General features: G+C 41.4%; 1 pseudogene; it reads right to left on the bottom strand.

Moving 5' to 3' along the window:
* Window positions 1–8,089: 8,089 nt before the first annotated feature.
* LOC129086135 (ADP-ribosylation factor-like protein 1) lies at window positions 8,090–47,489 on the bottom strand (annotated as a pseudogene).
* Window positions 47,490–72,089: the final 24,600 nt, after the last annotated feature.

Consider the following 72,089-nt stretch of genomic DNA (forward strand, 5'->3'; position numbering starts at 1 on the left):
GAGCCCGCGTGAGAGTGCAGAGTGATCCCAAAACATAGTCCAACCCTGACTGAAGGGGTCACAGAGCTGCCCCAAGCAGGAGTCAGACACAGACAGTAGACTCCTGGAAGGCTCAAACAAACAACCCAAGGTCCTATAGGGTAAACAACTGACATCATCAGAGGCAGGCCCAGAAAGAAAAGTAAAAAGGGAAAATAAATAAATAAATAAATAAATAAATAAAAAGACCCACCTACTACCATAGAAGTTTAATCCACAAAGTCAGGAAATCTAGACAGTCCAATTGAAGCAGAAGCAAAAATAAATAAATAAGTAAATTACTTAACAGACTCTCAAGAAAAGGGGAAGAAAAAGAAGTTCCCCCCAAATGAGTGGAAAAGGGGAATCCCCACACAGACAGCTAAATGAAACATAGGCAAGGGAACTATCGTACAGTGAATTCAAAACAATGGTTCTAAGGAAGCTCAATGAGCTCAGCCAGCTCAAAGATAACAATGAGAAACTGCAGAGAAACTATCAGGATCTTACAGCAAACTATATCAGCCTGGAAAAGGACATAGAAACTATCAAGAAGACACAAGAGGATATGAAGAATACCATTTCTGAATTGAAGAACACAGTAGAAGGAATCCAAAGCAGGCTGGATGAAGCCGAGGATCGAATTAGTGAGATGGAGGATAAGGTAGAAAAAAGCTCCCAGAAAGAACAAGAAATGGAAAAAAGACTCAAAAAGAATGACGAGGCATTTAGGGAAATGCAGGACAACCTGAAATGCATTAATATCCACATAATAGGGATACCAGAAGGAGAAGAAGAGGAGCAAGGGATAGAGAACCTCCTCGAAAAAGTAATGATGGAAAATTTCCCTAATTTGAGGAGAGAAAGGCTCTCATGGATCCAGGAGGCACAGAGGACCCCACTCAAGAGGGACTCAAAGAGGTCCACTCCAAGACACACCATCATTAAAATGGCAACTATCAAAGACTAGAGAGAATCCTCAAGGCAGCAAGAGAGAAGGAGAAAGTAACATATAAGGGGGCCCTGATACACCTAGGAGCTGGCTTCTCAACAGAAACACTACAAGCCAGAAGGGAATGACAACAAATATTCCAAGTCATGAAAAGCAAGGGCCTCCAGCCAAGGCTGCTCTACCCAGCAAGGCTCTCAATTAAAATAGAAGGGGAAATACAGAGTTTCCCAGACAAAAGAACGCTAAAAGAATACATATATACCAAACCAGCACTCCAAGATATGCTAAGGGGACTGGCTTAAGAAGATGAAGGAAAAATGAGAGAGAGATGAACACAGGTACAAAGAGAAAAGATGAGTACATTTCTATCAGTAATATCTCTCAATGTGAATGGACTAAATGCCCCAATCAAAAGACACAGGGTAGCTGAATGGATAAGAAAACATGACCCACACATATGCTGCCTACAAGAGACCCACCTCAGAGCAAGAGACCTACACAGATTGAAAGTAAAGGGATGGAAAAAAATATTCCAAGCAAATCGGCAAGAGAAAAAGGCTGGGGTTGCCATACTTGTATCAGACAAAGTAGATTTCAAAACAAAGGCCATAAAAAGAGACCCAGAGTGGCACTTTATAATACTTAAAGGAAGAATCTATCAAGAAGACATCAACATTGTAAACTTATATGCTCCCAATATAGGAGCCCCCAAGTTTATAAGGAAATTGTTGGATGACTTCAAAAAAGATATAGACAGCAACACACTGATAGTAGGGGATTTCAACACCCCACCGTCAAAAATGGACAGATCTTCAAAACAAAACTTTAATAAACATATTGTGGTGTTGAATGACACACTGAATCAAAGACACTTACTGACATATATAGAACCTTACATCCCAAAGAAGAAAAATACACATTCTTTTCAAATGCTCATGGCAGTTTTTCAAAGATAGACCACATGATAGGACACAAAGCAAACCTCAGCAAATTCAGGAAAATTGAAATCATACCAAACTTTTTCTCGGACCACAAGGCCTTGAAACTCGAAATCAACCTCAAAGAGAAACTTCAAACACTTGCAAACTCATGGAGACTGAACAGTACACTATTAAACAATGAATGGGTCAATAATGAGATAAGAGAAGAAATCAAAAAATTTCTGGAAACAAATGAAAATGAACAGACAACTGTCCAAAACCTATGGGACCCAGCAAAGGCAGTCCTGAGAGGGAAGTTCATAGCAATACAGGCTTACCTAAAAAAGATAGAAACATTTCAAATAAAAGACCTAACACTACAACTTCAAGAACTGGAGAAACAACAACAAATAAATCCCAGAGCAAGTAGAAGGAAGGAAACAGTCAAAATTAGAGCAGAACTGAATGACATAGAGACAAAAAGAACAATTCAGAGGATCAACCAATCCAGAAGCTGGTTCTTTGAAAAGATAAATAAAATTGAAAAGCCTTTAAGCAGACTCATCAAGACAAAAAGGGAGAGGACCCAAATTAATAATATCAGAAATGACAGAGGAGAAACTGATACCACAGAAATACAAAGGATTGTCAGAAACTACTATGAACAATTATATGCCAAGAAATTTGAAAATGTTGATGAAATGGACAAATTTTTAGAAAAGTATAATCTTCCAACACTGGAGGAGGAAGAAACAGAAAGCTTGAACAGACCGATAACAGCTGGGGAAATTGAAGCAGTAATCAAGAAACTCCCAGCACACAAAAGCCCAGGGCCGGACGGTTTCCCAGGAGAATTTTACAAAACATTTAAGGAAGAGCTGACCCCTGTCCTTCTTAGACTATTCCAAAAAATCCAAGAGGAGGGAAGACTCCCAGACTCTTTCTGTGAGGACAGCATCACCCTGATCCCAAAACCAGATAAAGACCCTACAAAGAAAGGAAACTACAGGCCAATTTCGCTGATGAACATAGATGCTAAAATCCTCAACAAAATATTGGCAAACTGCATCCAGAAATACATTAAATAGATTATCCACCACGATCAAGTGTGATTCATCCCAGGCATGCAGGGATGGTTCAATGTAAGCAAATCAGTAAACGTGATACATCACATAAATAAGAGAAAAGACAAAAACCACATGATCATCTCAATAGATGCAGAAAAAGCATTCGATAAGGTACAGCACCCATTTATGATCAAAACACTCAGCACATGGGAATAAATGGGGCATTCCTCAACGTAATAAAGGCCATATATGAAAAACCTACAGCCAATATCATACTCAATGGGCAAAAACTGAAAGCTTTCCCACTGAGATTGGGAACACGACAAGGATGTCCGCTCTCACCGCTTCTTCTCAACATCATATTGGAAGTCCTAGCCACAGCGGTCAGACAAGAGAAGGAGAGAAAAGGCATCCAAATAGGAAAGGAGAAAGTAAAACTATCATTGTTTGCAGATGACATGATAGTGTACATAGAGAACCCTGTAAACTCTACCAAAAAACTCCTCAACCTAATAAGTGAATTTGGCAAAACAGCAGGATATAAAGTCAACATTCAGAAATCAAAGGCATTTTTGTACACAAGCAATGAAATAGAGGAAGAAGAAATCAGAAAAAAAAATACCATTCAATATAGCAAGAAGAAAAATAAAGTACCTAGGAATAAATTTAACCAAAGAGGTAAAAGACATGTATGCTGAAAACTATACAACATTGAAGAAAGAAATTAAGGAAGACACAAATAAATGGAAACATATACTGTGCTCATGGATTGGAAGAATTAATATCATCAAATGTCCATACTACCCAAAGCAATTTATAGATTCAATGCAGTCCCTATTAAGATACCAATGACGTATTTCACAGAAATAGAACAGACATTTCAAAAATTTATATGGAACCATAAAAGACCCCGAATAGCCTCAGCAATTTTGAGAAAGAAAAACAAAGTAAGAGGGATCACAATACCGGACATCAAACTGTATTAGAAAGCCACTATACTCAAAACAATCTGGTACTGGCACAAGAAGAGATCCATAGACCAGTGGAACAGAATAGGAAGCCCAGAAATAAGCCCAGGTCTATGTGGGCATCTAATATTCGACAAAGGGGGCAGAAGCATAAAATGGAGCAATAACAGCCTCTTCAACAAATGGTGTTGGGAGAGCTGGATGGCTACATGCAAAAAATTGAAATTGGATCATCAGCTGATACCATACACAATAATAAACTCAAGACGGATAAAAGACTTAAATATAAGTTGCAACACCATCAAAGTCCTAGAGGAGAACATTGGCAGGAAACTCTCAGATATCTCACGCAGCAATTTTTTCACTGATATGTCTCCTAAAGCAAGGGACATAAAGGAAAGTATAAACAGGTGGGACCTCATCAAAATAAGAAGCTTCTGCATGGCTAAAGAAAACATCAGCAAAATGAAAAGGGAGCCAACCATATGAGAAAATATATTCGCTAATGATACATCAGATAGAGGTTTGATCTCCAAGATATACAAAGAACTCACTCGACTTTACTCCAAGAAGACAAACGATCCAATCAAAAAATGGGCAAAGGACCTGGGCAGACGCTTTTCCAAGGAGGAGATACAGAGGGCCAGAGGCATTTGAAAGGATGCTCAGCATCACTAGCCATCAGAGAAATGCAGATCAAAACTACCATGAGGTACCACCTCACACCGGTCCGAATGGCCATCATAAACAGATCCACAAACAACAGGTGCTGGCGAGGCTGTGGAGAAAAGGGAACCCTAGTACACTGTTGGTGGGAATGCAGACTGGTGCAGCCACTATGGAAAGCAGTGTGGAATTTCCTCAAAAAGCTGAAAATGGAACTGCCTTTTGATCCAGTGATTCCCCTGCTGGGACTATACCCTAAGAATTCCAAAACGTCAATTCAAAAGAACCTATGCACCCCAGTGTTCATAGCAGCACAATTTACAATAGCCAAGTGTTGGAAGCAACCTAAATGCCCATCAGTAGATGATTGGATCAAAACATCATGGTGCATATACACAATGGACTACTACGCAGCCAAAAGAAAAAGAGAACTACTAATCTTCGAGACAGCATGGATGGAACTGGAGAGCATTATGCTAAGCGAAATAAGTCAGGGGGCGAAAGACAAATACCATATGATCTCACCTATAAGTGGAACCTAACCAACAATACAAAGATGCAAGGAAAATAAGACCAGCAACACTGAAAAGAAAAGAAATCAACAGAGACAAGAGGGAAGGAGGGAGGCGGGGTGGGGAAAGGAAGGGAAGGGGAAAGTCAAGGAACATCTAGAAAGGACTCATGGACAAAATGGAAGGGGAAGCGCTGAGGGAGGGAAGGAGGGAGGGGGCAAGGGAAAGTGGTGGGGGGTAGGCAGAGACAAATGTATTTGAAAAAATAAATAAAAAAAACAATTTTACTATAGGCTAATTGATATAAACAAGAGTTAAATTCTTATAGCATCTCATCAACATTATAACTAAATGACATTGAACAAAACAAGGTTATTTGAGGACTTGATATATCAATTCATATAACTATACATAATTTATGTATCATTTTATATAAGCCAAGATTTTAAAAGAAAGAGAGAAAAATTAATGGTTCGTTTTGTTTGCCAAGAAAATGATATCTGGACTGCATTCTTGAAGGATAACAGAAGAGTTTATATAAACTATCTTTTAGTTCCTTGAATAAAGGACTTAACCACCTTGCTACATGGTGAGTGAATTAATGAATAGCAGAAAATTTGCAAAAACTGAAAAGAAACCATGGGATAATGGAATATATTTACAATCATATATTACTGCAGAAGTCAATGAGATGCCAGGGTCAAATTGGAGGGGTCGTTTCTGGTTGTTAAAAATAGATAATCCATGACGTACACAAATTCTTCCAGAGAATAGGAAGAGAGAGAGTTCAACTAGTTTTAGAAGATTAGTGTAACCTTGATACCTAAACTGACAAACATTGCAGAAGACAAAATTACATATCAATTTTATGGAAAATATGTATGCAAAATTTCTAAAGATAACATAAAAAACTTGACCTTAGTAATTTTTAAAACAAAAACTGCTGTTCAAATATAACTTATCTCAGAAATTTAAAATTGTCAACATTAGAAAATCTATCAGTAAATTTTGTATTACATATTAGAAGAGTAGAAATACATAATTATCTCAATAAGTGCAGAAAATGTATTATTAAAAATTCAAAATAAGTTATGATTAAAAACTTCTAGCAAAAAGATGGAATTTTAATTTGCAAACTTTCAATCCAATGAATGTTATCTGCTAAAACCTATTGCAACTATCATGCATGCTTGTGAAGTTTTTAAAACATTCTCATTATAATCAAGGTATCCACTATTTAGTTGGACTGGTGGTCTTAATTCAATAAGATGAGAAAGTAAAATCAGATAGAAGGTTTGGAATTGGTAAGAGAAAATTTCATTATTTACAGAAGATATGATCGTTTATATAGAAAATCCATATGACTCTACTCTCAGGACATAGCAAAACTGCATGTGTTTGAAGATTAATCTGCCAGGGTATCTTAAACTTGTGAATATATTTTAAAAGGAGGAAATATACCTTTAACAATGTTCCTAATTTTTAGAGTACATCACAATTCTTCACAGGCTGAGCGTGAGATAGACAAGGGATATCATAGTGAATACATCATCATCAATGTGGTTGGCAAAATCAGCTGACTATGATAAACAGAGTCAAACTTTAAAGAAACAAGATTTTTTAAAATTGGTTTTAGAGAAGGACGAAGAAAAGAGGGGAAATGGGGGGGGGGGAGAGGAGAAACATTGATTTGTTTTTCTATTCATTCATGAACTCATTGTGTTGATTCTTGTCTGTGCTCTGACTGGGGATCGACCCCTCAACCTTGGCCTCTTGTGATGATGCTCCAATCAACCAACCTACCCATGCAGAGCCCTTACAACAAATATTCTTACAAATTTAGTTTTCATAATAAGCATATTTCTGCCTCAAAATTAAAAGCTAATAGTCCCTAGAATAAGTGAAACAAATATTTAAATATTATAGTAAGCTTTTTGGCTTTTTTTTACACTGCTTCTTAAAATACACCTTTTTTATTTCCTTCAAAGTGAATTTTTTCTTTAACGTGTTGTGAATTCATCAAATATAATCACTTAGGATTGTTTTTACTATCTCAACTAGCATGGACAAATAAATTTACAGACATTATTTTGAATGTACAGAGTCTTCTTTAGTTATCATAATTTTACTTAAGGAGTTATGTCATCTGTGTTGTACAGTTAACACTTTCAGGAATTTATGGTATAGTTCATGGGACTAGATTCTGACCCTGACCCTGAAGTCTCGTTTTGAGCTCTGCTCCCAGCTTACTAGCAGTTGGGCCAGCCAACCTAGCCACCCAAGGCTCCACACATCCATAAATGTTACATTACAACCTGTCCTACCTACATAACAGGCTTCTTGTACACACTGACTAGGTTAATATATGTAAAACCTTTTCAACAACTATATAAAGTACTATAAAATGACAATGACAGATGAGTCAGTGACGTAAACCACCAAAATAATTTTTTCAACTTCATGCCTATTATCAAAGCTTTTAAATGGGACAGCTTAAATAAAGTAGTCACTAAGTAAATGGAAACTATATTGCCCACACTATGGTCCTATACTGTATACTGAGTCTAAATTTTGGAAAAACTTAATTCATTTTAGAGGAAAAAAATCTGACCTAAGATATACGTGTTTATACAATCTATAACCACTAATTCAAAAATAGGGTTTTTTCCCCTCACTGAGAGTATACTCTTCAATAGGACTGTATTTGAGTAAGAATTCCACACAAATAGACTATATACCCTTAACACAAGAAAGGAAGGACTATTTTACATTACACAGAACAAACAGTCAGTTGGTTCAATCGCGATGGGTTGCCCTTCCAACCAAATACTTATTTTTTATATTTATTACAAACGTTGTAGTCAGTTCAGTTTATGCCAACGATAATACACAGTTCTAACATTTAGCAGTGTCAAGCACACCTAACTGTTTCCATAGAGATATGGGATGTGGTCTTCATTTCAGAGGTGCAGAAGTGACTGAATTACTATCTGTTCTTTTATGTTTCAACTAACCATTCGATTGTCTCATCAAGGCCATTGCCTTTGGTTGCTGAAGTTTTGAATATCTGCAATTTTCAGTCTTTCAAGGCAGGTAATCCCAGTGAATTTGCCATCTCTGAGGGAGTCATGGCCTGTTCCATGTACTGTTTATTTGCAAACACCACCATAATGGCTTTTCTCAGCTCTTCTTGCTCCAACATGGCAAATAACTCTGATTTGGAAATGCTGATTCGGTCTCTGTCACAACTGTCTACTAAATAAATGACTGCATCTGTGTTTGAATAATAGCATCTCCAGTATGGCTGATACTGGTCTGCCCTCCTAAATCCCAGACTTGGAATTTAAGGTTTTTGTATGTTACTGTCTCAACATTGAATCCAATAGTAGTAATGACTTCTCCAACCTGTAATCTGTACAATATTGTAGATATTCCCAGTCCATCTATTCTCAAAATTAAAATCCTCATTTCCGGGTTCCAAAGAAACTTGAAAATATATTTGAGAAAAAGCCACCTATGATGAATCCTGTGTCCACCTTCTTCGATCGCCGGAGACAGGCACCGCCCTCGGCAACGACTCCTGCTTGAATTCCGGTGCCGCCACCTTCTGCTGGCCTCAGACTCCGGCTCGGGCTCAGAGGCGATTTCAGCTTTTTAGCTTTCTTAGAAAATAAATTTAGAGAGACACTCAACTTTATTCTGAGAAGATTAGATTAAGTACACATTTAACTTAAATTGTAATGTAACATACTTGTAAATATTCATAAACCTTTCCTTATCGTCTAGGAGTATATGCTATCTAGTTGAGTATTTGTCTTTTGAAAGCACATAAATCAATATTCTACTTTTCAGACTTTCTACTTGACTTGCCAACCAAAGCATGTACTTTTTATATTGCAGTATTATTTATAAACATGATTAAAGAATATGGAGCTTAACATTTATGTTTCCACACATTTGATAAACCATTTAAAACAATAAACAGAGTTTATCAAGTTTTCTGGGTAAAATGTTATATAGAGCCCAATACAATTTCTACAGAGTACATTAGTGACCAATCAGTGAAAAGATAATAAACAAAATAATCTCATTCTTGATAGCAAAACAACTATAAAGTTACCTAGAAATAAATATAAGAAAAATATATTACTGTTATGGATCATATTGTATCTCTCAAAAAGTATGTTGAAAACTACCAGTAAGATCACAGCAAACTTACAGCATAAACAGGGATAATTTGTAACAACAAAAACATAAGAGACATGGGTAAAGGTCTGAATTTGCAAAGGAGATAGAGATCAAATGCATTCAAAAGAAAAACGACTACTGTATTTATGAAACTTTTTTCCATAAATCTAATGGTGATTACACATAAAAAACCCAAAACTGAGAAACGTAACTTAAAAAAAAAGGGATACAAAGAGAAAAAAGCATGGAATTCCACCACAAAAACAACATATGGAAACATAAAGGAGAAAAATCAATGGAGGCACAGAGCTATCAGAAAACAAAAGACAAAATGGCCATAGGAAATCCTCATATATCAATAATTACCCTACATGCAAATGGATTGAATTCACCAATAAAAAGGCACAGGGTAGCAAACTGTACCAAAAAACCAAACCAAACCATGTATTGCCTTTAAGAGACATGTATATACTGCAAAGACAAAAATAGGCTCAAAGTAAAAGGGTGTAAAATGATTCTCCAAGCAAATAGCAGCCACAGAAAAGCAGATGAAGCCATACTTATCCTAATAAAATAGATTTCAGGATAACAAATGAAACAAGACACAAAGATGAGCACTACATCAAGAAGACATAACACTTATCTATATATATGCACCCAAGCAGAGAGCACCAAAATATATAAAACTACTTTTAACGGAACTAAATGGAGAAACTGACAAAAACACAATCATAATATGGGACCTAAACACTTCATTGACAGCTTTAGATAGATCATCCAAACAGAAAATCAATAATGAAGTATTAATTTTAAATGACACATTAGATCAAGTGGGCATAATTGATGTTTACAAAGCCTTTTATCCCAGAACATCAGATTATATATACATTACATTCTTCTTCACTGCACATGGAACAGTCTCAAGGATAGACCATATGTTGCATCACAAAAGCAGCCTCAACAAATTTAAGAAGATAGAAATTGTACCATATTCCCCATTTACAATGCTTTCAAATTAAAAATTAACTGCAAAAGGAGGTAAAAAAAAAAACTTTAGAAATCTGTGGATATTAAACAACATAGTATTAAAAATGATTGAGTCTAAAAATAATTAAAGGTAAGAATAATAAAAGATATATAGAGATAAACAAGAACAACAATATGACATATCAAAACTTTTGGGATATAGTGAAAGCAGTAGTAAGAGGGAAGTTTATATCATTATAAGCCTATTTTAAGAAACAAGAGAAATCCAAGTAAACAGCCTAATGTTCTATCTTAAAGAACTGAAAAAGGAAGAACAAAAGCAACCCAAAAGTCAGCAAAAGAAAGGAAATAATAAAAATCAGAGCAGAACTGAATGAAATAGAGAACAAAAAGACAGTACAAAAATTAATACAATGAAGAGCTGGTTCTTTGAAAAGATTAATAAAATTAACAAATCCCTGGCTGGAATCACTAAGGAAAGAGGAGAAAAGACTCATATAAACAAAATCACAAAAGAAAAGAAGATACCACAGACATCACAGAAATACAAAGAATCATACTAGAATCCTATGAAAGACTATATGCAACCAAATTCAATACCTTAGAAGAAATGAGTAAGTTATTAGATATTTATAACCTTCCTAGGCCGAATCATGAAGAACTCAAAAATCTAAAGAGACTGATCAACAGTAAGGAAATTGAAACAACCATCAAAAACTTCCCCAAAATAAAAGTCCAGGACCAGATGGTTTCATTAGTGAGTGCTACCAATCAAAAAAAAAGAAAAAAGATGCCTGTCCTTCTTAAACTCTTCAAAAAAATTGAAAAAGAGACAATACTTTCTGATACATTTTATGAAGCCAACATAACACATATAACCAATCTGGCAAGTATAACACACACACAAAAACCACAACAGATCAATATCTCTGATAAATACAGATGAAAAAATCCTAAACAAAATACCAAAAAAGTAAATACAGCAATATATTTAAAAAAATACATCACAATCAAATGGAGTTCATTCTGGGGTCACATGGATGGTTCAATATATGCAAATCGATCAATGTAAAATATCACATTAATTTAAAAAAGATAAAAATAACACAATCTTATCAGTAGATGCAGAATAAAGCATTTGATAAGATACAACATCTATTATGATTAAAATACTAATTAAAATAGGCACCTCAACATAACAAAGGTCATATAAGACAAACCCTCAGCTAATATCATACTCAATGGTGAAAAACTGAAAACTTTTCCTCTAAAATCAGGAACAAGACAAGGATGTCCCCTCTTACCACTCTTATTCAAAGTAGTACTGGAAGTTCTAGCCAAAGCAATTAGGCAAGGAAAAGAAATAAAAGGTATCTAAATTGGGAATGAAGAAGTAAGTGTCACTTTTTGTAGATGACATGATTTTTTATACAGAAAATCTCAAAGACTCAACCAAATAACTATTAGAATAAACAAATACAGTAGACTTGCAGGATACAAAATCAATGTACTAAAAAATCCACTGCATTCCTATATATATACCAGTGATTTTAAACTGATGTGCCACAGAAATTTTTAAAACATGCAATAGCTGACTAGTAAGGGTCACTAACCTCCTTTTCTTTAGATTGTTAAAAAAAAAAAAAAAGTGACAACAGCCAACACAATAGCTATCCATTTTGAATGAATAAAAATTATACCTATTTTTGTTATATCTGCAAAAAATATATTTTTGGTGTGCCATAGAATTTTAGTAATTAGTTTATGTGTGCCATAAGATGAAAGAAGTTGAAAATCACCACTATATACTAACAATAAAATTTCATAAAAATAAATGGAAAACAAACAATTCCTTTTGTAATTGCAATAAAATATGGAAACAAGAAACAGACTGACAATGACTAGAGAGGAGGGGGGTGGATAAGAGAGGAAAGAAGGGGAAGAGTCTAGTCAAGGAACAGGTATAAATGACCTATGGACATGGTGATTAACTGTGGGAGTCGGGGGTGGGCAGGGTGGGGAAGAGCAACAGGAGAAAAATTGGACCAGCTGTAATAGAAAAAACATAAATAGAAGTGGAAAAAAATACTTAGGAACAAACTTAACAAAGGACATGAAGGACCTATATAGTGAAAACTGCAAAGTATTATTAAAAGAGATTGAAAAAGACACAATGAAATGGAAAGATATTCCACGTTCATGGATTGGAAGAATCAGCATAGTTAAAATGTCCATATTACCCAAAGCAACATACAGATTTAATGCAATCTCCATCAAAATCCTCATGATATTTTTAAAGAAATAAAACAAAAAATCATCAGATTTGTATAGAAACACAAAAGACTCTGAATAGCCAAAGCAATTTTCAGTAAAACAAACAAACAACAACAACAAAAAGGAAGCTGGAAGTTCACACAATCTGACTTCAAATTATACTACAGAGCAAAGATAATCAAAACAACATGGAATTGGCAGAAAAACAGACACACAGGCCAATGGAACATAATTGAGATCCCAGAAATAAAACCACATATATATGGACAAATAACTTTTAATAAAGAAGCCAAAAACATACAATGGAGAAAAGAAAGCTTCTTTAATAAATGGCAGTGGGAAAATTGGAAAGCCACACCCAAAAGAATGAAACTAGACTACAGTTTGTCTCCATGTACAAAAATTAATTCAAAATGAGTCAAAGGCCTAAATATAAGATCTGAAACAGTAAACTACCTAGAAGACATTGGTACTAAATTTATGGACCTTAGTCTTATAGATTTTATGAATTTGACCCCAAAGACAAGGGGAATAAAGGCAAAAATAAATGGATGGGACTATATCAAACTAAAAAGCTTCTGCATAGCAAAAGAAACTGCCAACAAAACAAAAAGACAAACAACTAAATCGGAGAAGATATTTGCAAATAACAGCTCTGACAGGGAATTAATGTCCAAAATATATGAAGAACTCATATAACTCAACACCAAGCAAACAAACAATCCTATTAAAAAATGGGCAGAAGATCTGAAAAGACACTTCTTCCAAGAAGACATAGAAATGGCCAACAGATATATGAAAAGATGCTTAACTTCATTAGCCATTAGGGAAATGAAAATCAAAATTACCGTGAGATACCACCTCATGCCTGTTAGAATGGCTAAATTATAAACAAGAAAAGTAGTAACAAGTGTTGAAGACGTTATGGAGAAAAAGGAACCCTCATTCACTGCTGGTGGGAATGTAAATTGGTACAACCACTATGGAAAACAGTATGGAGTTTCCTCAGGAAATTAAGAATAAAATTACCATATGACCCAGTGATCCCTCTCCTGCATCTACCAAAAAAACTGAAAACATTTATTTGCAAAGATATATGAACCCCTATGTTCATTGCAGCATTATTTTCCATGGCCAAAGTGTCCTTTGATAGATGATTGGATAAAGAAGTGTTGCATATATACAACAGAATACTACTCAGCCATAAGAAAAGATGAAATACTGCCATTTGTGACAACATGGATGGACCTTGAGAATATTATGCTAAGTGAAGTAAGTCAATCAGAAAAAGCTAAGAATCATATGATTTCACTCATATGTGGAATATCAAACTGAAACTCATAGACACAGACAACAGTATGATGGTTACCAGAGGGACAGGAGGGGGAGTAGTAAAGGGTAAAAAGGGCCAAAAATGTGGTGATGGAAGATGATTTGACTTTGGGTGGTGGGCACATCTTGCAATGTACAAATCATGGATTATGGAAATGTACATTTGAAATTATATAGTCTTATTAACCAATATCACCCCAATAAATTTAACTAAAAATAAAAATAATACTTTCAAAAAGGAAAAAAAACATGTTGAAGCCCTCACCCCAATACCTCAGAATGTGACCTTCTTTAGAAATTGGGCCATTACAACGTAATTAGTTAAAATGAAGTTATACTGGAATAGAGTGGGTCCTTAATCCAATATGAATGGTATCCTTATAAGAAGAGGAGAGATATAAGGAGGAGAATGCCATGTGAAGACACAGATAGAGAAGGAGGAAGATGGGGGCAGAGATGGGGGCCAAGTGACAATGGAGGCAGAGATTAGAGTTACACCACCACAAGCCAAGGAATGCCTGGGGCTACTGGAAACTGAGAGGTGAAGAATTCTACCCTAGAGGCACTGGAGGGAGCATGGACCTGCTAAGACCTTGATTTCAGAGTTCTAGACTCAAGAACTGTAAGAATAAATTTCTGTTGTTGAAGTCATGCAGTTTGTTACAGCAGCTCTAGGAAACCAATACAACTGCCTTCAATGAAGGGAAGACGCCACAATGACAAAGTCATTCTTTCATTCATGAAGTATATATTGAGCTCCTATATGCTGGAGACTATGCAGTTAACAAAACGGACTAAAATCTCTGTCCTCGGGGAGTTTCCAGTGTAGATGTTAGTTTTTTTTAAATTTAATTAAATTTATTGGTGTAACATTGGTTAATAACATTATATAAGTTTCAGGTGTACAATTCTATACTATGTCATCTCTATACATGTACTAGATTGTGTGCTCACCAAAGTCTAATCTCCTTCTGTCACCATATATTTAACTCCTTTATCCTCTTTGTCTTCCCTGCATCTCTCTTTTCCTCCAGTAACCATCATACTGTTGTCTGTGTCTGTGAGTTTCAGTTTTATATTCTACATGAGTGAAATCATATGGCTCTTGTCCTTTTCTGTCTTCACTTAGCATGATACTCTCAAGATCTATCCACATTGTTATAAATGGCAATATTTCATGTTTTCTTATAGCTGAGGAGTATTCCATTGTTTGTATGTACCACATATTCTTTATTTAATCCTCTATCAAATGATATTTAGGTTGCTTCTATGTCTTGACTATTGTGAATGATGCTTCAGTGAACATAGGGGTACATATATCTTTATGAATAACTGTTTTCAAATTTTTCCAGTAGATACCCAGAAGACAAATTGCTGGGTTATATGGTGGTTTTATTCTTAATTATTGAGGAACCTCCACACTGTTTTCCATAGAGGCTTTTTACATTCCCTCTAGATGTTTGTTTGAAATATAGATTCCAACATTTATATTGAGAGTTCTAAGGATAGCAAAAAAAAAAAAAAAAAAAAAAAAAATATATATATATATATATATATATATATATATATAGCATTGGTGTAAGACTAGACAAATAAATAAATGGAACTTAATAGAAAATCAGAAACAAACTCATATACATATGGGAACTTGACATATAGTAGATGTGGGGATTATTAATAAATAAGGAATAAGTGAATTACTTTGTAAGTGAAGTTGAGACAATTGATTATACATGATAAAAGGCATAAATATAACCTAAAGTATATAATTTAAAGCCATTGGGAAAAAATATGGTATATTGTTTTTAGAAACTTGCATGAGGTGAGATTTTCTTAATATGCACACAGAGACAGAAATTTTTTTAAGGACAGATAAATTTAACTGTAACATTTAAAACTATACCAAAGACATACAAAAATTAAAAATATAAACAGGAAGAAACTATTAAAACACACAAAGAGTAGGATGGCATCCAACATATATAAAGAGATTTTATTAATTAATAATAATAAACCATAATTGAATAACTGGAATATAAAACTTACAGAAGAAATATCAATATATGAATTGACACTCAAGTCAATAGTAATTAGAGAAATTCAAATAAAAAAGAAAACACTATTCCACCCATCCATCAAATTAGGAATATTTTAAAATATGATGGTTATATTGAATATTGGGGGTAAGTATTGTGTATTAGTTTTCTATTATTGCCAAAACAAATTGCTACAGATTTAGTGATTTACAGCAAGCCAGATTTATTATCCTACAGTTCTAGAGGCCAAACATCCAATATGTGTCTCACTGGGCTAAAATTAAGGTATTTAAAGTTCTGGGCCGGGTAGTTTTTGTGCATTTTTCAGCTTCTGAAGCCTCTCTCTGGTCCTTGTATTTCAGAACTAGCAACAGAGTGTCAACTTTTTCTCATGCTGACATCTCTTTCTGACCACAGCCAGGGAAGATTCTCTGCTTTTAAGAATGCATGTCATTAGTTTGGGCCCACCTGGGTAATTCAGGATATCTCCCCATCTCAAAGCGTTAGCTAATTAGCAACCTTAATTGTGTCTGCAAACTTATTTTGGTTTCACTGCAGTATGTGTGCGTGCGTCCACATCCATCACAGCAACTTTCCTTGTGCTCTTGTGTCATGTCCTTTTCTCACCCCTCCCACTCCTGCCTCTCCCCTCTCTAGACAACCATTGGCCCACTTTCAGACGTTGTAGATTAGTCTGCATCTAGAATTTTATATTAATGAAATCATACAGTATGTAATTTTTTTAACTTCTTTTGCACAGAATTATTTTGTGATTCATCATGCTGTCTGAAGCAATAGTTCACTCCTTTCTATTCCTGTGTAATTTCCCATAGAATATCACAATTTGGTTATGCATTCTTATGTTAATGGACAGTTGTTTCTATTTTGGGGGGCATTACAAATAAAGCTTATATAATCACTGGAATACAAGTCTTTGTATGGTCATAAGCTTTCATTTTTCTTGGATAAATACTTAGCAGTGAAATGACTGGATCGTATGGTATAGATATACCATTAACTTTATAAGAAATTTTTAGTTTTCCAACATAATTATATGATTTTTGTATTTGCAACAGCAGTGTACGAGAATTTGTTTCTTCATATTTTGCCAAACACCTGGTATACATAGTATGGTTACTCTTTTTAGCCATTCAAATAGATGTGTACCTCATTGTAGTTTTAATTTACATTTCCTTAATGACTAATAATGTTGACTTGAATTCTTTTAAATATGTTAAAGATTGTTTCATGGTCCAGAATATAGTCTGTCTTGGTAAATGTTCCACGTACACTTGAAAGGAGTGTGCATTCTGGTTTTATTGGCTGGAGTGTTCTATAAATCTTAGGTGGATTGACATGCTTGATAGTATTGTTTAACTTTTCTAGATCCTTACAGATTTTATGTTGAGAAGGGTATTGAGATTTCCCATTATAATTGTAGATTTGCCTACAATTTTTTAATTTTTGATTCATGTATTGTTAAGTTCTGTAAGTACATGCTCACATGTTAAAATTGTGTCCTCTATATGACTCAACCAGCTTATAATTATAAAGTGAATTTTTTAATTAATCCTTGTTAATATGCTTTGCAGTGAGGTCTGCTATGATATCAATATAACTATTCCATTTCTCTTTTCATTACTGTTCACATATAGTTCCCATGAAATAATAAAGAATAAATAATAGATTATTTTTAAGCTATTTTTCTCCTTAAATTTAAAGTCATTTTCTAGTAGGCAGCATATTGTTAGGCCTTGCTTTTTTATTCAATAGACTATCTCTGCCTTTTAATTGGAGTTTTTAGACTTATTTAATGTGATTATTGATACAGTTAGTTTAAATCTATCATTTTGCTATTTATTTATCCCAGCTGTTTCTTTTTTTCCTTTTCTTCTTTTAAAGCCTTTTGATTTCATTGAGTATTTTTTAATTATTCCATCTTCTCTCTTTTATTGGCTTTTTATCTATAACTTTTTTTGTTACATAGTGATTGCTCTAGGGTTTATAGTACACACTTTTAACTTACTTCAATATAACTTTAAGTGATAGTATACCACTTTGCATATGGTATAAGAATCTTCCAATACTATATTTCCATTTCTCTGCTCCTGAACTTTGTGCTATTTTACCTGTGTATATATTATAAACTCCACAGTACATTATTATCATTGTTTTTATTCTTCTATAAATGGCCACTTACTTTTAAAGAAATTTTTATAATAAGAAAAAATATCCTATATGTTTACTGTTTTCTTACCTTAATGATAACAGCACCACCAATGAAAAGACTTCAAGAAAATATGGCATAATTCCCATCTCCTTTGAGAAGTTCACTGTGCAGATCCAAGAGTTCAGCACATAAATGAGAGAAGTGTTTTGCCAGAGAAGTATATTTATTAGGCAGGACTGGAGATTTTCCTGAGTTGGGATCTGATTTGAAATGGACCAAGGGCCTTGCTCTGAAGGAGGATTTGCTTGGAACCCCGTTTTGTTCTGTTTTACAGTACATATAGCAGATCAATAAAAGGAATACCATTTAATAAAAATGCTACTTATGTCTCAATGACAAATATCAATTGTCCTTGTTCAATAACAGTCTGAGCATATTTGGAGAGGCTGATGTTAATAAGGTTGAGAGCTCTCCTTTGACGTTGCCACTGAGTGCAGGTGAATCAAGAGTTTTGGGAGCAGAAACCAGGAGAGAAGACATTGTCCTATACGTCAATGAGGTTTCAATAGGAAATGGAAAGATGAGAGGATTAAGAGCTGTTTGAGGATTAGTAGGTGGCAACAGCAGAGCAGTTTATTCTCTTAGCACTTGGCTCCCTTCCCTTCAGCTCACAGGGAGACAGACCTCAGGTAACACACTCAACACACAGCGGGTGACAAATGCCCCCCAAAACAGGAGAGGGAACACGGAGAAAGCAGGGCTTTGCCAACGTCATCACAGATCATTTGAGTCGTGGCAGTCCCAGAGCACAGGAGGAGGGAAGGCCTCTTTAATGAAACTAAATATTCTTTTTAATTCTTTGTTTTCTAGCCACAGCCACAGTGCAAAGTTTTATGCTGAGGTTGATGGTGTCTAATTAGACAATGTGAGCCTGAGGCTACACTTAAAACCAATCCCTAACAACTGGCATCATCTTCGTGATATGTAGAAACCGCCAGCTAGTGAGAAGAGTTTTATTTTTAAAAGCTGCCCAGTGTTTCAGGAACTGAGATCATTGAAACTGCAATGAATTAACTAATTCCATCTCTATTGATTGAGTACCCCCTCCTACCACTCTTTTCTGGGAAGCATATGACTTTATGGTAAAGAAAATGGTTGAACCCTTGGTAAAATACAAACCATGAGCTGACATTTTGCAGTGTTTTGCCAAGAAGGTGACACAGTGGATCAGGAAGCGGGTATATGTGCAGTTTTGGGATAAAGGGAAAACATATCATCTTTTCCCTTAGAACATTTGCCTAGCACTTCTCAACAGCTTTCTGAGAAAAACAATCTTTGGGTAAAGATAGAGTTGTAAGTAAAAGAAGCTACATAATTCCATGAGGCCTGCTCTGCACTCCTCATTCAGATACCTAACTTGTCCAGTGCCAGCCACACCTGTGTGGGGAACAAAAACTGTTTTCTGTCTCTGTGTCCTCTCTTTCTTAGGGAACTCCAACCCGTATTTTTTTTTTTTTTTTTTTTTTTACCTCCTAGATGGTTCTGGGAGTGCACAGGGCATGTCTCACAGGTCTAACAAGGTTTTTGCAAGATGGACCTTTTCAACCCCTCTGGTAAGTCAGACATTTTCCTCATAGCCTTCATTCAGAGATGCTGCTAGAGTTCCCATTTGTCTACCAGGCTGAAGGCCACTACCACCGCTGCCATGGGCCCAAGGTTGCAGCAACCCATGTGCCATGTATAGCCCCTTGCTCTGAGTGCTGCCAAGACCTCTCTAAGCCCAGGGGAGGTATTTGTAAAGTTGTATTTCATGGTTATCACCTTCATCACCGCCATCATCATCATCCCAACCTCCTCTTTTACAACAGGCTCTGTACCCCAGGCTCAGGCATGGGTTCCAAGGGCAGATGCCAGCCGACATTTAGAATCACTCTGCTCATTGGATTCCAAAGGAGTCATTTCCCTTGATCCTCCTTTTAGAGTGACATGTTCTTGAAGAAGAACCCCTTGGTTCCTCATAAGCAGAACACTGGTAGCCTCAAGGGTCCTTCAAGGTACCTAGATATGCCCCCATCCTAAAAAGAACATACTTTAACATTATGCTCAATTTTTCAATTGTTAAAATCTTTTAACAAGAAAGGATACTCACTGTGGAGGAAGGTAGGGTAGTTTATGAGATTGGGGAAAGAATCTCATGGTTTGATTTGGCAGGAAAACACTGAAGCCAGAGGACAGGGTTGGGCAATGGTGGGAAAGGAGAGGAACAAAACAAAACAAAGAGGAAGATGACAGGGCTGACTTTAGAGGGCAAGTGATAGGGTATGGAGAAAAAAGTTTCAGTAACCTTGTATCTCCTTCTCCTTCCCCTTCTTTTTACTCCACTGAGCAAAGCATTTCCTCACTAAGCCCAAGTCAGACCCTCTTCCTCATATTGCCACTGACTCCTTGGGACACTTTGCAATCCAAACTCTTATTGCTTCTGGGAGTCCCAGGAGACTGAAGTCATGGAAGAAAACTAGTTGATTAATTCTCTCTATAGTGTTAATGAAAGCCCTAAAATGCTTTTCCTTTGTGGGGTGGGGGATGGACTTCAGTCCAGCAGCAGACCCAAATGGAGAGAGTTTGGACCAGTGGTACTTCTGGAAATACTCCTGAGCAGCTGCGTGAGACTCACAGCTGCCTGCTTTGGGCCCATCCCCTAGCAGCCCAGCCCCAGCCTTGGGCTCTCAGGGAAGAATGCTCCCTAGGTGAGCAGGGGATTACACAACGCTGATCACAGTCTCAGTGAAAAGCCCATAAATGTTATTTATTCCCTTAAATAACACTCACACCTTCTAAGAGCTTTGAAAATATGCAGAAACTACACAGCAGGTTCCAAATACCTCAAAATGACTCTTTATCTTTAAACATTTTGTTTCTTATTGGTTGCTTATAATAATTCCTTGAAAATCCAAAAACACAATCAGCTTTCTTGATGAGTTAGCCACATTACCTGTTGTACCATGTAGTACTGGGGCTGCCTGGGTTGGTAGAGTTGACCAAGGGGTTGGGCAGAACTTGGGGGCCTGGAAAAAACTAAATATTTACTCCACCTCTTAATGGCCATAATGCTTTTGCCCCAGAGAGGAACTAGCCTTTTTCTCCTCTGAGGATACTCCTCCAGGGCCTGCCTCAGATAATGAGAATATGACCATTCTCTTGGAGGGCATCTAGTGGTAATGATTACTTTTTTAACTTTTCTAAAAGTATAAGAAAATTAAACTAATATAATATTGTATGTCAACTGTAATAAAAAATAAAAAAGTATTATAAATAAAAACAACACATAAGAAAAGAAGAAAATGGCTACCTTTAGAAAGACTTTCTTGAGCTTCTGGCCAAGGTGGAGGAGTAGGTAGATACACTTTGCTTCCTCGCATAGCCAAAAGACAGATAACAACCAATTTAAAAACAAAAAAATGACCAGAACTGCCAGAAAATCAAACTGTATGGAAGCCTGACAACCAAGGAGTTAAAGAAAAAACATTCATCCAGGCTGTTAGGAGAGGCAGAGAAGGGAAGCCAGGGCAGCGAGGACTCACAACAAGGTGGTTGCTGGAGGACCAGGTGGGCGAGGCGGCAGTTGGCAGACCAGAATATCCCACATTTGCATGTGGATAAACCAGGAAGAACAACTGGGGAGCAAGACAGACAGTGTAACCCAGGGTTCCAATGAGGGAAACAAAGCCTTAAAAACTCTGGCTGTAAAAATCTGTGGGGGTTGCAGTGGCAGGAAAAACTCCCAGTCTTACAGGAGAGCCTGTTGGAGGGGTCCACAGAGTCCTAGAACATACACAAGCCCACCCTCCTGGAAATCAGCTTCAGGGAAGCACCTGGAATGGCACAATCTGCTTGTTGGAGGTGAGGGAAGTTACGGAAAGTGGGGTGAGAACCAAGCAAGCAGCCATGTTCCCTCTCTGATCCCTCCCCCACATACAACGCCACAAGCAGCAAAGTGGGTTGCCCACCAGGGTGAAGACCTAAGCTTCCGCCCCTTACAATGTCACAGGTGTGCCAACACAAAGAAATATGGCCCAAAGGAAAGAGCAGATCGAAACTCCAGAAAAAGAACTAAGCAATGAGGAGACAAACAACATATAGATACAGAGTTCAAAACACTGGTAATCAGGATGTTCACAGAAATGGTTCAGTATGGTCTCAAAATAAAGGAAGAAGTGAAGACTATACAAAATGAAATAAAAAAAATACAGGGGACCAACAGTGAAGGAAAGGAAACCAGAACTCAAATCCATGATTTGGAACAGAGGGAAGAAATAAACATCCAACCAGAACAGAATGAAAAAAAAAGAATTCAAAAAAATGGAGAGGCTAAGGAATCTCTGGGACAACTTTAAACATGCCACCATCCAAATGATAAGGGTACCAGAAAGAAGAGAGGAAAAGCAAGAAATTGATAACTTAATTTAACAAATAATGAAAGAAAACTTCCCCGGTTTGGTGAAGGAACTAGACATGCAAGTCCAGAAGCTCAGAGTGTCCCAAAGATGATGGATGCAAGAAGGAACACACAAAGACACATCATAATTATATTACCCAAGATTAAAGATAAGGAGAGACTCCTAAAAGGAGCAAGAGAAAAGCAGAGAGATACTTACAAAGGAGCTCTCATAAGACAATAAGATGATTTCTCAAACGAAATCTTGCAGGCATAAAGGAGCTGGAAAGAAGTATTCAAAGTCATGAAAAGGAAGGACCTGTATCCAAGATTACTCTATCCAGCAAAGATATCACTTATAATGGAAAGGCAGATAAAGTGCTGCACATACAGGCAAAGTTAAAGAAGTTCATCACCACTAAATCATCATTATATGAAATGTTACATGAACTTATCTAAGAAAAAGAAGAGCAAAACTATGGACAGTAAAATGACAACAAACACACAACTATCAACAACTCAACCTAAAAAACAAAAACAAAGACAAGCTAAGCAAACAACTAGAATAGGAACAGAATCACAGAAATGGAGATCACATGAAGGGTTATCAGTGGGGACAGGGAGGAGGGAGAATGTGGGGAAAAAGGTAGAGAATAAGAAGCATAATTGGTAGGTACAAAATAGACAGGGAGGAGGTTAAAAATAATATAGGAAATGGAGAAGCCAAAGAACTTATATGTATGACCCATGGGAGTGAACTAAGGGCGGGGAATGATGGAGGGAGGGAAGTGCAAGGGAGAAAAAAATGGGAAAACTGTAATAGTATAATCAATAAAATATACTTTAAAAAAAAGAAAGCTTTTCTTGACTGACTCAATGGACCTAAAATGAGGATGGTGGGGTCTACTTCCTAGGGTAGGCTTGTAAGGATGCCAGTGTATGTAAATGGTCAAGGACAGGACTCAGAACAGAATAGGCGCTCAAAAATATTGATAGTTTGCCTTTCCCATAAACTTCCCATATGACAATCTCTGCTAAGTTGGAGGGTAATGCAACATCACTGGGCCTCTACTGACCTAGACAACCAAGACTCCGAATCCTTTTACACTCAATTTTCACTGAATCTTCTTCTACAGGGGAATCTGGGAACTCAGGACCTGGATCCCTGGGGACTTTTGCAAGGTTCCAGTGTAAATAAACTCACATATTTAAGGTGCAAAGATAGATGAAAAACACTGTATCCTCTCCTCTATCGCAAAGCTAACATTCGGTGAAAACATAAACAGATGAGCTATGTGGAGTGTTCTACCTTCAGCTGATTGTAGATGTTGCCAATAGTCACTGATATCAATTTTGCAAAGAAATATAGTGAGTTCCAGGATGATTTGTGGGCAGATGTGATAGGTAAGTATCATTCCATGAAATGGGACTAGAAATCAGAGCAGAGTTTGGAGAAGGAAAAGGAGAGCACAAGGTGGAGGAGAAACAAAAGGAGGAGAATAAAAGAAGACCTAATATTGTTTTAACCCTATCTATGAACCAGGATCCAAGTTAAACCTTCCAAATACCTTACCTCACTTAAACCTCATGAGGGAGGTACTTAATTTTACCATATTGTAGATAAGGAAACTGAGCTTAAGTAACTTGCTCAAAGTCACTAACTTATAAGTGGAGGAGTAGTCAGAATGGAAATCTAAGTCTGTCTGATTCCAGAGCCCATGTTCCAATCCATATTTAAGGCCAGGTGAAAGGTAGCAGGAACCCTCTTAAAATGCAACTAGGATTTCAGCAACTAAAGGGAGAAGGGATATTTCAGGTAGAGGAAAATCCAGAAAGGCAGAGAGGTGAGGAAGTATGGATGTGTTTGGCAAGTGGCGGGAGACCTTCATAGCCAGGATATAGAATAGCTTCTTGTCTATAATATGTATGACCTTTTGGTTTCTATGGCATGGAAATAGTACTGAACAGGCTATTGAGGATTGTATGGGGGTGAAGGACCTGGTGCTCAATAAATGGTAGTTCATTCATCTAACAAATATTTACTGTCTACTATACAACAGGCAAGGGGAGAGGTCTGTCTGGACCAGACCAATCCTTATGAAGTTTATATTCTAGTAGAAAAGAGTAACATTAAATCATTGATTCCACAGTCAATGATAATAGTGAGAAGGGTTACAAAGGAGTACCAAGTACTATACCACTTTATGACGGGGGCTGAGCTCAGATGAATTATAAGGCACTACCTGGGCAGTGAGTATGTGTATGCAAGTCCATGTGTGCCTAAGTTATATTAGGGATTGTTTTAGTAGGGGAGTGACATGATCATATCTGACATGACTAGTTATTATGACTCACAAATGGGAGAAGAATGCTAGGTTGTTGATAGGGAACCACTGAAAATTTTTGAGTAACAGAATGATACTATCAGCAGAACAACTTTTAATACTTTTTTTCCTAGAGCCATGCACACAAGTAATTGGCAGGGAGAGACAGATTCAAAGCTGAAAGGTCAGCAAATGCCCTTGTCCCTGCATGAGCTGATAAAGGTCTGAACTAGGTGGCTAGCAATAGGAAAGGACAGGAAGAAACAAAGACAAGACACATTTTTAAGAAAAGAATTATAAGATTTTGGGCTTTAATGATGGAAAAGGAGGAGTTAAAGACTACTAGGAAGTTTCCAATCTGCTTGATTTTAAGATTGAGGATATCACAGCCAGAACTAGAAAAGGCAGAAGGAAGACATCACTTGATGAAGAAGATGAGTAACTTCCATTTTCAACATGTTGAGTCTGAAATGACAGCCTGTTCTGGAAAGGGCAGAGTGCTTTCCTTGCACATGCCTACCAGGAAGATTTGCTTAATTGATTAGCTTTGTAAGCAGGGAACAGGAGCTGATGAAAGAGGGTAGCTGGGGATGGCCTTTGGGAGGAAATTCTGCCAAAGTAGCAGATGAGAGGCAAGGAGTAGTCATAGTCAATTATGGAAAGAGAGGAGAGACTGAGGCACAGAGCATAGATGGCCACTCGCATTAGGAGAATAGACACAGAAACTCAGCAAAGGAACAAGCAGAGATGTGAGAAGTGGCTGAAAATCACGAAAGACTGGTGGAATATGGAAGGAGGAAAGATGCTGTCAGAGACCATGAAGTGAGGCAGAGAGAGACAGAGGACTTGGAGGCTCAGGGTGTGAGGGTAGAATACTAAAGCGACCCCTTTCCCTGTGGTCTTGGAGGTCCCTGTCCTCATAGAGCCTGGCCCTTCTCCTTAGCTCAAGGCTCTCAGGATGAGTTTTGGTGAGAAGCATCATACTACCTGGGGAGTTAACACAGGGCTAGCTACATGATTTGTGGCATCCAATGAAAAATAAAAGTATGGGGTTCCTTGTTTTTTAAAAAAAAATAGGAAGAAAGTACTGTTGATATAAAGTTTTTCCTTATGTAAACTTTTTAAAATATAAAAGTTTTCTCTCAACTCATCATGGTGGTTTTTTATCTGCTATTTAATGTTGTACTTCCCTGGGCATAGGGATCCTCTGGCAAGTGCAGACCCTCAAAGATGCCTGGGGCCCTGCTTGGCAGCAACTAGGGTTGCAGGCATGCGTGTGGCACTTAATCCTTCATTTAAACATGAGGCTGAAGACTTTAATTACAGGCAGGATAAAAGAATGATCAGGGACTAACATGAAGGTGTATGTGGTTAGACCTTGGGACAGTTGTGGGACCCTGCTGTAGGTAACCACTGAAGCGTGTTTCATGCTCTCCTGTGGAGATGTTTCTCCTCCTCACCAGAATGAACCTTGATCCTACTCCAGAGGCAACTTTGAACCTGACAAGTCCTAAATAACTAAGCAGAATTTGGGGATTACACAATGCAAATCCTTCAGAAGATGATCCAAGGCTAGAATTAGCAGATATGTAGTGACTATCTGGGCTGACCTGTGCTAACTGCTTCAGAGAGCCAGGGACCTATGGTCCTCAGGGACTGTGCAGGGGAACTGGGGAACAGAGAAGGGAATGGCTGCATGCTGCAGGACTGGTATGCCCAGGTAAGGCTATAATGCAGAGGAGAGGAGTGAGAAGAAGTAAGGAGAAGACAAAGTGGTGGCCAGGGGTGTGTGGCAGCCTGGTGTATTAGGCAAGAGCACCGACTCTGAGGTTCAAGTCCCAGCTCTACTACTTCTGGGCTGTGACTTCAGGTGTTAACCTCTCTGTGCCTCCAGTTCCTCATCTCTTTGAAGAGCATAACAATCATACATTATTGGTTTGTTATGAGGATTAAATGAGTTAATAGTTATAAAGCACTCAGAACTACATCTACTACATTGTAGGCACCATATTTGATAAGATGATTTGGTAAATACTAAAACTAGTCTCAGATGCAATCATGTTGGGAGACATAGCTCAGATAGCCAATAATATAAAGAATTTCCAGTCGATAACTTGTATCTCTCATGAAACATTGTGAGATTATAAGTTATAATTTCTAACAGTATTTATGTTCTCAATACCCTTATCGCCACACTGCTATGTGTTCTTTCATTCTACAGTCCCCCCCTCCCATCAATTCACAACACGGCCTCTACCCATGGCTCTGTCATTCTCTGTCTTTTCCTCTAAGATGGCCATGAGAATGTGCCTCACAGTCCTCCTGTTACTAACTTTGCCTCAGTTATTGACCAAAGGCCCCAGCAGCTGCCTATAGAAATCAATAAATCAGTAGGCACCTTTGTATCAGGACCATACTTCCATGGACTGTTCCCTATCACTGACTGTGTGTCTGAGATACGAAGGCAGAACTATTCCTGAAGACAGGGAACCCTTTTAAGAGCAAATTTTGGGTCAAAAACTGTCAATAGCTTGGCTGAGTTTCCCTCAGACTACATGGCAAGCTAGACTACGGTGCTTCCACCTAACCTTCCTTCTTTCTCCTTCAGGGGGCCAGACCTGCATTGAGGCCTGACAGCTCTCCATGGCCTTCCCAGCCCCACCCCAACATTCTTCCCCATGGGCATTTTCTTAATAAAGTCTATGCACATTTAATCCCTTCTTGGCATCTGCTTCTCAAAGGACTGGAATAACCTCCCCTTCCCCTCTTAATTTATCACATAGATCAACTCAGCTTCTCTGACTAAGTCTTCTCTGGGGCTCCTTAACAGTGATTTAGCATTACCCAGGTGCAGGAACTAGTCTGCTACATGGAGACTGCCTTGGAGAATTAGAAAGTGTGAGAAGCCAAGTGAAGGTGAAACCCTTGTACTCTGGTAATGAGGGAAGAGTATCCTGGGATACCTACTCATTGATTCATGTTTATCCCAGAACTAATAACATCAAAGAGCATTTTTAGTCTATGTGCCAGTCACTGAGCTAAGAACTTTACTTGCTTTATTTCACTTAATCCTAGCCACAGTCCTGTGGGGCAGATACTATTACCCACATTTTACACATGAAGAAAGCAAGGGAGATTAATTATTGACCAAGGTGCCACAATTGACATACAAGTAGTGGAGCCAGTTTTGAATCTCAGCCTGTCTGACCCCAGTGTCTGTGATCTCGGTGAGGGTTATGGCCTGGAGCAAAGGCAGTGGCAGGCTCTGGGGCTAGGGGACTAGGAGGAAAGGGAGGCAGCCAGAGCTGGCTGGCAACAGCCCAGCCCATCTTGCGTAGCTACTTTCCTCTCAAAGAAGGGGAGGAAACTGGCCTGAGGGCTGGGCATGGCTGCCCCAGGAAAGCAGCAGTTTGAGGGAAGTGGATACAAACAGGGGAGAAGCTGATGGGATGGGGCAGAGGGATCTGCTGGAAAACACTCAGTATCATCTTGGAAAAAAAGCAAGCGCTTTTTCAAAGCAGTTGTGCTCAGCAGGGAATGTGCTGTTGAGCTGCCTGGTGATTTAGAGGCTCGCTGCCTCACAACTCCCTCCTGGGAGGTAAGAGTGGAGTCTGCTGTGGGGGTCGATGGCCTGGCTTCTGTTGTTTGTTGGAGGATGAATTGATGCAGCTGTTTAATGTTGTGTGCTCCTGTGCAAGTTACATATCTGTCTGTGCCCCAGTTTCCTCAACTGTAGAACAGCAATAATGATAATTCAGGGTTGTTTAACTACCTAATGAGTTAATATTAGAAGCTTGTTTAGAACGTGCTTGGCACATAACAAACTCTCATAATGATAATCATTCTTATCCTAGTCCAAGAAGAAGCCAGAAACAGAACTGCTGTTCCTGATGGGTGCTGTCCACAGAGAATAAAGACAGTACTTACTCTATGCACATACTCCCTTTTGGGCCACATCCAAGGTATTTGGGACCCCAGAGCAAAGAGACTTGAACTACCTTTCAAGGCTTAAAATGGCCTCTTCCCTGGGTCTACCCTTTCAAGAGTGAACTTCACCACTTGCATGCACACCCCTAGGCCTGACAGTTGGCCAAAGTGTGACCAATGAGGAGATGAAGATGAGCATAGGTGGAGCCTGAACTTGTGGACTGCAGAATCCACACTTATGTGCATGACACCCTTGGTGGTGTGGGATGGAGCCAGGGGTATAAAGAGAAAGGAGCTTTGCAGAGGACCTCTGTACCTTTGCTTCGGGATTTGAAAAGTTTAGGGGAGGGACTATATAAAGATATGGACTTGGGCATCCATCTCCAGGCTTCATCTTCTACCAGCACCCATGGCTGATTACAGTCTTGATTGCCAAGGCAGAACAAAGGCACTGGCATGAGCCCTCACCTACCCTCAATTAAGTAGAATGGATGGGCAAGGACCAGACCCAGACACCAGCTAGAATGCATATATTATCAGCAGTTCAGGCTGGAGAGGACTCCAAACCAGGCTCCAGGACCAAGAGCTTCAGGCATTCAAGGCCAGCTCTTCCAGACCATAGAAACAGGCTCAGCTTCCCTCAGCTTTGCTAGGCAGACATCTTAGGGGACAGCCAGTGACCCCAGGCCCTGAAATTTACTCTTCCAGATTTCAGAAGGCAGATTGTTAGTTTAGCTTTTCAGATTGCAAGATGTTGAGACTCAGTCAGGGTTTCTCAAGTAATGCAGGATTTATTGTAAGGATGCTCATGGGATGAGAAAATGAGAAACCCAGCCACAAAGCCAGGCCCCCCAAGTGCTCTGGAGAAGCTATGCTAACAGGCTCTGGACAGAGCAGGCCACAGGGTAAGCAAGGTCTGAGGATTTTCAGACCCCAGGGCTTCCAGGACTCAACAGGGGCATTAGGGTAAAGTCACCAAGCCATATCAGCTCCTCTCTAAGCATTTGCCTCTCTTCATGTATGCCACTTCTCTTCTTGCCACCAGCTGGCTTCCCTGCTCTTTGCTCTGTTTTGCTTCTCTCTGTCTCATGGCTTCTGCTTTCCCAGAACCTTGGCTTGCTCATGGCCATCATGCTCCCCTGTCCAGGTGCTTTACCTTGTGACCCTGTAGTTCCTGTTCACTGTTAGCTGCCCCATTCTTCCCATGTTGCTCCAAGTCATTAATCTTTGGGGAGAAATTACAATGAGTTAGGCACTGTCTAGTCTATGGATTGGCTATACTCCGAGGTAATAAGCCTATTGGTCAGCTATATTCAGTTGAGAAGATGTTATACTGTATAGAAGATGACTGCTCACAGATGTGGGGAAAGACACAGGAGGTGTGGGAGGACAGGGACAACAGGCAAAGCAGACACTGTAACTGATCTGTCTTGACAGCGAAGAAGTCAGAGGGCCAAGGGACCTTCTCAGGGCTCACTGGCTCAATGACCTGTCCTGCCTTCTCCTGCATAGTTCCTGGTTTATCTTTGAGGGCTCTGAGTCACCACTTGCAGAGAAGCAAGAGTGTCCACCCATCAGAAGTTATCATATTGGGTATGAATCTCTGGCCCTTCTCTTTCTCCTAGTCTTTCCATTCTCCTCTGAATATCAGCCACCGAGTTTACTTGACTTCTTTTTTAAATAACAAAATCAACAATACTCCAGTAAATACTTAATGAGTAGCTTCTCTAGTAAACTCTGTCTACTCATCACTGGAATTTCATTAGAAACTAGTAGAGAATCAGAGCCTGTGACTATTTGTCACAATTGTGTTTTACTTTTTATTTTCACATACATTAGCTTAGTTGAGCTTATTAACACCATAATAGAGTCAGTAGAGAAGATATTACCATTATATTCATTTTATGGATGAAGAAACTGAAGTTCAGAGAGGAAAAGTGACCTTCCCAGGGCTCCAAGAGGAGCAATAGTACTCAATACTAACACTCAGCACTAGAGCTTTGATTGCAGTACCTCCTCTCTCATGAAACCCTATAGCATCCCTTGTCCTTTGGGATAAAGTCACTTTATGGCTGTTTCTTGTATCATTGCACACATGGTTTTCACCAACATTTCTGTTTTGGACTGTAGACTTCAAGGGGTAGTATGTCTTCTTAGATAGTTATGATGTGTCTTCCCTTAGTGTTCCCAAGGGGGTGGCTGTAGCTTCTTCCCAGGACTCGGAATGTCCTTTTCTGTCCAGTGCTCCTCAGGCCCTCTCTTCCCTGTCCATGGTCCTGGCTCAAGCTCTACCACTTTTGGTCCCTGGGGAATTCCCACTCACCATTCCTCTACTCATAAAGCACTCCTCATTCTCATGCCCCTGCTTGCCAGGTGCCCTATTTCTAACCTCCGAGGCTACTGAACCAGCCTAGCCTTACACTTCCAAGCAGCAGGTAGAGCAGGATCCTAACGGAGATTTATACTAGGGATTGAGGTTGGGGCCCTAGGTCCACAGGTGGCGGTTACATCAAGGGATTTCCTCACCTACTGAAACCTAAAGATCAAGAACAAGACAAAATATCAGCCAGATTCTAGGAGAGAATACAGAAAAGACAATTTACAGAAAATTTTTCTTTAATTGATTTATAGGATCAGGAGGAGAATAAGAGTGTGAAGGAGGAAACTGGAGCTCAGCCTGCCTTGGAGTAGGAGAAAGTAGGTGGAGAAGTTCCTCATTAATTAGAGTCTGGTGGGAAGCCAAGAAAGCTGTGGTAACTGATCGCTGCTCTAATGGTGATTAGAATAGAGAGCCATGCAGCAAACTATACTGGCTATGTGTGAGAGTGTGTGCACACCTGCATGTATATGTTTTTTTAAGCAAGTGAATGCTACTGCCTTTGTATTTCTTGAGCAAGGAATGCTCAAAGAGTGGCTGACATTCCAGGCATCCAAATGCTTCTAGATTTCCCTTTTAACTACTCAAGTGTCTCCTCCATGGCATTTGTGAGAATAACAAGACAAAGGTTGATGTCCCTCTCATGTAACCATTCAAGGTGAATCTCACCAGTTGGCAGGAGATTCTGCTACATTCAGTTACCTAGGGACACAGATTTTTTTTTGTTTTGTTTGTCCAGCATCTTCTAAAGCTGTGGTCCCTAAACTTGGCTACACATTGAGTCCAATAGCATTCAAGTGTGAAAATCACTGTTGTAGGGTGTTGTCCTTATTTACATGGTTAAAGCTGGAGCACAGATACAAACAGGTACACACAGGCCTGGAAATTGCACAGGTAGCTTCTACTGATATTCTATTGGTGAGAATTTGGTCATGAAATATAAAACCTTGATTGTCATATGGTGTGAGAAGTGCTATGATCTTGTTAGAACCCAAAGCAAAGACATGTAAGACAGCTGTGGGAAATCAGAGAAGTCTTCCTAGAGGCCCTAACCCTTAAAAGCTCTGCATGACTTTCGGTTAGCTTCATTTATTCTCCTGTTTCATTTCTCACTTTGATCTCTTCACCCAAGAAATAGAACTAATAACTGAAGTTACCACAGAGAGTTGTGACTATTATGCTAGAAAAGTCTTGCAAAGTACTTAGCACAATGCCTACTCAGACCTAGCCCTGAATGACTCTAAGCTGCTCTGTTGCTGTTGTTTCCCAGAGTAGGCAAGCCCTGTGACAGTGATTGGAAGCCTTTATAGGGCTGAGATACCACCAACATTGGAACTGGATTCCACCTTCTTCCCTTTGGTTAACTAGTGAATTTGATGTAGACTACCTAATGCAGCTGCCTGGAAGAAGATGCTGGTGAGTGTGTGTGTGTGTGTGTGTGTGTGTGTGTGTGTGTTGGGGTACAAGCAGTTGTGGATGTAGCAGAACACAGCCTTTTAGAAAGTGAAGGAACACAGTGTTGCCTGCCTTTCCCCAGAATCTAACAGCAGAGATTTTCTGGCTTGTCTGAGGCCTCTCTGATTACCTGGCTCTGAGGAGAATGTGAACCCTCCAAAGGGGGATGGGGAGGGTGGGGTGGGGGGCTGTGCTGCCCTCATGTCTGCAGTAGACACAGCAGAAGTCAGATGACATTTTCCAGCTCCGGCTTCATTTTCAATAAGACTCAGTGCTGAACTTTTACTAAATCCTTTCTCTCTCTCTCTCTCTCTCTCTCTCTCTCTCTCTCTCTCTTCCCCAGGCAAATGTGCCTTTGTGTTTTCTATGATATGCTTGTGCTGCTATTCTTTCCTTGTAGAGCTGCTGGGTCTAGCAGTACCTTTTAATTTCAAGTACTTTTCAGTTCTAGGATATATATCTCTCCCTTTCTCCACTAAAATGAAAATTATAAAAAATTAAGATTGCATATGATCTGAAGAAGAAGGTTTAGGTGAATAGGGGAATCACTATCATTCCCAGAGCTTTAAGGATAGAACTAGGAACCCTGGAAACCCCTTAGCACCTGGGGCAGAGACACAGAGCAAACCCATCTGCTGAGTAGCTAGAAATTTCTACTGAAGCGTCTATAGGTGTCAGTTCCAGGGGGAGCAATCAAAAGAATGTGGTACACCTTAGATCATACTACCAGGCCAGGTCCAAACAGACCTAATTAGGGTGGGGTTTTTTTTTGTCTTGAAATATTTCAGAGGCAGTGAGAGGCCCCAGCCTCCTCAGACCCTGCTATTGCCTCTGACAGATAAAATCCTTTCTGTTCTCTCTTCTATCTTCTCCTCCCTAACCAAAGTGCCTCCATAGCTGTAGTTGTCATTGAGATGACAACAGCCACAGATGCATTAGAAGCTCTCCTCTCTGCAAAACACCGTCTCCCCCAGTTTCCTCCCTTTCTTCAGCACCTGTTTGTCAGCCCCTTTTAGAGTTGTCTTCAAAGATTCACAAACCAAAGGAGAAGACATTTGGAGGTAGGGTGAGTAGAGAGATAATTCATCTTTGTCTGTCACAGCATTCTCCAAACTAAATAAAGAAATATCAGCTGTGTTTCCTCTCACCATCTGTGGTCACATTGGCAGGCTCTGTGAGGAGGGAAAGTGCAGGAGAATGGCAGAGGTGGTGAGATGGGCTGGGCAAGGCTGGGCTGGGCAAGGCTGAGCGGGCAAGGGGCCGCCAGTGTGCCTGCTGTGGTCTGCTCACTTCCACGTGATCAGAACAATCTTCCCAGATTCTCCAGCCAAGGGATCACGTCTCTCTTGTACAATGACTCTTGTTAGAAATGTCTGTTTGGTGGGAGGGAGTTATACATAAAGATGCAAGTCCTTTGGAACTTACAGTCCAATAGGGGAGGAAAGCACATAAAGGTAAGGTGTGAGCATGGATGTGAAAGGTAAGTGTCCTGTGTTAGGGCATTGTGTTGTGGAGAGGCCTAACCAGGGAAGGGGTCAAGGAGTTTCCCCAAAGGAGGTGACATCCAAGCTAAGGCTTGAGGATGAAGCCAAGAAAAGCCTACCAGGCAGAAGTACATGTTTGAAAAGTACCTGAATGCATTGGAATGGGGTTGGTCAGCAGACTGGAGATGGGAGAACAGTGAGGGATTGTTGCAGCAATCCAGGCAAGAGGTGATGGTGGCCTGGAGCAGGGGATTGGCCATGGGATCAAGAGAAGAAAGGTAAGAGGCCCTCACGAAGTTGAATTAATAAGACTTGGTGAGTATGGTTACACAGGGTAGGAACGGGATCCCCAAATTTGTGGCTTGGACAACTGTGCAGATAGAAATGTCATTCTCTGAGTCAAGGGTTACACTCTGGGCATGTTTGGGCATGGGGACACTTGCAGGTCACAAAGTTTTCAATTTGAGCCAAATTAAGATTGAAGCCAGCCTAGTGGAGTTAGTCAGTTTACAGTTAGATGAATACAAGCCAAGAGCACTTGGTTGTTTTAGAAGTCAGACACAGGGTCCATTCATGGGTACCTGGGAATCTGTAATGCTAGTCCAGATCTCTCTTGGCAGTCCCTGACATCCCAAATCAGAAGCAGATACCTGTTCTGGTATTCTCATTCCTCCCTCTTTCCCCCGACATAGTCCACCTTCCACTTCTCTGCTAGACATGGCTGGAAGGCTGAAAGTTTGGGTTTGGTGGTCTGTTTCCCTTACCAAATTGTAAGCTTCATGGAGGCAAGAACCATGTCCACCTTGTTTGCTGTCATATGGAGTTTTTACTAATGAGCTTCTGTGTGAACAAGGTATAAATGAATGAGTGATCTTATCAATGGGGTATACATTTAAGAGGGACAGAAATTATATTGACTCTGCCATCATTCTGTCTCTCACCTGCATACCTTAAAGCGTGTTCTAACTAATCTCTGTGTCCCTACTCTTGCTCATCTTCAATCTGTTTTCTACTCAATAGTCTAAATCATCTTTTTTAAATAAATGGGATTGTGTGACTCCCCTACTCAAAACTCTTCAAGGCTTTTCACAGCCCTGAGAATCAAAACAAAACTGCTTCACAAAGCACATCAGGTTCTGCTTAGTCTGGCCCCACCCTCCTCTGCAATCTTGGGCCATGCCACCCTGCTCTTGCTCACTTTGCACCCACCTCATGGGGCATTCTTCGTGTCTCCCAGGATTTATATACACCCTTTTCTCTGCCAGCAAAACAATCTCCCTTACCCTTTCCTAGGTTCATCTTTTAGGTCTTTGCTGGCTCCATACTCTAAATTAGAAAATATTCCCCTTTTGCTCTATTCTAGTACTCCGTTCTTTTCCTTCACAAGCCATCAGTCATGAAGTCATCCACTAATGCACTTAAACACTTACAAAGTGCCTACCATGTGCTTGGGCCTGTGCTAGACAATGGTAACTCAACAAGGGAAGAAGCACACAAAGTCCCTGACTCTTTGAAGTTTACTTTCTGTTATCTAGAGGAGGAAGACAGATAATAAACAGAAAACAAAATTGTTGGGGGCTTGGATTAACACGCAGAAGAAAATAAATAGGATGGGGGGACTGAAGAGCATTGGTTCAGAGTGCTGGGGTGGGAGACTTGCAGGCTGAGGCATTGGAGGTCTGTGCTGAAGGAACTTGGGAGGAAGCTGATCTCTCTCCTGTTCTTGGCCCCCTCCCCTCAGCCTGGCTCAGAAAGGCCCCCTCTATTTTTCAGCATAGATATCAAAGTGCTATGGTATTTAGTTTCCTTCTGACACCTTTGAAAGAGTATTGCAGCCATTTTATTATAAAATGGCAGTATTTACAATAACTTGAAATTATCACTTTATAAAATAGTTTAAACTTACAATAAAAAATTTAGATGTCAATTTAGATGTCCTTTTTACAATTAATGTGCATGTTCACAGAATGATATTAATTATTGCTAACATTAATAACAGAGGGAGAGAAGGTATTGAGTGACTAGTGAATGAGAAGCTTACTATATGGCATATTTATTCATGATTATTATTAAAAGCATTATTTACAATAAGACCCACAATATATTTTCATTAATCTAAATCTCATTAACTTATGGTAGGAATGAATAAATGAGCAGAGAAGAGGCTGACAAGAATGAGATTATGCCCAAATGAAAATGAATATGGATACATTGCTGATATGTGTTCCTATTACTTGAAGGTGTAATACTGAGCAGTTCGGAGTAGTCACCTTCTGTTCCTTGCAAGCATGCAAATCAAAGTTTGTAACTGAGACAAGGATGAGCAATGGGTGACTAAGCATCACTTACCAACTTCTTTCTCGTTATTCAGAATGATGAAAATGCAGACTGCGCTTCATAGGAGACTGATATTTCCCAGCTAGCTTTTTATAAATCTTAAACATTCTAATTCTAAGCTATATAGTGCTTTGCATGAATTTGTCACCTGGCTGAAGTAAAACTGCCTTCATATTTCTTACTGACGCTCTCACTGCTCTTAGCACATGGGCTCATGCCTCAGGAGCTGGGGATGAAGATGTGAGATTTTTAAAAAAATTAATTCTCACCCTAGGATATGTTTTCATTGATGAGAGAGAGAGAGATCAATGTGACAGAGAAACACCAGTCTGTTGCCTCCCATACACACCCAGACTGGGGCTCAAACTCACAACTTAGGTACGTGCCCTGACCTGGAATCATACCCACAACCTTTTGGTGCACAAGCCAGCGCTCCAACCAACTGAGCAAACTGGCTGGGGCAAAAGGTGAGATTTTTAAATTAAAATTCATCATTTCCATCAGCCCATGAATTCAGGACACCGCAACATGATCTACCTTTGCCTTAGCAGAAACACGTGAAAGGCAAAAGGAGACAAGAACATCCTGAAAGTTTACGATGCCTTGAATTTAAAGGGGTTTCATGCACACTGAGGCAGGTGTTGCTGTTGCTCTTGAATCTCCACCTCATGGTTCTGTTTGGAGCAGATAAAAATCTAACAACACATTTTTTGGAGCTCCCTGAAATGTAGGATTGGGGGCACAGTTAGTTTCTGCTGTTTGATGCATTTATGTGAAATTTGAAAGATGCAAGTGAGACAGAAGTGTCCATCCTGAGGCTTCAGATGGCCTCCCCTGGTCGGGACTTCCCTGCAGCAGGTTCCAGGAGTTCTCCTCCAGCTTTTCGTGCACCAAGAAGGAGCCATGGAATTGGCAACTTCTTGACTTTATAATTCCTAGATCACAGCTTTGGGTTCCATGTCCGGGTTCCACGTCCGGGTTCCACGTCCAGGTCCCTGGTGTGCAGGGGCTGCTTGGGCAGTGACAGCGGCTCCTGCCCCAGATGAGCATTGCTCTAGGGCGGCTGAGAGGAGCTCTCTAAGGACTTGCTTCCTTCTGCTCTAAAAATCAGTCCAAGAGACTTAGCCTAGAATCTGCACTTGCAGATTTTTTGTAAGTACCTTATTCTTTGCTCTAAATCCCTTTTTGCTTAAAATAGCTCTCTAGGTTTCTGTTTTTGCACTATGCCCTGACTGGTATACTGATATTTTGAATTCTCTTTTCTTGATCGTTTGGAGGTTTCTTTTTGTTTTGTTTATTTTGTTTTGTTTTGTTTTTTACTTTTTCACAAATCATGCAGTATAGTAAGATTAATGACAGCGGGAGGAATGTTTTTCTTTTGTAAAAGGAGAGAAAGGTGGTTATCAAAGGGGATGTGGGGAAGTAAAAAGAGCGTGACATCGCCACAGGAGGCACAGTCCACAGCAGATGTTTTTGGAGTGTGTTGGATGTTGCTAAGGCAGATATTGATTCCTTTCTATGTACCCATGCTCACAGCCTTTTGGAAAATCTTCATGTACAACACTTCTAGATGTACCTTCGCTTGGAGACTCGATGTTTTCTAAAAAATTCTGTAGAAATTCTCACTGGAAAAACTAAGATTTAGCTGTCAGTAATGAACCCTCCAGTGTGCATTGGTGGGTTAATGCAGTTTCTGAGGAACAAACGTTTGTGATTTGATTTGCAGAGGTTGGAGGAAGGCAAGGAGCAAGGGTGGGGTCTGACTATGCACTTAGAATGCAGAGAAATCAGAGAGTGACTACTGGAAGGTAAAGAGGCTCTAAGGCAGTTTTTATCAGAATTGTATTTAACTATTTAATTAGTTAACTGCAATGTTTAACATCTATCCAGTGCCCAGGACATATAGTGCCCTATGAACAGTTGTTCAGCAAATTAATGAATAGTTTTAAAGATTGGAGGAGGCGCTGAATGGTGTGAGGCTAGTTTTGCCCATTTCAAAGCAAGTTTTAGAAGACATTTAATGAGAGACAGGCTAATCGGAGGCAATGCTGGCTTTAGAACTCTGAGAGCTAGTCACAGGCTGGCCTACCAGCTGTACAGCCCTGGAGAGTTGCTTAACCTCACAGACCTTCTTACCTTTGGACTGAGAAAAAGAAAATTACAAAGATATGGGAATCATGGTGTTGTTGTGAAGGGTAAATGAAACAACATAGGTGGAAGAAATACTTAGTACACAGAAGGTACAATATATATAATATCATCTTGTTCAAAACTGTGTATCTTATTGTGTATGTTTTTTAAAAAATATATATGCTACTCAAAAGTTAGTAAAAGATGTTGATGTTTAAACTGTTTCAACTGAATTTTAGTTTTACGGAGAGCAAAATTGAGCAAAAAAGCAATCCTTTGTCTCTACCAAAATAAAAAATAAGCACAAGTTAGCTGAAAATAGAGCAAGGAGGAACGAAGTAGAGTAGTCCCCCGTATCTATGAGGGAACATGTCCCAAGATCCCCCAGTAGATGCTTGAAACCATGGATAATATTAAACCCTATGAATACTATGCTTTTTCTCACACATACATACCTCTTTACTCAAAGGAAGCACTTTGTGGCCTCTCCTTGGCATCTCTGAATTGCAAGCACCACTACTTTTGCTTTTTGGTGCCATTAGTAAGTAAGGGTTATTCGAACACAAGCACTTAATACTGTGACAGTGGATCTGACAACTGAAATGGTTACAGAGTGACCGAAGAGCGGGAAGCCGCTGCAGTGTGGGTGGCTGGACAGAGGGCTAAGTCACATTACAGGAAGAATGGAGTAGGATGCTACTAAGAAAGGTCCTTGATTTAAAACTTAAAAATAGTTTATTCTGGAATTTTCCATTTAATATTTTCAGACCACAGTTGCCGTGGGTAACTGAAATCACAGAAAGTGAAACCATGGATAAGGGGAGACACTGTACAGCAAGAAGAAATTCTTGACATGAATGTTATAAAACCTGGGGCAGGTGACAAAGAAGACAGCTGAATTTCTTTCCTCCATAATGGTCAGAAGTTCTGCCAGAGTGCAGGAAAATGAACCAGAGGACCCTTAAGCAGTTATTTTATCCTCAGCCTTCTGATGTGAGATGTTTGGCTGTTTACCCTGCCAGTGACTGGAGCTAGTTCCTTAGATCTAGCTTCTCTCTTTCATCACCTACCATTTTAACATGTTGTACTCACTCACTCGCTCACTCTCCAACAATCAGTGTAATTAAATGATTTAATGTCTGATGCAGAGTCAACATCAGAACTCTTGGCTGTCTGTGGAGACATTTACAAATGGTGGATGGCTTTAAAAGTTTATAAAAGTCTTTTTTTTCTCTCTCACTTTCCTGTTGGAGCCAGGTGGAGGCCTGTGAACTACCTGACAAGCCTTTATAGAGTAGAAGCAGAGTGGTGGCCCCTAAACTATGATTATCCCCTGGCCCACCCAGTGGAAGAGAGAGAGACAGAGAGACAGACAGACAAGCAGGCAGGAAGGCACCTGTCATTTCAGCTTGTTTGCATCTTCAAAAAACAACTGAGAGTTGTGTTAAAATTAGATCATACTCAAGGCAGTCGGGGTTGAGGAAATTAGTTGAATGCTTCCTGGGTAATTGTCAGTCAGGATGTGAAGGGTGTGCTGTACGTGAGAGAAGCTGATAATAAACAACTCAGGCAGCCAGAAATAAACACCCAGCTCTTCTCTTTCTTCTGTCTTTCAAAGGCTCCTTCACATGTCTGTGTCTGACTTTCTCCCTCTCTTCTTCATCAGCAAAGGTGATTGTTGATGTCCACTAGTTTGTGACACAAAGGAGCCTTTGGCCGTGAACAGATCTGTAGTATTTACTGATTGTCCAAACTCTTGAGGCTCTGGATTGGGCCAGCAGAATTAGATGTGGGCCCTGTCCCATTGGGTACAGTGTAGGGGTAGTAATATGCACATAAATAACTACAGGTAAGAATAGAAAGTGATCAAAGGGGCAAAACAAAATGCTATGGAAGCCAGAGGGGAAAGTAATCAGAGGCACTTCCAACTGGAGAGGGCCCCTGAATTGCTCCTGGAAAGATGTGCTGGTTTGGATATCACAGTTTTAAACATAACCCAGGGTGAGCCAATCAGTGGCTCCTATTGGATGGATGCTAAGTTGCATAAAGTGGAAATAAACCTAGAACTTAAGAGGAAAAGTAGGCCACTGGGGCCTGGAGTTCCAGGCTAAGGCTGATAAGGCTTTGGGGAAAATTCTATGCTACTAGGGTCTGGGATGGCTGGGAGTGGAAAAGAGGCAGGGAGAAAAAGGGGCGATGACAGCCTGGGGTGGGGGAGTGGGGCTGGAGACAGGATGGCCTGTCAAGGATGAGGCAAGCAGTCGCGGCTGCTACCAGCAAGTTACGCCACCGATAGCAACCAGAGGATCCTGACTGCCCACAGTGTCAAGTGTCTCACTCTTGGCCAGTCCTCCAAGCCTCCCATGGTCATCTCCAGCCTCTCTTCCGCTTCCGGCCCTCTACGTTTATGCTTTAGCAACATAGTTCCCTCAACACACATTGTTTTGGATCCCAAGTGCATTTTCTCACCCTCCTGCTCTGCAGGTAACTGCACTCCGTCACCCATCCTTCTAGGTCTCTATCACCAATGTCACATCCTCTGTGAGTATCCCATCTCTAAAGACAGAGTAAGGATATTTGACAATCCCAGGGATGATACCTTAAGTTCTGCTTCTGGAACTCTCTGGGGAAATAAATAGAAAATACACTCATGTGTATGGCAGGGAAGGGTGGATTAGAAAGCCCAGTCTTTCCAGTGGGGACAGAACCTGAAGGACAAGGTGCATGCTTGTTGTCCCCTCTCCCTGCCTCCCCCCTCAATTAGACTCTTCATAATCAAATAGGTTGTGCTGACAGGAGCTGCAGCTCATCTCTGTTGGGTTTCAGCAGATGATAAAATGACAGTAAGATGTACCATATTCTCCAAAAATGTCCCCTGGGGAGAGTGTTGAGGGAGAGTGACTGATTTGGTTAAGCAGTGATGTGTTTTAGGGAGAAGACAGAGGAGCCAGAAGAATGGAGTAAAAGAGGAAGTGAAGGGGGAAAAGGTAGCAGAGAGAGAAGGAGCCCCCTCCCCAAGCTGTGCATGGGCTCTTGTGCTCTACATAGGGGTTCATTTGTCCATGAATAAACAGAGGGCAGACACCCAGGCCACCAACAACTCCCAAGAGATATTGGGAAACAGGAGTCCATGGCTCCCTTTCCTGAATGGCAGGATTTGTTCTGGGAGGGATCCAATGTAAGGAACTCTCTCTGAGGACCCTGCTTCCCTGAAAGGTTAATCCATTCAGTGGAGGCTTGGGAGAGCTGCAGCTTCAAATAAGGAGAAATCAGCTGCACTAGAGGAGACTGGCTTGGAGGGGTGAAGGTCTGGGAAATACCTATTCTCCACCAGCCAGGAAAGCAAGTGCGTGGCATGAGACTGGCATGGTGGGAACTAGGAATCAAGTCCCCTTGGCAGCACTGGCTAGTGATAAAAGGTCCAGTGGAGCTTGGAGCTTCTTTCCCCAGCCACCTAGCAGTCTGCTCAGAACTGCTCCAGTCAGGACTTGGCCAGAAGAGATGGGGAGGGAGAGAAAGAACAAGTGCTAATGAAAAGCAAGACCTCAGGAGGGAAGGCGCAGGTCCTTATCAATGCCCAGTTTCTGAGTAGTCCCAGATTAGGTGTTTTATTAGGATCTTTTCTTCCCCTTCCAACCCACACCTGAGAACTATTGTCTGGAGAGGAGAGGGCTGATAGAGAAGTCTTACTCAATGGAGAGAGAGAGAGACATAAGTGCCAGTCTCCTTTGCCACTGTGGGCCTGATCCAGAAGCTATGGCCTAAGTTGCCAAGGAAGAGACCTAGGATCATGAAAAATAAAAGAACATCACTGCACATAGATGATGTGAGGTTCTGGTGTGCTTCCATGGAGCCCCTTCAGAATCACCACACATCTGGCTGTAAGGATTGGGTTGAAGGGATGTCAGGGATTGGGAGCAAATGCTCTCTTGTTGAAGGAGAGAGCCTTTTTCTTGTGTCTCTTTTAGATCCCTAAATCATCTTGACAACAACATCAGTCCTGTGGCTTTCTCTGGTGAGAGAGAGGTACCAGTGTGATTTTGTATGGGAGAGTCTTACACAGATCTGCTCCTAGGCAGTGGTGACAACGGAGGACATTCAAGCCCTGGAAGGGGCTGAGGTTAAACTCAGGGCCCAGGAAGGGCATGGGCCATGCTCCAAAGAGAAGATCTGGGATTAAGGACTGAGAAGATGTACTGAGTTAGAGAAATGGAGGAAGCAAAGCAGGATCACCAGTGTAGGCTGAAGATTAATCGGAAAAGAGTTGGAACACAGGGATATAGAAAAATGGAAAAAGGCATCCTTTTTTTCAAGGCCTTTTTGTACCATCTGCCAAAAAAAAATACTATAAAAATATATACCTGTTCTGGCTACAAACGTGAATGGTGCACCTCTGTGGTTGTGCAGTGTACAACCTGCATACCTGTATACTGCAACCCTGATGCCAAATATATTAGGACCTTGTAGAGATAGATTAATAAATAGAAATTTTAGAATGCTTTTCTCTGTATGATGTGATATATGTTCCCCTTTGCCATCCCTTCAAGAACCTTTAGTGGGAAAAAATTACACTACTTTTTCATAGCTTTTGGAGTTAGATTTGTTTTTCTTTTTAACTTGGCACTGCATGAAAATAAGCCATAAGGCTGAATCTGTAAGGTTCAGATAGATTTGGATGGTGCTTGTTTTCTCACACAGACACCAGGAAGTGTACTCCAGGACTGATGACACCTTGGCCTCAGTGTCACAGTGACCAGCCTCTAAAGTCCAAGGTCTCTCCTGTTTCAGGGAAGCAACAGGTCAACAGAGTGCTTTCAGGTCTGTCCTATGGGATCTCTTATCCATGGTTTCAATGTCTGAAGCTAAATCATGGAGAATGGGGTCATGATGAACTAAAGTTCTCAGTACAACTGGAAAAGCTGGTCTGAAAACAGCCTGTCCATACAAGGGTAGAAAACCTGAACCTGAGAGCCAATACAAATGTGGGAGCATCTTGAAACCAGAAAAGCTGCACACCAGGTGGGAAGGGGGTGTCTGAAGGACCCTGGAGCTCTCTGCTTCTGTCTAATAACCCCAGCATAGCACATGTGGGCTGGGTTCATTTAAAGAGGCTCTGCAAGGACAAACACACAGAGGAGAGCAGCAGGGCTGGTGTGGCCCCCTGCACTCCTGCCGAGACCTGCCTTGCTGTCACAGAGCTCCTTGGAGGATTGCTGCGGGCCAGGCTGCTTAGAAATGCTTTGGGAGTAGATATAATGGGGAAAGGCAGCTGTGTTCAAAGTCAGTTGAGAGCACCAGTCAGCTGGGGACTGGCCTAAGTCATTCTCCCTGAGGGTCTACGACCTTTCACCTTGGTCCCTCTGCAGGAGGCAAGGGAGGGAAGGGTGCTAGGGAAGAGATCAGAACTATGAATCTCACCAGCTGGCTAAACAGGATTATGGTCACATAATAAATTCAGGGCCAGGAATGTTTATGAGGCTCTCAGAAGCTGCAGGAATAATATCATTTAGAAAACATTTATGCTCACCAGGAGAAGGCAACCCCTCCCCCTTTTATTTATGAGGCATGCTGGGTAATTAAGTGAGAGCTGGGAAGGGAGGAGGTTGGGAGAAGATCACCCCTAAATAATCCTGCTTGGTGAAGCCACCATCTGGGCTGTTGTTTAGGAGGGATGGTCCCCATATGGCCGGATAGTTTATGAGCAGTGCCTGGATCTGGGGGTTGAGGAAGAAATACCTAAGAAATATAAATGGACTCACACAGCCATGATCTGAGCTCCTGGAGAGCAGGAACCATGTCTTATTCATCAGTGGATCCCTGGCACTAAGCACAGTACCTGACATGATGAGAGTTGCTGAATGCATGTTGTTGGATAAATTCATTCATCTGTTCATTCAAGAATAATTTAATGACTTCTACCATGTGCCAGATACTGTGTTTGTGATGTCCTACTTTATAACAATGAACAAAGTAAAGCTCGTGGAGCTACGGTCCAGTAGGAGAATTAAGCATTGAAGAAATAATAACTGAAATGAGCAGTTCACTGTGGTTGACTTGACTTTCTCTACCTACTACAGCTAAGGAAAAAGGAAAAAAAAATGGAATGAATTAAGGATAATTAGGCATGGTGCCTTGCAAAGACAAGTTATTACAGGGAAACTTGATAACTAATTCAAGGTAAGAACAAAGGCAGGCATTCTTCTAGTATAAAAAGGTTCAAAAGTTATGTTGGTAGGAGGGCTTTGACTTGTGTGCAGGCCCAGAAAAGGCCATTAGCTGGTTCACCCTCACAGGACTTGATCTCTGATTCAGCTGTATGTTTCCATATGTGACCAAGGAAAGGGAGGGGAAGGTGGAAGCACATTGCCACCCAGAGTTATAAACCAGCTTGATGTTCTCTCTCCTATCCTCCACTGTACAACTCAAATTTCTTCCTCATTCCCACCCTTTCACCCACAGCAGAAACTGGTGACTCTGTCTTCATCTGAGACCTGAAGATTTCTGGGCACCAGAAAGACCATTGCCAATTGAAATGCTGGAGTCATATCATTGGGAACATTGTCTTCTGATTTTCAGAATGTGAGCCACAGACTCAGGATGACCTTTCAGTCTCACTCAGTCCATTAAAGTATAAAGTAGTATGTTTCAAAATATATTTCTTTATATATAAAGAGAATGTACATTTATGAGTACCCAGCCCTAATCAGTGTGGCTCAGTTGGTTGGAGTGTCATCCTGTAGACTAAAAAGTCACAGGTTCAATCCCCGCTTGGGGCATGTATAAGAAGGCAGGCAATCGATGTTTGTTCTCACATCTCTCTCTCTCCACCCTCCCCTCACCCACCTCTTCCTTTTTCTCTCTAAAGCAGTTAAAAAAAAGTGTCCTCAGGTGAGAATAAAAAAATCTAAGTGAAGTATGCACCCTCAGTCAACACTATTTACCAACTATAAAGATGTGTATTTGGGAGTGTGGGTATGCATGGACACATTGGTTGCTATGAGGGAATCAGTCAATGCAACTCAGAGCTTTGGTCCTGTCTGTGTGATCTGGAATCTGAGGTACCTTTCTCCAAGACAGCCTTCATCAATGCCTCCCTTCCCTGCGTGCATTCCCTGATGAAGTGCACACCTCTCTTTGTCCAGGATCTGGCTGCAGTCACTGACTTCCTTGATCATTGGAATGGAGCAGAAGTGACCTCATGGACTTCAGAAGCCTTGCAGCTTCCCCTGTGCCTCTTTGAATGCTGACTTTGAACCATCCCTCATGGGGAGCAGCCTTGAGTCCATGCTGTAAGAAGACAAATCCATGTGCAGTGGTCTTGGAGGACGAGACATGATGTGCAAAGACAGGCCAGAGAGCCAGGAGGCACCAACACAAGAGTGAGGAAACCATCCTGGAAGTGGGTTTTACCTCACATGATGCCAGAAGATTCGGAATTCCAGAATTCCCAAACCATGCAGTTGTGAGCTAAGACAAATTGTTGTCTCAAGCGACTATGTTTTAGGCAATTTTTTTTGTATGTGTGTGTATTAATAGATAACTAGAAAGAGACCCACAAAGCAGGAGGTCCTTGCTGCTAGAATCCTGACTCATTTGAGCAGCAACTCTAGCAAGCTCTGAGCAGGCTCAGTTCAGCCTGAGGCTCCTCTGTTGAGAAACAATTTCAACAGAGCCATCCCCAATTCTGGAAGACCAGAGGCCAAGTCCTCCAACTCACGCCCTCCTGATTCAAGCTATCAGTGTCTCTCTGAACTCACTTCTGAGCCTCCATTCCCTGGTCTCAACTACCAGTGTGCTCAAAGCTCCCAGGCTTGGCTGTCCTGGTGCATGGATGCCTCCAGCCTTTGCTGCTAGAATGAGCCCTAGGGGAGGGCATGGGGTCTTGTGAGGACAGGATGCCAGGACCAGTGCCATGTGGAAGGAAATGGCTGGGGAGGCAGAGAGTAGCAAGAGGACATTGGGCTCTCTCAGCAGATAGAGTCTGGGGAAGGTAGGGGGCATCAAAAATCACTCAGTGGGTACTACTTCAGAGGAAAGTGTTTTATGCCATTAAGTAATACCAAACTGGGCTTTATGAGTGAAGTAGAGTCTATCTTTGAGACTTAAAAAAGACATTTACCGTCAATTTCTGCTTAGTGCTTTACTTAAGTTATTAAGCTTCCATTTCATGCACAGATGATTTATGCAGAGAATGCTGCAGTTTAGTTTCAGCAGGCAAACAGTGGCCAAGCTAGTGCCTTCCTATTACTCTGGTGTCAGTGCACAAAAGGATGTTGAACACAGTTCTGGCAGATTAACAAATTAGCTCTGCTGCTATTACCTAAAGTATTGCCAAACTGTCAGGGAGATTCTAAAACTCCAAGGTTGAGAGACAGCAGAGAGGGAGCTAGATGGCAGCTATCTGAGCTGCCCCATCTTTGCTGATTCCTTGGTAAGATCCCGGGAACTGTGATGCTTTCCAAGTGCATACAAAGCCGCTATATAAGAGTCAGAGGTCGCTCTCTTTCAGAAGCAGCCCCGAACCAAGCATCTTCAGTTCCATAGCATCTGTGTAGGAGCCCATTGACCCCTAGGTAAGAGGTCAGGTACCACCAGAACCTCTCATTTCTTAAGGAACCTCAGGGTGCACACCTCTCTGCTATTCAGGACACTTTTAAAATCACAGACCTAGACCTTTTTCTTCCCTCACAACTGATCAGCTTGTCCTCAGCCTTCAAGTGTCATTGTAGGATTAAAAATCTGGAAGACATTTGACCCACTTCATTCCACCTTTCTCTTTGATCCTAGTTTATCTTAATAACTCTAACTTTAGAGACAGGTAAAGTCAGCGGGAGCTTATGGTGTTTTAGTGGCTCCAAGTATCTCACCTTCTGGGCTTGCCACACCATCTGGGACTCTACCATTTGAGAATTTGCCTTCCGAGGTAACATATTGCATCTTTAGGAATCCTGTTGAATTTCAACTAACCCAACCATGATCCCACATACGCCCTTATTAGCCATTAATGTTCCAATCTTTCTCAGCAGTTGGGCCCCCACATGACCACAGCCCCATGAAAACATGTCATTCATGTATTTTCATGGCTAACAGCATCTACACTGCTCTCTCTGCCTTCCCAAACTTTACTAAATATTTCTGGCTTCTGATCTTTTGTTGCCATTTCTCTATTTATGGCTTTACTTCACATCTACCTTCACATGCTTTGTCAACCATGGTTCAGAATTTCCCCCAGCTGCTCTCAGACAACCTGGGTAAACACCAGGCTGGTTACCTGGGATTGTGCACTCCTAAAGGCTTCCCATATTAGCCAGGCCCTCGAAGGGGCAGGAGAGCCAGTGTGTTAGGACTGATTAGCTGGGCTTTGCAGGTAGAGATGCAAACACTGGGAAAGGCCTTGGTGGGCTTCAGGGCTGTTTCCAGGTTTGAGCACTAGCGCTGGGTAGACTGGGCTGGGGGAGGACACGAACATGGAGAACTTCAAAGGCAATCTCACGCTCTCCACAATGTTGCTCACAGGCAGCCCATTTTATTATAATCCTGGCTCACAGCCTGGGGGTCCTTTTCACTAGTCAATCCCAGGCCAGTCACTGAATCAAAGGGGTTACAGTTGGAAGAGCCCTTTCTCTTGCAAGATCAGAGAGGTAAAGGGTATTGATGAAGACCACAAAGCTGTTGAGTGGCAAACCTGGAGGCTGCCCTCAGTGCCCCTGCGGCCATCTCCCTCTCTGTTTGTTCTCAGGCTGCTGCCCTCTTAGGACAGCATCATTTCTGGGATGTAATTCATGTTGGCAACACCTGCAGTGCCTCTAAGATACAATAATGACTGCACAAAAGAGAATAACCTGGGCTGCCTATGCAGATCACACCCAGACGGCAGAGGAGACTAGACTGTACCAACAAGTATAAATAAGTTTACCTGATAGTGGGGATGGGGACAGTTTATGACCAATCAATTTTTTTATTCTCTATGTACTTTCTGTCTTGCTCAGAACAGTGCGTGAAGTATTTCCAGCTAGGCAACCCCTGGGAATCTGAGTTGGATTATGAGCATTTATCTACCTACCTCATAAACATTTTGGGCACCTGCTCTGTAATATGTATTGAGAATCTAACAGTGAACAAGACAGCCAAGGTGCCTACATTCAAAGACCTTATAGCCTAGTGAAGAATTTTGATCCATCAGACATAGATCAATGAGTGCTGTGATACAGAGAAATTCAGAGTGTTATGATAGGGTGCCCATACAATGTATTGTTCAAAGCAGGATACTCAGAAGAATGAAAAAGTACACCATTAATGATTATGTCAGGACAACAGGTGCAAATCAAAACTGTTCTGGGAAAACAGTGACACCTTGTTACTTTAGTTATGGAAATAAAGAGGGAGAAAAATAAAAAAAAATAATAAGATGGGGTGGGGGATCAGGGAAGCCTTACTAAAAAAAGAGAACTTACAATCTGACTTGAAATAACTTTACTACAGTGAGGATTTCAGAATGCATTGATAAGAAAATTGTAAGTATGTATCAGAGATTCAGAACCTAGCTTTAGTCATCTTATCCAATGGACATGTAACTGCTTTTCATTTGCCCAGTGCCGCTCCCTCCTCCATGGCATCTCCATGCCCAGGGTGAGAGGGTCTGTCAATAAGCTTTCCCTATATACATCCTTCATGACGCAAAGCTAGAGAGCACCAGGCATAAGCCCAAAGTGCAGAAAGTACCCCTCACCCTCCAATATAATTAGAATGTCCTCCCTTTATCCTAGATGAATGGTCAGAATAAAATCTCTTTTCCAAGTGTCAGATAATGTCAGGTTTTCTATCTTTTCAATAAAGTTTTTACCCTTGGTTGAATCAATACTTTCCTGTAATTTTTTTTTCTAATGTGACTTCTCACCTCTCTTCCCCTCTCTTTTCTTTTCTGACTTTTATGTTTCTTGTCCCCAAGGAATGTCTCTAATGTTTTTTCCACTACTGATCTATTCCCCATCACTCATGTTCTGACCCATTGCCATATGGGCATTCTCCAAACCCACACTGGCCTTTTTCATCCATGAGACATCCTCATCCATAGCAAAAAAAAAAGGCAGAAACTGATATACAGGTATCATTGGGAAAACAGGTCCATTTGCTGAAGTGACTTGCTAGGTTTCAAACAGAATTATTAATCAATTAAGATCCTGCAGAGGCATTACTGGCTAGGGACCTGCTGATCACAGCTGCAAGGTAATGAAGAATAGAGATGAGAGTCCTCTCAGATGCCATGGTGGGTTAGAGTCTGGTGGGGAAAGCCAGGGGCCAGTGGATGTGATGAGAGGATAGTTGCAAGAGCCAAGAGCTCTCATTGTCTTGCAGAAACTCAGCCTCATCCATCCAGACTTCTTTGATCCAGGGAGGCCTAGGATGCTTCTGAGAGTACTAGGTGACAGTCAGATATAGGCAACTTTAACTCACATAACTATCTCACCAAACCCAAGAAAATTTAAATTTGCAATTTATAATTAGTCTTGCCCTGATGTTTAGCTTTATAAATAAGTGAGGTAGGGGCCCTTAGGATTTCTTGTTAAGCTCCTTCCCACAATTAAAATTAAAAAACAAAACAAAACAACAAAACAGGTAATATTGTGTTGGTGAAATGGAATTTGCTATAAAGGGCAGATTTTCTTATTTATTATTAAGTTATAACTGACACAATATTATATTAGTTGCAGGGGTACAACATAGTGATTCAACATTTAGGTACCTGATGAAGTGATCGTAATAACCATCTGTCACCATACAAAGTTATTACAATATTATTGACTCTATTCCCTATGCTGTATAGCATATCTCTGTGATATATTTATTTTATAACTAGAAGGCTATACCTCTCTGGTGTGTGGTGGGGAGATGGGACGGGAGGGAGAGGGGACAGGGATTGTGGAATTGACTCTAAGGGAGACAGAGAGAACTACCACAGAGGAAAAGGCTTCTGAAGAAAATGGGAAGCCTTTTATGCACATCAGTAAGCTCAGAAGGCAGACAGAGCCTAACCAACACTGTGGGACATCATGAAAGCCTTCTCACCACCAAAGAAGACATTCTAAGCAAAAGCAATTTTTCAGAGGCCTTTATATTTGGGTCCCTTCTGCAGGGCCTCTGGTGTGGAGGTCTGCATACTAACAATTAAGAATGAAAATTGAAGGTGAAAGAGGAAAGTAATATGATTGATGAATTCTATTTGGCCAAACCACTTATATGCATTCAATATTGAGCAGCTGCAGACAGACACTGAGAAATAGCCACAATTCCTAATGCCCCAAAGAGGCTTTTCTGGTGGATGCCAGGCTGAGGTACAGAGATGATGGGAAAACTGACTCAGAGTCAGGTAGGAAGGGGCTCAAGGTCAGGCAAGGTCAATGGCAGTCATTGTCTCCCTCTGCCCCACACCCACTCCAGCCCACTCACCCCTCCATCCTTAGAAAGAGACATGGTAGTTAACACCAGCCCTATAGGCCATTATATCTGAATATTCTTTGTAATTGGCAGTAATGAAGCTTTGTATCTGTGTGCAATTTATTTTCAAATGTGAGACTTCAGTCCTTCTCAACTAATCCTTTTGAGTATCTTAACAAAATACCATTTGAAAATTATAAAGAAAAGGTACCCCAATGAAATAAGCCAGGTTTTTATTCCACTTGCAAGGTAGTGCCCAAACAGTAACTACTCCCATGAAAAGGAGCCGCCCCTTAAAAACATGCTTCACACGTTTATGGCAAATGCAATTTTCCTTTGGTTCTTTGTCAAAAGCTCTGACGCTTTTTAAATCAGCAGAATGAAGGAGGATTAAGATGAGGAACAACTGGCAGTGGCATAACATCAACAGGGGGAACCTGAGCCCCCGAGGCCAGTGACCCCAGCCGGCATGAGCACTCAGCAGGAACTGGCTGCTGGTCTGAAACCAACATTTGCTTCAAACTCTGGGGTCAAACAGGGTGATTATGACCTGAAATATGAAGGATTTAAACAACTCAGACCATTATTTCTGGTTATTACCCAGACTTGTGTTTTCTAGGGAAGGGTTGATAGCTTTGGTTTATGAGAACCAATTAATGCCTGACAGATTCCTGGAGGCTCTCTAAACTCATTCTCATGTCTTCTCCCTCAGCATCCACCATTTCTCTCTCTCTCTCTCTCTCTCTCTCACGTGCACACACACACACACACACACACACACAACATGACACAAATATTCTTTCTCTTGGACCATTAGAGACTAGAAAACAGGTGCATTCAAAGCAAGCATATAGCATAAGGGAGAAGGGGAGAGATTTCTAAAGGATGGGAGTCCCCAGGCTACTTGAGTCATGTAGCACTTCAGAGCTGAGAGAATCCTTGGAAACCATCTAGTTGAGCAATTTCCTTTTATAGCTGCAGAAGCTGAGCCCCAATGATGAAAGTTAGTGACACAGGTAGTCTGTGATTTTCTAATTTTCCTTGTCAAAAAAAATTATCTTGCTCACAGCCTACCTAAGCCCCTCCATCTCTAGCCTAAAGCCATAATCAGATGTCATTCTCTGTACCTGTACCTTGCATGTTCCTGAAGACCATTATGCCCACCTACTTTCCTCATTCCAAGCCGTGATTTCCCCTAAAGGACAAGAAGAAGGGGGAAAGCAGTCATAGGTAAGAGCATTCATTTTCCAAGTTGCCTCCCGAAAGGTCATCTAGCCCTTCACATCACTGATGAGAAAAAATTAGATCAAAAGGGGTGATGTGATTTGAAAAGAGTCTCACACACAGCTCGAGAAAGCCAGGCAGAGACCAGATCTCATTCTCAAGTTCTTAATCTGTCTGCTCCGAGTGTCCCACTCCACTCTCTGCTGGAAACCCAGCTCCAGCCCAAGCTCCATTTTAAGCTCATTGCAGGGAAAGTAAAGCTCCTGGCTTCAACCCACAGTTGTTGATGATGGGAAAGAAGGGGTTGTGGAGGGCGATGGGAAAAGGAAGTCACAGAGCCCCAACCCCAGATCTTTCTCCCCTCTGCTTAACACAAACTCAAGCCAACAGAGGAAAGCCATAGTGAGGTCACTGCATTCCTGATGGATAAAGAGCATCTTTGTCCACTCCTGCCAGGCCGCTGGCTCCAGGCTGACTCAGGCTGGTGGCCTCCCGCTGAACATTTTCTACCCGCTGAAAAATGAGCATTCTCAGAATCTCAGGACTCACACAGCTGTGAAAAAAAATAAAAACATATAGACCCACAGAGGCATACACACACACACACACACACACACACACACACACACACACACACACACACACATTCCACACCTCGCCTCTAGGAGCAAACACTGTGGAATAAACATGCCTGACATACAGCTTAACTGTGTCTCTGAAAGAAAAAGATTCTAAAATCTTCTTTGTTGCCACCATGATCAATGTTCCAAGGTTTGGTAATCTCTAATATTCTTCTCTGAAAAATCTGGAATAATAAAACCTACCCTGAGCCCTGGCTGGTGTGGCTCAGCGGTTTGAGTGGCAGGCCTGTGAACCAAAGTGTAGCTGGTTTGATTCCCAGTGTAGGACACATGCCTGGTTTGCAGGCCAGGTCCCTAGTAGTGGGGTGAGTGAGAGGCAACCACACTTTGGTGTTTCTCTCCCTTTCTTTCTCCCTCCCCTCCCCTCTGTCTAAAAATAAATAAATAAAATCTTAAAAAAAACCCTTTCGTGTTTAAAAAAAGAAAAAAAACCTACCTTGACTGATTGTTGTGGGAATGAGAGAAAAACAAAATCCCTTAAACTAGTGTCTGCATCTATAAAATATAGTTTTTACTGTCATAATTACTTGTTGGGGCATTCTTCTAGTTCACAATCATATCTCCTCTCTCTGCATCTTATTTCTTATTCAGAGACATGGGTGTGTTCCCTTCCAGAACACCACTGGCCAAGTGATGATGAAAGGGATGATGTCAGGAGGCGTATGACCTAAAATGGGCCAGCTGAAAGCCCATCTCTGCAAATTCAGAAATGGGGCCAAGCAATATTAAGCTTTCTAGGTGGTCAGGACTGTAACATGCAAACTCGAGGATTCTGGGCAACCATGTACAGTGCATACTGGGGAGCAGAAAAAGCATGTCTGCAGGTCCAAGAGGAGACAAGCAGAAAGACAGAGCTATGGCAGAAAGAAAATATTGGCAGCACCCAGCCCCTTTCTTCCTGGGACCCAGTTACTTTTGTTGGCTTTCACAAGGCAACCCTGTAGCCTCGCATCTCTGTTGTTCTCCTTACACTAGCCTAAGTTAGTTTCTCTTACTTATCATCAATTAGTCCTCACTAGAAAATGATGATGATGATGGTGATGATGATGATAACAATGATGAAACTACAGTGATGATTACAGGTGATCTTTGAGCATGTGGGGTTGAACTGTGTGGAGTCACTTATACGTGGATTTTATTCAATAAATATAGTCACTCCTCCATATCCCTGGGTTTTGCATCCACAGATTCAGCCAATCTTGGACCAGTAACAGTATTACCTGTTGGTAGTTGGCAAGTCATGGATTCTGAGGACCATTTTATATAAGGGACTTAATAATCCTCAATTTTTGTATCCACAGGGGTGTCCAGAAACCAATCCCTCTGAGGATGCCTATGGATAACTGTAGTTAAATTTTGGGGGAGTCAAAAGTCATACATGGGTCTCTGACTATGTAGGGTGGTCAATGCCCTGAACCCTTCCATTGTTCAAGGATGAACTGTATATGCACATAAAGACAGATTTTACTTTTGACTTCTGTTTTCCCATAGCTACTAAGAATGTGGCTTTGTGTTGTTTTTTTTAAATGAGTAAATATGCTACTTGAATTAAAGATCAGGTTTCTTCAGTGGGTTATTTATAACTTTCATTTTTAATACAATTTTAAAAAATTATTGGGGTGACATTGGTTCATACAGGTTTCAGGTGTGCATTTCTATTTACATGATCTGTATATGGCATTGGGTGTCCACCATCCAAAGTCAAATCATCTTCCATCAAGGATAGCGACACAGACCACACCAGGGCAATTGGCAAAACTTTGCCTAGGCTACTGTCATAAAATACAAAGAAGAAGGTTGACTGAGAGTGATGACAAAGACACTTGTCTGATTCTCTCTACCTGAGGTTGGCTTTGAACATTCCTGGCTTACTAAAAATTGCATGGTCCTCTGGAGCTCTGCCATTTACCTTGGACAAATAACATTTCAGGAACATTTAAATAATATGATTTTTGTGAACACTGATATATAAAGCACCAGATACAAAGTTGAGTACTCAGCGAGTGGTGGATATTATTATTAAGCTTTCCCCTTTGTAAGCAATATCCACAGAGCTTCCCAGTAGGCATTTTCAAGGTTCCTTTAATAGTCACACTCTCAGATAGAAGAGAAAGGGCCCTTGTCAAGCAGAAGAGCATGGAGACTTTTCTGTCCCCATACCTGGCATAATGAGCTCCTAGACTGAGAGTGCTGGTAGAGGTCTGGTAGCCTTTGCAGGCCCTTGCTTTGCCTGTCTACACCACAGCTGGCCAATTCATTCTTTCCTCTATTTTTGGGCAACTACATTAACTGGCAGTCAAAATTTTATTAGGTTCTCTAGGAAGATATACAAACAAACCAAAAATAGAAGACATGGTTCTTTCTACCCTCAAGAAGCTTAGAACAAATAGTATTTTTATAAAGCAACATAAACACCAGTTAGTGTGGCACAAAGGAAATGTCTGTATACCATGAAGGTAGTGAGGAAAAGGGTGAGCAGGTAAACCAAGCTCTGAACCGAGGTCTGAAGATAGGGATGAAGGAGCTCAAAATGATGATAGGAAAATTGGGAGGGAAGAAACCAAAGTTCAGAACTTGGATTATTCTCTGCACATCAATCAGTTATGCCAGAGGGGGTACACTTAAGTAATGAGAAGCTTGGGACAGAGACGGTGAGCATGTGAGCCTAGTAACATAGGTTCTCAAGTCATGTGAGGTGTTAGAATCAAGTGGACAAATGAGTTTCCCTAATGGTTTTCAAACTTGGTTGCACATTGGAACCACCTGGGAACCTTAAAAGTACTGGAGGATGTCGGGTCCCAACCCCAGAGATTCTGATTTCATTGGTCTTGTGTGCTGCCTGGGAATCAGGATTTTAAATCTTCCCCAGTGATTCTAATGGGCAGCCAAAGCTGAGAACCACTGCTCTACAGAACTAAGGTAAGTGAGATAGGAGAAGGCAGCTCTTTGCATTTTCTCTGTTGATGAGAATGAGCGGGTGTGGAACTTTGGGAGGTTCAGGACTACATATGGAGATATTCTCATAAATGACCCATCTTCACCCTTCCCTAGAGTCTGATTTCACCCCCGTGAGCAACCTAAGCCAATTGGCTTTTCTGCTGCCACACTGTGTAGACCCCCCCAGGCTGATGCTTACCCGGTCAGTGCCCGAAGGAAAACTTCCAGTGCCTGTGCCCTGATAGACTGTTCATTGTGAGAAAAGAGAGGTCAAGCTCAGTTGAGTGGGCGGTACTAGCCTGTGCTGGCTCTCAGTGGAAAGGGGGTGTTGGTAGCTGCACATTTCCCAAGTTCTGCTTACAACTTTCCTCATGGATGCTGCTCCCACTGCCCAGTCTCTTGGCACATGGCAGGAGGGGGAGGAGTAGAAGGAGAAACAAGAACAAGAATCATTTTCCTGTTTCAAGCCCAGGGGAGCTCTGGAAATCTCTCTGACTCTAATTTATTCTGTTATTTGGAACTAATAACAATAAAAACCTACATGTATATAGTATTTATTATGTGCCAAACACTATCCTAAGCACTCTCCAAATTTTAACTCATTTAATTTTCACAACATCCTTCTGAGTAAGATATTGTTATGACCTCCAGTTTATGGATGAGGAAAGTGAGGCACAGAGAGAATAAGCAAGTTGCCTAAGACCAAATAGTATAAAATGGATTCATAGATTCTTTTCACAATCTTATTGTGCAAACTTCATCAAGAGACAAGACAATCAGAACACAGTTAATGTCCATAAGAAACATTGAAGAAAGCGTACATGTAGCCACAGTTTAGAATGGGCATCAGTAACCAGAGTGGGCCAGGAGGTGGTGGAGCTGGCACTGGCCTGGAGAGACCGACCTGAATGGAAAGCCCTTTGACAGGGAGAGGACAACTGGCTGACCAAGTGGAGCTGACAGTGAACCCAGCATGAACCAGTGCAATAAAGAGCGAGGCCTGGCTGCCTCTGAGGCTATAACAGGGCCTGAGGTCCACGCAGAGGAGGTCAGGGATGGCGGAGCCCCAGAGTGCAGAGCTGGGAGTCTCTTGATGACTGTGGCATTGAGGAGTGTGCTTCAGTGCTGGAAGGGCTGATGGAGGTAGGCAGCCCCGTGGGAGGCTCTGGCAGCCTCTCAGGTAAGAGACATGGGAGTCATGGAGAGGGCCCCAGGGATGGAGAAGGCCCTGCTCCCTGCTTTGTTTCCACTTCCAAACATGTTCTGGTTTGTCTCAGAGCCCCAAAGACCATAATTTGTTTCTTCTCTCTTTCTCCTTAAAGAACCCACAATTCCAAGTAGGGGACTATCTAGTCTGTTGGTCAATCAGTTGGTGAGCACTGTGCTGGCCTGAGTTCCCACAAGTTACATGGGCCAGAGGAGCAGCCTGACCAAGGCAAGCCAGCTGCCTGAGGGTTCTGAACTACACCCAGATTGTGTGGCTGCATCTCCCGCCTGCTTTCAGAAAAATAAGTACTCATCGCAGAGAGATACAGAAAGGGACCAAAGAACCATGCTGCTTCAAAACCCTTTTCTGTGGTGTTTGCATAATGTGAAACTTCATGTGCTCAGGAGGCAAAAGATGGGAAGAGAAAAAAATCCATGACTGAGCCTAAAGCATTAAAGTAAAAAATGGATTTCAATAAAACATGATATAAAAACAAGAAATAACTAAATGGAATTGAAAGCAAATGACATAAAACTCTAACACAAGGTTGCTCGTTGCAATTCTGTAAACTTGACTTCTCGCAGCTGCACAGCCATCAGGGTTTTTTCTTTCCACCTCTGTGAATTTATCGTGTGTGGTGACATATGACAGCTTGCAAGTTTCTCACAGCTTCTGCTGCCCCCGTAAACCTCGGGAGCCCAGAAGCTAGACCAGTGTCCAGTCCTCCCCTGGGAGATCAAAGTGGAGGTTAGGACCAGCATTGAGGAAAGACCCTTCTTGCTCTTGTGTTCTCAACCTTCTGCTCCATCAATAAGGGCCACAGAAACCCTTCCATTCTTCTCTCCAAGACCTCTTTTCCCATCTGCAAAACAGAAGCCATGGTCCCAGCCCAGAGGAGGCTCTTGGGGAAAGGACAGCTGACGGGCATCCCACGTAACTTCAACTCCACAGTCATTGAGTTGTGAGGGAGTCAGAGTCAGGTGAGGACAAGCAGAGGGCATGTCCAGAAGTGGAGAAAACTCATAGCATCACTACAAATGCAGCACGGGTCCTCTCCAACCAGGATGAGTTCTGCAGGGGAATGTAAAAGCTGGAAGCTGGGACCTAGACTGTTCAGCTCCGTAAATTTGCCTAACAGAATTCTGAAGTCCTGATTGGACATTATCGTTATCTTGTGAAACACTCTGCCCTTGCTTCTCCTGGAAACCAGACAGTTCACGCCAGGCCTACCAGCTGTTCCCTTTTGACTATCAGGGTTGAAGGAGGTGGGAGTTAGATGACCCTGTCAAATCTCTTCCCTCCTTCAGAGTCTATGACTTCAATTTTGAATTTTTAAATATTAAATGTTGCCTCCTGAAGTTATTCATAGTAGAAGATTCCTATTTAGGGGGAGTCTTACCTGTATTATCTTCTTTAATTCTCATTCTAAACCTGAGAGTCAGGCATTATCAACCCCATTTTACATACGAGGAAACTGAGACTTAGAGAAGCTAGAGGAAACTGGTGAGTATGGTGAGGCTGTGCAGTGGTTAAGAGGATGGACTAAGTTCACAACCTTGACTTTAAATCTCATCTCTGCTTCTAGCAGCAAAACCTTGAGAAAGCAGCATTACTCATTGTAAGGAGTAATGAGATGGTACCATAGGTGAAACACTTGGCACAGAATAAGCACTTAATAAATGGTAGCTGTTGATGGTAGTGGTTGTCCTTATCATAAGTAACTTGCCCAGGAGGGTGAAATGAGATTTAAGCTCAGTTCTTCCATCTCCAAAAATCTATGCTCTTTCCATTGGTACACCTTGTCTCAAGTTTGTGAACCAATGAGCAATAAAAAAATAACCATTTATTGATCATCAGCAAATGCTAGATATTGAGCTGGGCACTTTACACAAATGTCTCCATTCAACCTTTTCAGCAAGAGAAGCAGGTGCTATTATTCTCTCCATTGTCTGGAGGTAGAGACTGAGGTCTCTGTGTTACCCATCTTCAGCTTGTAAGTGACAGAGCCTCTAATTTAATCCTTGGATTCTCTTACTCCAAGGTTGCACTGTCAACCTCTCTGCACATGTTGCCTATCAGGTACAATATTTTTTACCTCTGCACCCAACACTCTGCTAATTGGAAATACTCCTAAGTTAAGTCGTCAGGATTTCTTCATGCACGGCTGCCCCCAGCAGTGTGGAAGCCGACCTGAAGGGAAAGATTCTGGCGGCTTTGCCAGATTCCGGCCACTTTGCAGGAATGTTGCCCATTTCAGAAGCCACTTTGTGCCTTGGAGTTCCTCCAGGGTACTCAACCCCTCCAGAGATGATAGAGTTGCATTTGCCCTTCAGAGCCTGGGCTCTCTGCTAGATCAATGGGTGACTGATTTCCCTGATCTTGGACCTCCATCCATGTCCATCTAAGAATGAAGAGAGCAGGCCATGAATCGAAATTTGAGAGACTGCTCAGCAGGGAACCCAGAGGTAGGTGCTGGGCTAGTGTTGGGGAGGAGAGGGAATGGGACTCGCCATCCAGGGAAATGCTGTGTCAGAATCTTGTTCCCCAGTGGTGGCGGTCAGCATGTGGCCTTGCTGTGTGTGGTTTAATATTTCCACACAAATCCAGCTGTTCTGTTACTCCAGACAGAGGACAGACTGCTCCCTCCCAGGAGCATAGAGCCACCTGCCACCAGCAATGCTTTGCCAAGAATGGGACCCTGCTCTTTCTGCTGATTTGGTGAGGACAGTGACTTCCAGGGGCCTGGCCCAGAAGGCTGAGGAGATCCTCCAAGGATGGCTGGGGTGTGGCTTCTGCCAGTGCCGCTGAGGCTGTGGGCTTGCAAATGAGGAATGCCACCCCGTGTCACAAGAAGCGCTTTTGAAGCCTCAGCTTTCATCTTCCAATGCTCCCTCAACCAGAAGTGACAGGAAGGGATAAAATGCAATTTATTCACCAGCCCAGGAGGCTCATTTCCAAACACAATAGCTGTGCCAGGCAGCAGGCCTCCCCCAGAAGAGACGAAAGGGAAAAAAGGAAAACCAAATAAAAAAGAAAAGCATCTCTCTGAAGAGAATCAGGCCATTAGAGGAGGGTTTGCAGGGTGACCCGCTGGGACACAGAGAAAGACTGGGCTCTGTTTGGTGCCCTTGACATTTCTGCCCTGTCTGGAATAAGAAAATGGCAACCCTGCAGAGGATGGTTCTTGGTGATGTTAGAAATATTCCTTGGTTGAGAATAAGGTCAGGGGCACAGGGCCTGAAAGGAATCAGGTCTCAGGCCCAACACTCTCAGCAACTTCCCCAGGCCCAGGGCAGGCCCTCACCCCACCCCAGACACTGGGAGAATTTGAGGGAAAGGGGTAGGACCATTTGCAGGCTCATTCCCATGAGGCTGGGAGTCTCTCAAGGCTGAAGGTTGCAGTCACTCCCCCTCTGTGAGCCCCATCTGCTCCTCTGACAAAAGGAGAGAATACCTCCTGCATCCTGTTGCTTTAGGGTGAAAGGAAAAAACACATGTGCAAAATACCATAGTGGTACCTGACATTCAACAAGCATTCAAGATTTTGTTTTTAACTGTTTCCTCTTTCTTTAAAATGGCTGACCCTATCTTGTTGTCCTCTGGGCAATCTTTGAATTCATCCTCCCAGCCTCTGTTCGGCTTCTACGTGAAGCATGAAGCCTTCTCTGATTCTTCCAGACACAACTCCCTCCATGTTATAACTGCTTCTGTTAGAGCATCTATCACTCTGGATGGGTGTACACTAAGCACATTCATGTTTTGGCCAAACACCAAATGTTCAAATCAATATTCGGGCAAAGCCAAACGTCCCCATCATAAAACATCTAAAATTCAGGAATAAATCTGACATATGACTCCCCAAAACCCTATTATTGCAATTGTATATTTTGAAATTATAGTAGTTAAAGTTCAGAAGTTTGACATTGTGATTCAAGAACAATCAGCTGAAGACCCTGCCCTAGTCAATGCACTCGGATGGATACCCATTTCCAACTGGGATAAGTGGCAGACCAGACCTTTAAGGTGCACTTTGGTTATTTCCAATACCTTTTTTTCTTCTATACTCATATTTTTACTATGTCTTGATGGAAGATCGTTTATCATAGATATTGTTGTACATGGTTTTTGCATTTTTTCCTCACACAATCCGGGGATTGACATATTATTTTTAATTCAAACTTCAACATGTGAAGCACTTGCAAATAGGATGACTCATGGTCTAACTGGAACTTATAAATGAGACACTAAATACAAATACTTTTTTCTTTTAAAGATTTTTCTTATTGCTGTTCAAGTACAGTTGTCTCTATTTTCCCACCACCACTTTCCCCTGCCCCCCCACCCCCACCTCCCACCTTCAATCCAACCGCCCTTTTGGCTTTGTCCATGAGTCCTTTATACATGTTCCTTGACCACCCTTCCACTTCTTTATCCATTACCCACCTTTCCCCTCCCCTCTGGTTACTGTCAGTTTGCTCTTTGTTTCAATGTCTCTGGTTATATTTTGCTTACATGTTTGTTTTGTTGATTAGGTTCCACTTTAAGGTGAGATCATGATATTTAAAGGTTATTTTGTTTGGTGTTATGAATGCTAATACACCAAACAATTCTATAATCTCTATATTTAGATTGTATTATTTAAATTTTTACAAATATTTTCATGTCCAAAAGGATATAAAGTTCCTCCTAAAATTATCTCGCTAACACACTTTCTAATTCCTTTTTATTTCATTCTTTGGAGTTTCTGAATAATGATTTTGCACAAAAAAATTAACAGCTTTCAAAACAATCAGGAATTGTTGCACCATTTTAATCTTGCAATAATAAATATATATTTATTTCTGAGCTGATAGAATTTCAACATACAAAGCACATCAGGAGATTTTTTCACTTTGATTTTTATACATTTGATTACCTCCATGCCCATATTTCAAAGAGAATATTTAAGTTAAAACAAATTTTTTAAAAACAAATCTTAATGAAATACTTAATATTACTGATATTGTTACATTGACTTTATATGTTAGTAATCTATGTGAACACAGTAGTTTTCATATATACACAAGCACTCTGAATACACACACACATACACACATATATATATATTCTAAAGATATTAGAAAAGATTAGAAAAGAGGCTGAGGTGGGCGTTGAAATCCCAGATTTGCAAAGGCCTACCCCTAGGTCAAACCCACACAGCAGATTTTGGCCGAAGCTCACTTTGGTGCTGCCTCAAGCAACAGCATTGCAAGGGCCCTGTTGGCATCGTCTCTGTGGGGATGGTTTCCAGGGACACTGAGCTCTTCCATTGTCTTCATGCCCTGTGTCTTCAACTGGAGTTTCTTTGAGCTTCTCTCATACCACCACTGCCCACTCTCCCCAGGCTGCAGTGACATTTACAATGTCTTTCAGAATGTTAAAGGTCTTCTACCCTCTCTAGTTGCCTGCTTATTTTTACTTTCTGCTTCTGCACCCATTTCTAAGATGGCACCTGGAATGACCATGGAGCTCACATTTCATATCCCATCTTGACTGATGCTCCTGTTTCTCTACAGCAGAACCTCACCGTCACTGTGCACCTCTGGTGAGCCTTAAATCTCACAGCTGTTTTGGGGGGACACAAAATAAGGGGCTGGGAGCACAGCACACACTGCAGATCATGAGCTGAAGGTCTCCACAGTGTCCAATCAGCCAAGACACACAGAAAATTCTTTGAGAAGTTTTCATTGGTTGAGAGCCTATGAGAACTTTCAGAATATAAGAAGAAATAGCTATTAATAGCTGAGCTATGGAGTGCTACTGTATATCATCTATATCTATCTATCTATCTATCTATCTATCTATCTATCTATCATCTATCTATCTACCTACCTACCTACCTGTTTCCAAGACAGTTAGCATTAAACAGACAATGCTTGTATGGCAATTACCTGTTTACATGTGTTTCTGTCTCCACTAGACTGGAAACTCTTTGAGTTAACGATTCAAGTCTTTATATCTTTATATGCCCAGCTTTTAAAGTATAACTTGCTATATCATAGAAGCTTCATAAGCTTGAGACAAATGATTAAATGAATGAGTGAGAAAATTGTCAAAGGAAACCACAACTCCCCGTCCCCAGGTCCCTTCTGGTAATGGAAAAGCAGGCTCAGAACAGCCTCCTGGGCACCTCTTCCCAGCTTTGTCCTGGAGATCCAGCTGCCTGATCAGGGGAACAGGAGCTGTCATGGCAGCAGAGACATGGGGTGGAAGGAGCATGGAGGACACAGCAGGAAAGGAGCGACATGCTGATACCCTCACCCAACTCTGAGAAGAGGAAGTACAGCAGCGGCCTGTTCCTGGCTGTTTCTGACTCTGTTGAAAACAGTTCAGCCTCAGACCAGGACCCCAGTCAACAGAACCCCCACATCCCTCTTTGCTAGCCACTCATGTGGGGCACTGGACTGGTGAGCTCGGAGGCCTTTGGGCCATGGAGTGGCATGCGTTGCAGTGGGCACTAGGGGTCTGAGAGGCCTGAAGGGTTGCAGAGGTGGGTACCAACCATGTCTCTTCCCCTCCTCTCTGCTTCTCATTCTCTCCCAGTAGCTCCACCCCTCCCACTCTGCTCTCCATCCCTCACACTTGGCCACTCTCCTGGACTGTTCTATATTTAACTCTCTAAGCCTCATTAACTACAAAATCCCTAACTTTACCACCCGACCAATTCAGAGGAGCTATTTTTCGGCTACAGTTATCCTTCCTTTTGAGTATTAATTTCCTTTAATGCTTCCCCTATTAATCAATTTAACAATGAAATTAGGACAATTATTTTAATGAAGTAATGGGTGATAAAGAGTGGACGATACACATTTATTATATGGTAGGCCAGAATGTCTTGATAAAAGTCATCCTTGTCAATAATATATTAGGTGGGAATGTGCTTTGGGAGGGCTAGGCTGAGGACGGTGCTGTTCGCTGATTTAAATACGTCCATGTGCGTCCGTGCTGCTGCGATTGTGCTTCCAGGCTCTGGAGACTGAGTGCCAGACCCTGAGAGTAACTGGGGATTTTCCTCCAGAGCCCGCTGCTGCCCAGTGGTGCCAGCTCCAGCCCCTTCCCCTCTGGAGAAGAGTCCACTTTCTCTCCACTGCCTTCTTCTTCATCCTCTTCTTCCCCTTCTTCAGTTTCCATCTTCTTTACTTCTTCCACCTGCCCTCCCTCTGCACTGACCCCCTCTTCTTTCTTCCTTTCCCTTCTCTGTCTCCTTACCCTCTCCTCTTCCTCCTGCCCTTTCCCCCCTCTCACCAGGGAGGACCACAGTGCAAGTTTGTTTTTCATTTCACACCCCACTTTATTTTTTTAATCTACACTAAGATGCCTCTCTAAGGTCTCTGACATCTCCCACTCGGTCTTGTTTATTCTCTTCCCCACCAACAAGGAGTTATTGTTCCCATGGAATAGCGGGGTCATTGGGCACAGTGGGTGGGAGGGCCATGCCAGGTCCCAGTGAGTGGAATTGGCACAGAGTACAAGAATCCTGGCCTCCATCAGTTCTTGCCTCTGTCATGAGTGACTGAACCTGAAAGCTTCTCTCTCTTCCTTACCTCACTCAGACTTCCAATAGCCAGTCCTCTCTGGCTGGAATTTATGCAAAAAATCTTGTTAAGAGGGGAGGCCCATTGCTTTAGCCTAAATCAGAAGGGAATCCAGTAATTCTACTCCTAGATATATCCCCCCCAAAACTGAAAGCTGGACCCAAACAGGTATTTGCATACCCCTGTTCACTGCAGCATTATTCACAGTAGCCAAAACATAGAAACAACCCCAAGTCTCCATCAACATGGATACAAAAAATGTGGTCTGTACATACAATGGAATATTATTCATCCATAAAAAGGAATGACATTCTGATGACCTCTGGATGAACCTTGAAACATTATGCTAAGTAAAATATTCCAGACACAAAAAAACAAGTATATGATTCCACTTACGTGAGGTTCCGAAAATGGGCAAATTCATAGAGACAGAAAGTAGAATACGTTACCAGGGCTGGAAAGACGAGGGAATGGGACTTTATGGCTCAATGGGCATAGAGTGTCTATTTAGGGTAATGAAAAAGTTCTGGAGATGGACGGTGGCAGTGGCTGCGCACATTATGAATGCACTTAATGCCACCTAGTTATACATAAAATTGTTAAAATGGTAAAATTTTATGTTATTGTATATTTTGCTACAATGAAAAAGTTTTAAAAAAAGTAGAAGGAAAGGGGGAATTAAAACTTTTTAACAAGTACTTTGTATATATTTTAACCTTTTTATATTAACTTTTTTTGATTATGGAACATACTACACATTCAGAAAAATGTACCAAACAGACATATACACCTTAATAACTCATCACACAGCAAACTTTGTTGTAACCACTCCCCAGGGCAATAGATCATGACCAGCCTTGAAGCTCTGACTTTCCTTCTCCCAATAATTTCTCCCTCTGTCCCCTCCCTTCCAAAGATAAACCGCTATCTTAACTTTTGTGAGAGTCACTCCCTCATTTTGTTCTGGAATTTTACTGTCTGTACCTGCAACCCTAAATATTGTAGTTTAGTTTTGCCTACTGTTTTAACTTTATGTAAATGAAATCATGTTCACTTTTGTAGTGTCTTACACTCATCATTTATTTGATATTCATACATGTATTTGCTTAAAGCTGTATTAAAAGCTATATTAAAACTGTATATTGCTCTACAATATTCCATTGTGTGAATATCATGCAACTTATACATGTATGTATGGTACTGTTGATGGACAGTTGGTTGGTTTCATTTGGGGCTGTTGAGTTCTGAACACTCTCAGTCATGATTTCTCAAATATGAGAGTTTTTAACTGGGAGAGGGGATTGCTGGGGCATAAGCTATTGAAATTTAGGAGAGAATGACAAATTTTCCCAAAGTGGTGAAACCCAATTACACATCTACCAATAATGAAAGGGAGGAAACTATTTATAGAGTGCTTGTTCATATGCCAGGAACTATGAGGATAAAGGAAGAAAAACATTCAGAAAGGGAACAAGTACTAAGACCCTGTCAGTGCTTACTCAGATTCCCAGCGATCCTTCTTATCATTTCCATCCACCTGTCCCTAGTTCCTGTGACTTGCTTTAAGGTACTATCCCTGACTCTCACTAGAGGCCTATCTTGTAGCTCTGTGCCCACAGGTGCAGACAGCAGGCAAACCTGGCAGATTAGGCCCCCTCAACTCCTCACACCTTATTGTGACCAATCTTGACCCTTAGCCACTGTCTCCAGTCCTGAAAAACATATACCCAGGGTTTCCCTATAGGATCAGGACCTTCCAGGGACTCTGCCTGAAACCACTCTCTTACTGGTTTTTCTGCCTTCCCTGTCCTGCTTCCCTTACTTACTCCTAGTTTCTCTTGAGAGTTTTCCTTAATAAATCACTTGCAAAGAACCCTCATCTCAGAACCTGCTTTTGGGGAATCCAACCTAAGAAAGGTACCCAGACCCATGAAAACTCAAGTATATCATCTCAAATGAACCTTTCTCTTCTATGAACCTCTATTTCTTCCATGCTAATATAAAGGAGCTGCATTACTAATTCCAAAGAAACAAAATTCCATTATTGAATAAAATTATGATAATATAGATGCCAGCCACCCCACCGCCAATCAGGACACATTGAGAAAGAACAGATTAAGTCCAGCCAAGATCCCCAATTCTCAGAAAGTTCTTTCAAACCTCCTCTTCCCCAGTACCTACATATTAATGGAGGCCCCTTAGACTGGTGTGTATGTGCATATGTACATGTTCGTGGGGGTGGGGAAGGAGTGTTAAGCAAATCAATATTGTAAGGCAAAAATGGAAGTAGACTCATGGAAGTAAACTCAGGGAGGCTAACAGGAAAAAAATTAAAGTTTAGTATGCTGATGTGCATGGTAGATGTGAGCTGTTATGCCATAAAGCTGGACTGTGATGCTGACAACTTCCTGCATCCTTTGCCAACACCTGAGTGCCATTTGCATAGCATCAGCATGGATAAAGTGCTTTCACATAGCCAATCATCTCTCATCTAACATTAGCTTTTGAAGGTGATATGTTGGTGCTGCTTCTCATATACAAGAGAAAATTAGATATCAGATAGGTTAATAGACTTACCAAAGGTCACAGAGCCAGGAAGTTAAAGGGTTGAGTCTAAAACCTAAGTCTCATAACTTTAGGTTTCAAAGAAAAGGGAAGAAGTAGGAAGACCACCATCGTGCACAAGTTAACATTTACAGAAAGCTTACTGTATGTCAAACCTTTATTCTATCACCTCATTTAGGCCGCACAAGGCAGGTGCCATTATTAAGATCCTTTACAAACAAGGGAAGTAGGGTATAGAAAGCCTTAGTCACTTGACTAAGGTCACATGGCTGGCAGTGGAGGAGGTGGAATTCTTACTCTCTAAGTATGCCCCACTGGAAATCAAGGGTAGAGGCTCAGTTCAGAGAAATTTATCAGAGTGCTTGGGGCCCAGAACAGACAAGATTCTAGTGGAACAGGGTTTGCGGCAAAATCAAATAGATAATGTAGAGTAAATTTTAGTGGCTTTGCAGACAGCAGTTTCAACCCAAAGTCAAATATGTTTACATATAGGACTCAGAAAATACCTCTCCCCACCATGAGTGTGCGTGCGCGCGCGCACACACACACACACACACGCTATATGCATGTTCAAGGTCCTTGGAAAATGAAAAGAAAAACAAACCTCTGCTTGAGCAGGCAAAATATGTAATAGGGGATAAAAAAAAAAAGGGTGGATGAGCAAAGTTGGGCAGGTACTCTGAAGGTCTTGTCTAGAGTGGCCTCCTGACTGGAAAAGGGTGAAATGAGTCATAGGTTAATTGAAAATGGTAAAACCTGGTACTCATAATTAGATAATGTGCATTCTCATTGTATTGCAAACACTAGTAAAATAGATGTGCCCTTAAATTGCTGCATGTGATCTTCTACTGAAGTGGTAGCATCAGAGGACCTCTGCAGAGGAGTCTGGGTCTCTCAGCTCTGACAGTGGAAGAGAAGACTGCCCCATTGTCTCCATCAGACATGGAGGCAGGAGACCCCTGCATGAGAGACACAAAGCCAACCTTACAAAATCATTAACCCCATGATATGATCCATTGTTTATTATTCAGAAAACATTATCTCCTGTATACAGGACACCCTCTTAGCTCTGGGAATATAAGTCAACAAGTCAGATATGGTTTCTGCCTCCACAGAGCTTAGTCTGACAAAGGATATGGAGGGGTGAGCCAGCAATCATTGGGGCATGTAAAGTGGAGAGGGCACTGGGACGGGGACTCTTAGAAAAGCACCTAACCCATCCTTGGGGCCGAGACAGACTTCCTGGAGTGGATAACATCTAAACTGGGATCAGAAGGATGAGAAGGAATTAGTTGGTGAATTGGGGGTAGAGAGCGTTTATGGGGGGTAATGGAGAGTATTCTGGACAGAAGGAATAACATGCACAAACACATGGAGGTAGAACTCCCTCAATATACTGGAAGGACTATGTGTTTGGGTGTGAGTGAACATAGAGAGTAAAGTACAAGCAGATAAGAAATGAGGGTGGGGATCAGGGAGAAGCCAGGCTTTAGAGGACCATACATGCCAAGTTAAAGAACTGATACTAAGTAAATTTCATCTCCCACTAAATTCATTTGTTGAAGTTTTAACCCCCAGTACCTCAGAATGTGACCACATTTGAAGATGGGGTCTATAAAAACGTTATTAATCTTAAACAAAGCCCTAATCCAATCTGCTGTATATATTTATAAGAGGGAACTGGAGCATTTAGACAGACACCAAGGAGACACATGCACAGAAAAGATTATGTGAAGACATCGCAAGAAGGTAGCCACCTGCAAACCAAAAAGTGAGTCCTCAGAAGAAACCAAACCTGCTGTCACCATAATCTTGGACTTTGATGTTGACTACTATATTGACTCTTCCAATCCATGAACATTTATTTAGAATTAAAAGTTCTAAATAAATAAAGAAGAAAGGTATGTTTCTTTATTTATTTAGAATGTTTTTATTTATTTGTATCAGTTTTATAGTTTTCAGCATACAAGCTCTGTATATAATTTGTTAGATTCACACTCAAACGTTTCATTTTTGAGCAATTGTAAATAGCATTGTATTTTTAGTGTCCACATGTTCATTGTTCTTTTATAGAAGTACAATTAATTGTTGCATATTTATCTTGTGTCCTGTGATCTTGCTGAAATAACATTACTTTAAGAAAGTTTTTGCATATTCCTTGGGAGTTTTATATAAATAGTCATGTCATCTACAAATGGAAGCGGTTTGTTTTTTCCTTTCTGATCTGTATGCCTTTTAGTTTTTATTGAAACCTGGACATTTGGGGTATTATGTTAATGAGACTCTGGATCGTATTTAAATCTTGTTTTAACTGGCTTTCTCTGACAAGGTTTTGGCAGGAGAAGGGTTGGTCCTGCCTCATTATTGCCAGGTGGGAGGTTAAAACTTAAGTTCTTCACTCACATCTCTTGACATTATAGTAGGTCCTCATTTCTGCTGAACATGGCTTTCACTGATATCACGTGGGCTGGAAAAGCAGGGGTTTCTTGTTACTGCTCCCAAATGGCCTCTACTGACACTACTGGTTAAAATTGGCCTTGTTACATCTGGGTGGTCTCTTCAGTGGCCTTCCTCTGATACAACCCCAACTGGGGGAGAGAGGCACCTTATTCTAGCCTGGTAGGAATTCAGTGTGGTATTTACTGACACTACAGTGGGAAGAGAAGGGATAAAAGTCCTCGGTCTCTGTTGGGCCTTTTCTGACACCACCTCAGCAAGGTGGCCAGAGAACCCATGAGAGCCTGGGAGGGTGGAAGTCCGGGCTCCCAACTTGGCCTTTCCAGGTGGAGTTGGGGGCGGGAACACAATTTTTCCTATAGTGTTTGGGTGGAGTAGAGTGGTTATTGTTGAAAAACGTTCTGTATTGTTAGACTGCCCTTTTCCAGGTCCTTTGGCTGGAGAGAGCAAGTCTTTGTTTTTTATGTTTTTGTTTTTGTTTTGTTGGTACTCATTAGTATTTGCAGGTTGCCAACTTTTCCATTTAAAACCTTAGATATATGAAGCCAAAGGAAAACCCAGGCAACTTACCTCTGTATTATTTCTCAGGTTCTAATGTCTCTACCTAGTCTGCCTTCCTTTCTACCTTTCAGAGCCTTCTCAAGGTTGTTTTTCATATATTGTCCAGAGTTTTTAGCTGTACTTAATGGAAGCAATGGGGAAATGTAATTCTACTCCATCTTCCTGGAAGTAGATAGCACTGCTGACTTTTAAGGCCACCAGAAGTTATACCCAATTACTGAACTAACCCATGGATAAACCAGCTTGGGCTTTTCCTTCTTTCTTCAGCTGGTCTCATGAGATCCCCCATATGGCCACAGGCATGAGCTGAGGGAGGGGCTCGGATACAGTTGCAGTAGGTGCCATGGGGTCTAGGCTACTACTCAGGCAGCTTCCTTGTCCCTCTGGTTCTGCTTATCTTCAATCCTGGATCTAGAACTTCAGTTTTACAATGGATTGTTGTTAGCCCGCCTGACCTGATGACAGCCAAGTTCACAATGGTCAGTTCTAGCTACACCATCTATTGATATCCCTGTGGTCAGGTATTCCATTTCTAAAGACCAAATACCACACCAGGAGTTATTTTTCAGAAGGCATGTACTGCAGGTAACATGGCCTTGCTCCAGAACCCTGGGGCCTGAGCTGTACTTCTCCTACTGGGACTTGCCGCAAAACCCATGAGGCATTGTTGAAGTGCTGGCTTGGCTGTGTGGACCAAATGGTGAAGCTGCCTGTACTGCAGCCTGGACCGGCTGCAGAGCCCTTCTGCTCTGGGCCTCACGTGAAGCTGGCAGCTGTTGGTGTCATCTGGTATACAGGCCAGAGCAACATTCCTAGGTTTGGAATATGCTGCTTCCAGAACCTGAAGAGGTTCACCTGGTGTTTTGCTTTCATGATCATGATGGCAAATTTCAATCATTTGTCTTTTAGTTTGAAGGAGATATCCCAGCACTGGATGTCTAAAACTGTTATGGATTTGGCAGGCCCCGGGCCTTCCCAGGGTCTGTCTCTTACCTTTTGGAACATCTCTGTTGCGCTGAGGCCTCCATAGCTTCTTTAGGAAGGCCAGGACCTTAGCCAAAGCAGCTCTGTGCAACCTGGACAGACCTCGAGGGTGCTGACAACTGGAGGCTGACTGCTGATGGGCTTCCCATAGGTGAGCCGCTACTTCTGTCTTGAAAGAGTATCCAGGTGGCCTAGAGCTGTGTCTACCACTCATGTATATCTCATTCGGTTGCAGGGCAACATCCCTCACAATGGGACGTCCCCATTTAACAAGGGTAGAGGCTTTAGCAGTTGAGTAAATTTACCTGAGGTTACATAGATAGTACTAGCAATAGAGTCAAGCAATCTTGTCCACTACAGAAAGCGCCCAGGGACCGTCTGGCTCTTGTGCATGTTGGCTAAATGGAAGCTCATTACTATTATCATTTGCTAAGCAATTTCATTGCATAATACTGAAATGTGACTATATGAGCAGGAAGAGATGATTTTGCTCTCAGACAAGGCACCATAGAATAAAAATGGATCTGAGGTCTGAGGGAAGCACTGGCCTGGAGGCTTGCTGATGCCCGAGTATCCCAGTTCCTTACTCAGGCTGGGTTTAGGTCCAGTCCCAAAGCGAAAGTATGGCCTGCTAGGTCCTCCAGTCAGGTGTGAATGTTCTTAATTAGAAGAAGAATGAGCAAGAAAGTTCTTCGACTCGGCATGGGGTGGCCCAGACTTTCAACCCAGGACCTAAGGAGGCACTTCTGGCATCTGTCTCACCTTTCTAAAAGTGAGCCTTCTCTGGATGAGGAACGTCCTGGCACACACTCACACTGCCTTTCCCAGCATTGGGCAGGGACCCAGCACCCAGCAAACCTCCAGACAGGGTGTGTTTGTCTCCGGCAGTGGGAAACTCAGCCCACTCTCACTCCTCCCACACACTCACTCCTCCTCCCCCTGGCT

The sequence above is a fragment of the Pteronotus mesoamericanus genome, unplaced genomic scaffold, assembly GCF_021234165.1.
Source record: "Pteronotus mesoamericanus isolate MK-2021 breed Mesoamerican mustached bat unplaced genomic scaffold, CSHL_Meso_final scaffold_36, whole genome shotgun sequence".
Taxonomy (NCBI): domain Eukaryota; kingdom Metazoa; phylum Chordata; class Mammalia; order Chiroptera; family Mormoopidae; genus Pteronotus; species Pteronotus mesoamericanus.